This window comes from Haemaphysalis longicornis, unplaced genomic scaffold (genome assembly GCF_048455015.1).
Source record: "Haemaphysalis longicornis isolate Haplotype H1 unplaced genomic scaffold, Haemaphysalis longicornis Haplotype H1 scaffold_1, whole genome shotgun sequence".
Lineage (NCBI taxonomy): Eukaryota > Metazoa > Arthropoda > Arachnida > Ixodida > Ixodidae > Haemaphysalis > Haemaphysalis longicornis.
Window position 1 is genome coordinate 190,564,271 of NW_027526203.1, and position 71,372 is coordinate 190,635,642.

The 71,372-nt window shown below is 47.6% G+C and overlaps 3 protein-coding genes and 1 pseudogene across 3 annotated transcripts; 2 read left to right on the forward strand and 2 right to left on the reverse strand.

Annotated features, from left to right (window-relative positions):
- Positions 1–6,317: 6,317 nt before the first annotated feature.
- Positions 6,318–8,113, forward strand: LOC144167680 (uncharacterized). Its single transcript, XM_077696866.1, has 8 exons — positions 6,318–6,428; positions 6,508–6,610; positions 6,691–6,809; positions 6,870–6,917; positions 7,021–7,128; positions 7,215–7,271; positions 7,349–7,408; positions 7,512–8,113. Exons 2-8 carry the CDS (start codon positions 6,525–6,527, stop codon positions 7,931–7,933), a joined length of 900 nt encoding a protein of 299 aa, XP_077552992.1. The 5' UTR covers positions 6,318–6,428; positions 6,508–6,524; the 3' UTR covers positions 7,934–8,113.
- LOC144156129 (uncharacterized) lies at positions 8,111–9,018 on the forward strand (annotated as a pseudogene).
- LOC144156136 (uncharacterized) lies at positions 8,973–11,397 on the reverse strand. The gene is made up of 3 exons (XM_077687970.1): positions 10,859–11,397; positions 10,597–10,759; positions 8,973–9,325 (listed from the first exon to the last, which is right to left on the reverse strand). The coding sequence occupies exons 1-3, from the start codon at positions 11,168–11,170 to the stop codon at positions 8,973–8,975; spliced, it is 828 nt and encodes a 275-aa protein (XP_077544096.1). The 5' UTR covers positions 11,171–11,397.
- A 6,452-nt stretch (positions 11,398–17,849) lies between these two features.
- Positions 17,850–32,689, reverse strand: LOC144156144 (endothelin-converting enzyme 1-like). The gene is made up of 4 exons (XM_077687979.1): positions 32,312–32,689; positions 27,875–28,071; positions 24,061–24,310; positions 17,850–19,454 (listed from the first exon to the last, which is right to left on the reverse strand). Exons 1-4 carry the CDS (start codon positions 32,687–32,689, stop codon positions 18,054–18,056), a joined length of 2,226 nt encoding a protein of 741 aa, XP_077544105.1. The 3' UTR covers positions 17,850–18,053.
- Positions 32,690–71,372: the final 38,683 nt, after the last annotated feature.

Sequence of the window (71,372 nt, forward strand, 5' to 3'; positions counted from 1 at the left end):
GACCCCTGTGTAGCAGGTGTGGAGACGGCCTATCCGTAGTCCACATACTCATACAATGCGATGCACTTGACACAACACGACAGAAACACTTCAGAGAACTCTACAGACAACATATTCCCCTACACCCATCGTTGTTTCTGGGTGACGATGCCATGGTTTCTGTAAAACGCGTGTTTAAGTACTTGTCAGATGTTAAGTTTTTAAACCTCATTTTCTATCACGCATAATCAAATATGGCCCTATACACCAGCCATCACCATTATCTTTATTGATCTTAGCATGGCTAGTTTACACGTTTATATCTACCTTTTGTGGTAATCGCTTCTTTTCATTAAATGACTTCTCTGGCGCTCTTTGCCCTCGTCGGCCTTGCGCCATTAAACACCAATCATCATCATCATCATCATGGGGGGCACATAGCTGTGTACCCTCACTTTTTTGTTTCTGTATCAGCACCAGCAAATGTTGCAATTGTGAGTCCAGAAACCTAAGTAGAACCGGAAATCAAATTAGCTATTGTGCCCTTTAGGCAGAGAAGACCAAAGCCAGGGAGCACACACCTGCAGACCCTCACTTTGTATGTTTCTGTATCAGCACCACAAAATGTCGCAATACGGAATCTACAAACCTAACTGAACTGGAAATAAAATTCGCTATTGTGACCTTTACGCAGAGAAGACCACAGCTAGGGGGCACATACCTGTGTACCCTGACTTTTTTATGTTTCTGTATCAGCACCCGAAATTATTGCAATTGTGGGTCCACAAACCTAACTAGAACCGGAAATAAAATTTGCTATTGTGCCCTTTAGGCAGGGAAGACCAAAGCCAGGGAGCACACACCTGCGTACCACCACTTTGTATGTTTCTGTATCAGCACCCGAAATTATTGCAATTGTGGGTCTACAGACCTAACTATAACCGGAAATAAAATTTGCTATTGTGCGCTTTACGCAAAGATAAGAGCTAGGGGGCACATACCTGTGTACCCTGACTGTTTTGTTTCTGTATCAGCATCCCTAAATGTTGCAATTTTGAGTCCACAAACCTAACTAGAACCGGAATTCAAATTAGCTTTTGTGCCCTTTAGGCATAGAAGACTACAGCCAGGGAGCACACACCTGCGTACCATCTTTTTGTATGTTTCCGTATCAGCACCACAAAATGTCGCAATACGGAACCCAGAAACCTAACTAGAACAGGAAATAAAATTGCCTATTGTGCCCTCCACGCAGGGAAGACCACAGCTAGGGGGCACATACCTGTGCACCCTCACTTTTTTATGTTTCTGTATCAGCACCCCTAAATGTTGCAATTTTGAGTCCACAAACCTTACTAGAACCGGAAGTCAAATTAGCTATTGTGCCCTCCACGCCGAGAAGACCACAGCTAGGGGGCACATACCTGTGTACCCTGACTTTTTTATGTTTTTGTATCAGCACCCTTAAATGTTGCAATTTTGAGTCCACAAACCTAACTAGAACCGGAATTCAAATTAGCTATTGTGCCCTTTAGGCAGAGAAGACCAAAGCCAGGGAGCACACACCTGTGTACCATCACTTTGTATGTTTCTGTATCAGCACCCGAAATTATTGCAATTGTGGTTCCACAAACCTAACTAGAACCGGAAATAAAATTTGCTATTGTGCGCTTTACGCAAAGATCAGAGCTAGGGGGCACATACCTGTGTACCCTGACTTTTTTGTTTCTGTATGAGCACCCCTAAATGTTGCAATTTTGAGTCCACAAACCTAACTAGAACCGGAATTCAAATTAGCTTTTGTGCCCTTTAGGCAGAGAAGACTACAGCCAGGGAGCACACACCTGCGTACCATCTTTTTGTATGTTTCTGTATCAGCACCACAAAATGTCGCAATACGGAACCCAGAAACCTCACTAGAACTGGAAATAAAATTCGCTATTGTGCCCTTTACGCACAGAAGACCACAGCTACGGGGCACATACCTGTGTACCCTCACTTTTTTATATTTCAGTATCAGCACCCCTAAATGTTGCAATTTTGAGTCCACAAACCTTACTAGAACCGGAAGTCAAATAAGCTATTGTGCCCTTTAGGCAGAGAAGACCAAAGCGAGGGAGCACACACCTGCGGACCCTCACTTTGTATGTTTCTGTATCAGCACCACAAAATGTCGCAATACGGAATCCACACACCTAACTAGAACTGGAAATAAAATTTGCGATTGTGCGCTTTACGCAAAGATCAGAGCTAGGGGGCACATACCTGTGTATCCTGACTTTTTTGTTTCTGTGTCAGCACCCCTAAATGTTGCAATTTTGAGTCCACAAACCTGACTAGAACCGGAATTCAAATTAGCTTTTGTGCCCTTTAGGCAGAGAAGACTACAGCCAGGGAGCACACACCTGCGTACCCTCTTTTTGTATGTTTCTGTATCAGCACCACAAAATGTCGCAATACAGAACCTAGAACCATAACTAGAACAGGAAATAAAATTGCCTATTGTGCCCTCCACGCAGAGAAGACCACAGCTAGGGGTCACATACCTGTGTACCCTCACTTTTTTATGTTTCTGTATCAGCACCCCAAAATGTTGCAATTGTGAGTCCAGAAACCTATCTAGAACCGGAAATCATATTAGCTATTGTGCCCTCCAAGCAGAGAAGACCACAGCTAGGGGGCACATACCTGTGTACCATCACTTTTTTTAAGTTTCTGTATCAGCACCACTAAATGTTGCAATTGTGAGTCCACAAACCTAACTAGAACCGGAAATCAAATTAGCTATTGTGCCCTTTAGGCAGAGAAGACCAAAGCCAGGGAGCACACACCCGCGTACCCTCACTTCGTCTGTTTCTGTATCAGCACCACAAAATGTCGCAATACAAACCCCACAAACCTAACTAGAACTGGAAATAAAATTCGCTATTGTGCCCTTTACGCAGAGAAGACCACAGCTACGGGGCACATACCTGTGTACCCTCACTTTTTTATATTTCTGTATCAGCACCCCTAAATGTTGCAATTTTGAGTCCACAAACCTAACTAGAACCGGAAGTCAAATTAGCTATTGTGCCCTTTAGGCAGAGAAAACCAAACCCAGGGAGCACACACCAGCGTACCCTCCCTTTGTATGTTTCTGTATCAGCACCACAAAATGTCGCAATACGGAACCCACAAACCTAACTTGAACTGGAAATAAAATTTGATATTGTGCCCTTTACGCAGAGAAGACCACAGCTAGGGGGCACATACCTGAGTACCCTCACTTTCTATGTTTCTGTATCAGCACCACAAAATGTTCCAATACGGCACCCACAAACCTTAATAAACTGGAAATAAAATTAGCTATTGTGCCGCTTATGCAGAGATGACCAAAAGCGGGGGGCACACTCCTGTGTTCCCTCACTTTTTTATGTTTCTGTATCGGCACCCCAAAATGTTGCAATTATGAGCCCACAAGCCTAACTAGAACTCGAAATCAAATTAGCTATTGTGCCGCTTACGCAGAGAAGACCACAGCTAGGGGGCACATACCTGTGTACCCTCACTTTGTATGTTTCTGTATCAGCACCACAAAAAGTTCCAATACGGCACCCACAATCCTAACTATAACTGCAAATAAAATTAGCTATTGTGCTGCTTATGCAGGGATGACCAAAAGCTGGGGGCACACTCCTGTGTACCCTCACTTTGTATGTTTCTGTATCAGCACCACAAAATGTTGCAATACGGAACCCACAAACCCAACTAGAACGGGAAATAAAATTCACTATTGTGCCCTTTAAGCAGAGAAGACCAAAGCCAGGGAGCACACATCTGCGTACCCTCAAGTTGTATGTTTCTGTATTAGCACCACAAAATGTCGCAATATTGAACCCACAACCCTATACTTTGGAACAAGTTAGGAATGGCAATAGCTCGTGTACCGTATCACTCCGCTTAAACGACGGACCCGGATTTCAACGGGCGCGCGCGTTTTGAAACGAACTGCTATGAATGTGTGGTATCGTGCTCCTTTCATCCCGTAGTTTGTTTGTCGTCGCTGCAGTAGTTTATAAGCATATGTAATTCAAGTTAGTAACATACGGCTGTGGTGACGAGGCACAGTCGCAACTTCCGTTGCCGTTCTTAAGTTGTAACCGAGTATAGCTAGAACCGGAAATAAAATTAGCTATTCGGCCGATTATGCACAGAAGACCAATGCCAGGGGGCACACACCTGTGTGCCCTCACTTTGTATGTTTCTGTGTCAGCACCACAAAATGTTACAATATGGAACCTACAAACCTAGCTCGAACTGGAAATAAAATTAGCTATTGTTCCGATTACGCAGAGGAGACCAAAGCCAGGGGGCACACACCTCTCTATTCTCCCTTTGTATGTTTCTGTCTCATCACCACAAAATGTTGCAATACGGAACCCACAAACCTAACAAGAACTGGAAATAAAATTAGCTAGTAAATATATGCCAAAAATGCTGTTGACACGTGACTGCCTTTGCAAAGTGCAGCAGTTCCGTGACCGCCGAGTGTTGTAAAGAGAGTCGTGGAGTGCGAAAGGGAGTCTTGGTGGAGTCAAAGAGAGTCATTGCAGGGATAACTCCCGCTTGGCTACGTTTTTTGGGGTGTATACATCATGTTTTTTTTTATTGGGACCCATTTTAGTTCGTGTAGGCTTATAATCTTGACTTTCTCTGGTTTTTCAGATCCTGGCGTCAATGTTTTGCCCCTTTTTAGCTATAAATGACACAATGTTGGACAGCCATCATTTTCATTCATCGAAGAGGCGCTTGTTGGTAACGTAAGTTGCGGGCGCGGCTGGCGGCCGTGTCCTCAGACCGTGCGACTACACACGGTGCGTAAAAAGAACTTCACTGCGCAGGCGCGGTGCTTTCCCAAATCGCGTATCTTTCCCTTTGCCATGCCATATCTGGATTGTCCGGTTTTATTAGTGGGTTTCATTGTTTGTTGGGAACACTGCGTATTTTTTTGATCCTTGTTGTTTCTCTTGAAGTTAAAACATTTAGGGTGGTCTCTTAATGTACGAGCTGTATTGTACAAAGGTTTTGTTTTGCTTGACCTAGAGACATAGTATGATCGTTGCAACTTATTAGTTTACAATGCGTTTTGCACGGTGCAACGGTTTTTGTTTAAAATGATTGTGCCGTTACTTGTTACCGGAAAATGTATGTATAAATGTATTTATGTGTGTGTATTTGTTTATATATTTATACTTTTTGTGTGTGTGACCAAAGCATGGTAATTGAAATGTATTCACCGCTACCATGCGATACATGTAACTTTCCCTTCTGCCCTCCTGCTTGGTCCTTATAGGACGGCAGTAGGTACTAAAAAAGATAAAATAAAATAAACATTCAGTTGTAGTTGACTGTTATTCCCAAAGACGTACTTCGGCGGATGGTTTATGAGCGCGCCTTTAGCGGACGGCGGGCAGCCACGGCATTTGGCTAAAATAAAATTATTATCATCAATCAGCCACGGAAATATAGAATATGAGCCTAGTAACGCTATCACATTAAATCTACCGGCCCAGAATTCCAGTATGAGCGTAGATGCTAAAGTGATACGGGCATGGAAGTGTTCGTGTGATTGCCAGTATAGCATGACTGCACTCAAAATCACACCCTGCGCATCTCGCTGAAGTTGCATTTAGGCGGGAGATCATTCGCATATATGCGGTATAAAATGGTTTCGTCTACGTTCCGCATGAATATGGTAAATCATAGCAGTCAGGTCATATACAGTGTGCATAGCGAGATTCAAATGAGTAGGGGTGTCGAATGGAAAACGCAGTGTATAGGGTGTATTCACAGGCACTCGGCCCCGCGGCGGCGCTACCTGTGCGGCGGCGCCGACTCCATTTGTGCGGTTGAGTTGTTTTGCGACGGCGCACGTACGGCAGGGCAACTAGCGTGGTTTGCTTCGCGCGGACTCGCTGTATTTGTGTATTTCTTGTGTTTCGTCGAACTGCCGCGGCTGACGTTACATCCACGCGTGTCTCAAGTGTGATGCGGTGGTGTGTGACACCACCGTGCTTGTGGATTGTGCGAGTGTGTGCCCCGCGTCGAGCTGAACGCGTTACCGTGCTTTCAACAGTTGCCTCCCGCTATGAAGCTGAGTGATTAGGCGAAGGGTCTGTCGTGTCGTGGGTTTGCTAACGCCTTGGCCTAAGTAGTTAGCAGTTTCCGCCTCGAAATGGTGAACTGTGCGGTTTACGGCTGCAGCAACCGGACGCCCAACAAACCGGACGACGAGAATTTCAAGCGCGTCGGTTTTTTTGGCATACCTAAGCCAAGGCTGGGGCAGTGCTCAAAAACGGCAGACGTTTTGTCCAGAAGAAGAGCGCTCTGGCTGCAACGAATTCGCCGGGAAGACATCGATGATGAAGCGACTCATTACCGAGTCTGTGGCGCGCACTTCGTTACAGGTGAGGATGATGCGGAATCAATTCTTTCATCTCGCGCTTCGCCCTTTGCGCAATAGTACTTGAAATCTTCTCTGTTTAGGTCGGCCAGCGTACTTCATGGACGAGATGAACCCCGATTGGGCGCCCAGCCTCAACCTGGGCTACATGTCGACTATGATCGACAAAAAACAAACTGGGGACAGGTACGAAAGTGCTTTGTTTTCTGCCGCTGTAACAGTAAAGATCTAATGAAACCTAAACGGCTGGGATAATGTCTGTCCAGATACAATCGTTGCCAGAACAGGGCTCGCGCGAGGTCCGAGGCAGAAGTTTCACGTCAATGTCACGTACTGGGTCCCCAAGACACGAACGTGATGCCAGTCGCCAGTGGAAGTTCTCTAGGTATGACCGTAGCCTAGTGAGCACCTTGGATCAATCACTTTACTACCTTTTTTTTTCTAGGCACCAACGGCCCGTTGTACGAGGAGGAAGAGACTGACCGATACGAAAGTGCGTTTCCTCATCACCTGTAGTTGAAGTTTTCAGGCTGCTACATTTAACAGTGATGAGCTCACGCGGCAAGTTGTTCATCTTCGGTTTCTTTTTTTTTTAGCTGGTGAGCAGTCTTCATGCCAAAAAGAGCCAGCAGCCCAGCATGAAAGTATGTTGCCTGTTCAAGAGCAGTCTTCATGCCAAGAAGAGCCAGCAGCCCAGCATGAAGGTATGTTACCTGTTGTTGACCTGTTGTTCACATTACAGCAGTGGAACAGCATTGAGTTACTATGAAAACATGCATTTCCACTTCAGCTGCTAGCAGGCCGTGCTGTGTGGGACCACTGGCAACACAATCTTGGGCCAACACAAGTAAGCCCAGAAGTGTTTACCAATTATTACATCTTGCTGCGTAGCACCACATAGCTTGACAATACTTTTTTTTTCAGCTGGCAATTCGTCTTTCTGGGAGCTATCAGACAATGAAACAGGGATGGCTGCACGAGATGGTAAGTTTTTCACGAGCACAGTCTCAGAGTGTCTGTTTATTAAACAAAGTCATTTTGCAAGCTTTGTAGTGCAGTGGAACGTGACATCAAGTTGACCATGCAGGGCTTGAAGGTGAAGAAGATGCATCAGACCAGGCAGCTCGCATCGCATCCCTTGAACAAGAGAACGGCCGCCTACAATCAGAGGTTGACACGTTAAAGAAGCAACTTGCAGAGAAAAACCTGGCCGAGGACATACTAAAACTCAACGAAGGCATGGGAGCCTTTTATACAGGGCTGCCAAATTATGAGGTTTTAAAGGCAGTGTATGACCTCATAGAACCAGATGTGCACCACACTAGCCGGAACTGCCTACCAAAGTTTCAAGAAATGGTGGTTTTCTTGATTAGGTTGAGGCTAAACTTGCATTTAGAATACATAGCTTACAGGTACCATTTCTCATATGTGCATGGACCATTTTTTTCTTCTGCTACGCTTCTCTGCCTACTTCCTGCTACCTTCACCACTGGAATGGTAATCATTTAAAGCTTTAGTGTTTATGGCTCAGCTGATTTTTAGCTACGCCTATCATTTATAGAAAAGCGCTTTAAGCAGTGATCATAAAACACTTTGGAGCTTGCATTGCATGTACACCCAGGAGTTAGCTTCACCTTTTAGCCGTGGCCATCCTTACAATGATATGTAGTGCATCAAGCGTAATGATTTTCATTACTTCTGTTTTCCAGATTCCATGTCTCGCAGGCCACCGTGACGCGTATCATAGACAGGTGGCTTGACGCAGCCTACACTAGGCTCACAGAGCTAGTTTCATGGCCCGAAAGGGAGGAGCTTCAGAAAACGATGCCAATGGCCTTCAAAAGCACCTTTGGCAACAAAGTTGCAGTAATTCTCGACTGCTTCGAGATTTTTTTGGACAGGCCGTCTTCAATGGAGCCACGTTCACTGACATGGTCCGCGTACAAGCACCACAATACCGTGAAGTACTTGATAGGGATTGCTCCCCAAAGAGTAATTACATGCATTTCTAGAGGGTAGTGCGGCCGCACAAGCGACAAGCTACTCACTGAGTCGTGTGGCATACTTAAGAACTTGTTGCCTGGGGACTCTGTCCTAGCCGACCGAGGCTTCACGATAGGGGATGCTGTTGGCATGTGTGGAGCAAAGCTGGAGATTCCAGCTTTCACGAAAGGGAAAGCACAGCTGTCTGCGTATTCTGTTGAGGCTACACGAAAGCTGGCAAATGTGAGGATTCACGTAGAGCGGGTAATTGGAGTACTGCGAAACAAGTATTCATTACTTAAAAGCACTGTTCCCCTCGATCTACTGCACGTCAAAGAAGTTCACGGAAAGAAGGTGACTACACTTGATAGAATTGTGTTCGTCAGTGCTGCCCTGACAAATGTGTGCGACTCTGTTGTGCCCTTTGATTAGGAACGAAAAAGAAGTATGGCTGCCTAACTTTGCATATTTGCTTCTGCTAATTGACCAACATTAAACTGTGGCCTAAATTGTATACAAGCACATTCCACAATAAAGTTCATGCTTTGGCCTCAGTCGGTCAACTTCACTGCGAGCCTTGTTGCCTACATTCTTTGCAGAACCATTTTCTGGCCTTTGGTGGCCTCTTTAGTCCTACACAAGCAAAGTGGAACCATTCCCTCTCGCATCGCTTGCCGTCACACTGCACCATGTCACCATGTTCAGGCGCCCCACAGTAGCAGTACAGCTCCTCTTCAGGGGTGTCGCCCTGCATCACTACAGCATCGAGCTGCGCCTGTGCAGCCTGAGCAGTTTTGCTCCAGTAGCCGAAGCGGAGTTCGGGAAGCAGCACTTTTTGAAAGTAGAGAGTGCACTTCTCCAGCATCATGGAGCAGAAGTTTTCATCCAGGGCGATCCTTTCAACAAACATGTCCTCCACTGTCCACACAACAAAGTCACAGTAGTTGCGCTTGCAAACAAACATCTGCATTTGCACTTGGGTGTAGTAATGATGACTCCTTGAAAGTCTTGCGTCTCCAGCTTCAGGGATGAGACACGATGTGTTCTTTTGTAAAAGCTGCTCGATGCAGGAGTCCTTAGCAGAAAACGGGCACTTCACCTCCAGCACGCCACCACCACAGCAAGCAAAATCGATGAGCCCATCCGGTGTGGCAGCCAGGAATGTGAACTCGGGGCTTATGTGCAAACCTGACGCACTGCAGAGAAAGTCCACATGCTGGGTGGCTACGGCTGCTACATAGGCCTCTCTAGCTTTTGGCTCATTTTTTTCCGCCAGTCTGTAGCCTGCGAGCTAAATCTGCAGTCCTCGGGGTGGCAGATCTTCTGAAGAAGAGACTGTGAGGGTTTCCCAATCGATGTGGCACACACCGCTCCTGCGTTGGATGCCGTGATGCGCCCAGTCCGAAAGTGGTGCCATTTGGTAGACGCTGCTTGCGCCCTTGTTTGCTTTTCCACCAGCACGCACACCTGTAAGCAAATGCCATCCTTTATCGACTGTTTACAGTAACAGCACATCAAAAGCTGCTGCTTTTTTTTAAAAAAGATTACGTTGTCCTCACAGTAGAATCCAACAGAAATGCTACTGCAGCTAATCATACTGTGCTTCAACTGTAGGGGCAAGTGAAGCAAATTCGAAATGAAAAGTGTCACGAGTACACCAGGTCAGGTGCTCATTATGGAATCTACTGCATGGTTTGAATGTATTCACAATTCGGTGCCTAGTTTCTGTCATTCTTGACCTGTAGCTAGACAGGGTGGAAAAAAGAATGGCAGGCTTACCTCGGCATCAGCCCCAAGCTGCTCGGACACCTTCAGTCACTCCTCCAAAACCTCCTCCAATGACTCTGGGCAGTCGTCCTGGTACAGGTTCTGCAGTAGTACTTGTGGAAAATTAGTCGCCAAAGGAAGATATGGCTCGGAAAAATCGGGGTGCAAGGCTAAAAGCGCAGGGCGACTCTTTGACTTGCTCAAAGCAGAATAAAAAACTGCCATCTCGTCTCGTGTGGGGACACTAGGTGAGTGTTTGGCACTTTTAATTGGCTTGCGTGTCAAGTCGTCATTGTCCATGCGGCGCTTCTTCATTTCCGAAGATGAAAAGTCAATTTCGGCCACTGGACGACAGTCTAAATTAACAAGGTGGAGTGGCAGCCAGGCATTCTCCTCGTCAGTGCAAGAATGGCCGTCTCTACGTCGCGCGAGTACTTCAACGTAAAAAAGCACAGCTGCGATGTGAGAGCAGGCCTCTCCAAGGCCGGCCATGCAGGTGCAATGTGCAAGAAGCACTTCACCGTCTCGTTTCACGAGCAACCACGGCATCAGCGACTTGTCGCGGAATGCCTGCGAGTGGCGAACCTGAAAGCAAGGAAATAGAGAAGGTAGCAGGTTTTTAGGGTCATGTCGACGGCCGAGATACACTTACGACTGACTGCGATACGAAAGAAAACTGCTCACCTTTCCGACGACGACGACAGTCTGATCGTGCACGACTTTCAGGAGAACGCGCTGAACGAAGCCACTGGTGAGGTAATTGTGGGCGTCCAAGGATTTCTTGGCCTTCAACTGTTCCCTAGTAACAAAGCTAGTTCCGTGAACCAGGTAGTCTCTGATGTCAGCTTCGTCCACACTGGGAAACAGTTGAAGGTCATCCGTCAAGTCTTCCTCACCCCAAGTCAGTGGGTCGTCGCCGCCGCACCTTCTAATTTTGTAAACGTATCTGTCGCGATCGTCTCCCCCCAGCCCCTTCGCATAGTCACTCAGCTTCATAGCGGGAGGCAACTGTTGAAAGCACGGTAACGCGTTCAGCTCGACGCGGGGCACACACTCGCACAATCCACAAGCACGGTGGTCTCACACACCACCGCATCACACTTGAGACACGCGTGGATGTAACGTCAGCCGCGGCAGTTCGACGAAACACAAGAAATAAACAAATACAGCGAGTCCGCGCGAAGCAAACCACGCTAGTTGCCCTGCCGTACGTGCGCCGTCGCAAAACAACTCAACCGCACAAATGGAGTCGGCGCCGCCGCGCAGGTAGCGCCGCCGCGCGGCCGAGTGCCTGTGAATATACCCTATTGAGTGCCGTCCGACTGCACTAGTACTTTTGGAGCTGGGTTATTGCGGCATATAATGACGTAAAAATGATGCAGTGGTTACGTCTTAGCTGCGCAATTCAAACGGCAGAGGTTGGAGACCGGCGATGGTTTATTTTTGCGTCGTCAATCTGGTGCGTAAAAAAAGTCGCGTTGACAAAATTTATTATGGCGGCAAAGTCAACTGGGATTACGGTTACAGAAAGCGGCTGTACCTGTTGCTCCCAAAACAAATGACGTGACAATAACCCTCTAAGACGAGTCTAACATCACGCCGAGCTTCATCTACTTTTCATATTTGGGTAGTTCGCAGTGAAGGTGTAAATATTGTAAAATTCCCGATTGCTGCTAATACATGAGCTTCTACGGAAGGAAAACCGACAGTCCCCCGTTTGTCCGCTGGAATAAAGCTCAAGTCCGTCGAAGTTTCATTCATCTAATTAACTAAAAATATGGTCAATTGCAGATTACAATAAACGGGCCTGTTTGTGCACTTCTAGGACTGCGCCCACCTCCTCTGGTCATTCTTCGCAAAGTGGATGGACACTAAATCTTTCTTTAAGGGCGATATTCTTTCTTGGGCTACTTAAACCCAGAAACTTTGGTCTGTCTGTCTGTCTGTGACTCGATTTAGCCACACTGCCTAAGTAAATCTGGGATTGCGCAATATTCTTATATACTCACAGCGAAACGTAAACGTCTTAGCCCGGTTTATTTGTTCATGCTTGTCAACTTTGTTGAATAAGAACAAGACATTACGCAAATATAAGACAGGACAGTGGTACACCAGGGCTATTTACAGCGTTCCTTTATTATAAAATTCATGGGTGCTTGGTTTTTCGATAGCAGATGATATTCCACATCAAATGCAGAAAACCGTCCCCTGCTGCTGTTGCCCGCGCTACCTCCTGGCGGCATATGAAAAATCACGCGGCAACAGGAACGAAAGGTTCCACTAGCTAAGTTCCACATTCGGCTTGGAACGCACCTGGAGCATGGCCACGCGGTTCTATAAAACTTGTAGTTGACCGCCTCCATTCACGCGCGTCTCCGCCGTACTGCAGCGCTGGCCTCGAGGAACCCTGAATGCAGCATTGGAACGTGGTAAATTCAAATCACCTCGAGCAAACCTTTAGTGTGTTTACCTTTGGATGAGCGCGACGGAACAGAAACAGCATGAGAGGTGAGCGGGAAAGGAAAAAGGGGCATTTCCTTGGCAAATGTCTACCAAGACTATCGTCTTTCGACGACATTTGCAATAAACGGAGCAGATACGTGGCCATTTTTTTCTTTCGATAATTTTCCTGATTCAGCTTAGAATTAGTTTTTAGACATTTTAAATGATCGGTTCCGTAGGTTAGATGAGGTTACAATACCACAGGTTACGTTAGGTTGGCTTTGTCGGGTTACGTTAGTTTAGGTTACGTTAATAAAAGTTTAAAGGTTTTAGATTCGCCAATATCTGGCAATTTAAATTATCCAACCTGAAAACGTTTGGGATTGGGAAGCAGCGTTACACAAAGTAATGAGACCGGACGTCACTTTATTCGAGTACTTATAATGACAGCGTAGGGCACTGTAGACACAGCGACTGGGAAAACCATGATTTTTATGCGCGGAGCCATTGCGCATACGCAGGTAAAATTATTTTAGGTGCGAAGCACCTTAGGACCCCACGATGTCCGTCCGCGTCCCTGTGCATAGCATTTCCAATTGCAAAAAAAAGCACACAGGCACCGGTAGGAGTCGAGCCTGAGCCTGGTAGACCAGACAGAGTTAGTGTCCGGTCTACGACCGTGAGTTAGCTAGTGTTAGCTACGACCGTGAGTTAGCACCCGAGAGTCAAACGGCTTACTCCCTCGCCTGTAACGGTGCGGAGTACCCTAGGACCTCCCAATGTCCGTCCGGGTCCATCCGTGCGCACACCACCATCAAGTGAAAATCAAGCGAAATTCGATTTAAGCCATGAGTTGCAGTTTCATTTAGGGAATAATCAAGGCGAAACTCACGGCTCAAACCGAATGAAGGTCGGGGCGCAAATCGGATGTCACTCGGAGCGCAACTTGGAAGTCATTTGCATCCCCGTACTCTGCAACCTCGCCATCATCCACGGAGTGGAGATGTGCCATTTTTTGCTGTGCTTGAAGGTTATGTAAGAGCGCTGGTTTTTGTTATGTTGGAACATTCGAAATCAAATGAACCCGCTTAAAAAAATATACGTACAGGTGCCGTCAAAAGTAATTGGAACACGGTGTCGTAAATTTAAAGGAATTTCTTTCTCCGGAAACTGCCTGGCTGCATTTGTGTGCGTTTAGAGGAGTCCTCCTTATGAAAACAGCTTTCTGTAAATCGGTAATGATTGTCAGAAATCCAGTAAAACAAAAATTTTGGGATATTCACAACTCCATGTTCCAATTACTTATGACGGCACCATCACGAACATCTTAATGTATCCACAACAATATCAGGACACTGGCTCCTGTTGCGGTGGTACACCGACATTATACCATGTTACATGGGAATGTGTGGATGAATGGCCATGCGGGGCACCACCGCAAGAGAAACAAGAGCAATGGGAGGCAGCTCTCGCCAGCTAAGACGTGGAGTTTCAGAGAAAACTGATTAAAGGGACCCTGCAACACTTTCGATCAGCGCTTTCACTGTTTCCTTCGCGTCTGGAACCACTGCGCAAGATTTATAGTTATCGCCAGCACAGAGCTGCGCTGCGTGATTTGCTCGTCGCACTTGATGCGCCTTCCATTTCTGCTCTGTTTTTGTGTGTTTTTTTAACGGGCTAGCGTTATTAGGATCGTTTTTCGATTTTGCCGTGCCTCCTAGCCGCCCGCTAACAGCCGTGCTCATCCAGCGTCCACGGATGTCCGTCATCGATGCCAACAACTGATGCAGCCAGATACGGGGGTGCGCCAGTACCAGAAATGTCGAGGAGCGTCAATTAGATTGTGGAAAGGAGGATACAGCGGCACAAGTAAAGATGCACGATTTGAGCAGGCGCCGCACCTGCGCGCTGAAGTTGCTTCTAAACGTTGTGTGTAGTCGTATGCTGCGCTGACACGGTTGCCAGCCGTCCCCGGAACTTGCACCACCACCAAAGCACCTCTCCGGCGACCTAAACTGATGCTGGCGCCAACATACTGCTACCTACCTTAAACAGGTGGCAAGAGATGAACACCAGGCTCACAAAAAACCAAGGAAAGCCTACAATGTAACCAGAAACGAACTGTGCCACAATAAAAAAATTTCACCATCTTCCAGTAGGGGAACCCTGAGTAGTATGCGAAGCAGCCATGGGGTCGACTCGAGTTCCCATTAGTTTTCAGTTCGATCGCGGCGTTGCCGGAGGAGAATGAGGGGAGCGGAGCGCGCGCGCGCGTCATTTATACCGTGGAGCTACAGTGGCGCCTCCAGCGGAGTATGGAGCGGCTACCGTCGCGTCTCTAACGCTAAGCTGCCTTGTATTTTCGCGTGCAGAGCCGCAGGTGTTGCCATTCGTTGCGCAATCCCGGAGAGGAGCATCGGAGAGGAGAGGAGGAATGCCGGAGAGGAGAGGAGCGTCGAAGAGGAGAGGAGGATAGACTCGCATACTACTGAGGATTCCCCTGTGGGAAGATGACGGCGGTGGTTGAACGCGAAGCTACTTCGTGATGAATTGTTTGGTTGGCCAATCCCTAGGGGCATCCTGCCGCAATCATCATCAGCGGGGCCTGGCCAGGCATGCGCAGTTGGGGTGTGGTACTCAGGGTTCCCCCACGAGATGACGACGATGGGGGTTGAACGCGAAGCTGCCTGATTATGGATTCTTTGGTTTGCCAATCCCTATGTGCATCCTGCCGCAATCATCATCAGCGGTGCCTGGCCAGGCATGAGCAGTGGGGGTGCGGACGGCAGACAACGACGAGGGAGGGAGGGACACAGCCCCGAGCATGAGATGCTTCGCATCTAAAAGCGAGTATCCGGCGTGTAATTCCATTAATTTTAAAACAGGTTAAAAAAATTTGCGGTCATGTCACCTTCACAAGCTCTGGTCCGGCAAACGCTGAATAGCGCCAACAATAGGCCATCATGTGATCCCAGAAAAAAGTCGTGTAAGAATCTTGGCCATATAGAGGAGCGGCAGAGCGAATCTCACAATCGCCAAATATTTGATCTGCATTGGAAAACGCAGGGCCAGGAATGACATAAAAAATTCAGGAATTGGTCATTATCCGAATATCGAACACGAGCTACCATAACTGAAAAAGGCCATCATCAGGTCAGCATAGAGGGCAGCCTCCGGATTTTCAGAATCACCGCAAAGGTCCTTAAATTGTGTCTCACAATACCGTTGAATAAACCAGACTTTCCTAGCAGAATAGGAGCATCTGGAGAAAAAAATTGGGATCCTATAAATGTAGTCACACATCCAGAAAAAGAAGGCTGGGCGGCATGATGGATACGTCAATCATACAGCGACTTTCCATAAAAGTCCTACCCATACTGACTAAGAGATCCAAATCTACGCGAGAACAGGCGATAAGCCAGGATCGAATCCTTTTGAGGAAGGTTGCAAAACCACGAAGAAAACAGTATACGCGGACGCCGGGATGGTCGGAAGTACGAAGGCAACAATGGTCGTAAAGGAGTATTGTAGCATCCCCTGTAACTCTATTACCTTCCTACACACGCTATTGTTTTGGCGCTCTTTGCCCCAGTTGGCCTTGCGCCATAAACATCAAACCATCATCATCATCATCATCTACACACGCGAATTCAATCTTGTTTGCGCTGCCCCCCCCCCATGGAACTATCGAATAGATGCTTAAACATCATTAGACACGCTCAATAGGCCATTAGTTTCTTGATTACAGGCAGAGTACCTCTAAGCGTTTCAGAAAGATTCTCGAATACAAAATCATGAAAGTTCACATCGAATTAACACACGGACACGAGTCTGGAAGGGACCGACACAGCCGATCAAGGTCCACCCCAACTCGCATACCGTGCTCCCTGTCGACCACGGCTACCATGCACACTCCCCACCCCGAAAAAATATGAAAAACTACAAGCAACATCCTTCCCCATGCCAAACGGGGATCTCAATGTTTAAGAATCTGAAATTTTGCTCAGGATGCAAACCAACTCATATATCCACAAATCTAGACTGACGAAAATATTTGGTAGGAAATGCCCGACGTTATACTAAAGACGGCAAAACGCCCACTCTCTTCAGCGACACTTGGTCATATCCAAGGATGTGCTCAGGGGTAAACAACTCAAACATCACATATCCCATACTCGGTTACAACTCAAGAACGGCACCACCTCACGTAGTGTATCACCCCGCCAAAGCGCCGGACCCGTGACGGCAGTGCGCGCGTTTTGAAAGGGGTTTGCTATGAATGTGTGATATCGTCTGCCTTGTCTTACGCAGTTTGTTTGTCGTCACTAGAGTCGTTTATAAGCATATTAAGTGCAAAAAATCACGGGAACGGCTCACGCCATGTTCAAAACATTCCCAGTAACGCCCTACTTGCGCCGCGCGGAGAGACATCCGGCTACGGTAATAAGGCACAGCGGCAACTTCCGGTGCCGTTCTTAAGTTGTCACCGAGTATACCTATATCGACCCATGACGGGCTGCTCTGACCAGCTTGTCAGCTGAAAATTAGCGTGAGCTGATTCGGGGCCCTGAAATTCTGCTTGACCTTACAGGTGCAGCCATATCTCTATCAACTTTTCTCAAACTTGCAATAAATCTTACTCAACAAATATGTTTCACTCCCTCCCCCCCTCTTTTGTCTTATAAAGAACGCAAAACGTTCTGTCAGGCCCCACGATAAACATTTTTAAACTTTGACGCTATTTTTCTCTCTCGAACTGAACAACCCCTGCAGCCCCAACTATTCACGCCCATATCTTTCCCCGCGCAAGCGTAGATGTTTTCCGAGTTCCCTGTGTCGCGGGTATTAAAACCATTGCGGCTAATCTTAGCACATGGAAAGCATAAATGATAAATGCAACAACTCTGTTCCAAAACGATCCCTGGACGCCGGAGTGACGCTACCTTCGTTAGCGTCACTTCAGTACCAACGATATTTGGTACCTGTCGAGGAATCTCCAGCATTCCCGAGAGCACAACGAAGGAAACAGCAGATGTATTGAACGCAAGTGGGCCTAACACACAGAATGATCGCTTCAGAATTGAGTAACCTACGAAAGCAGATCCAGAAAATAGCATATTTATTGAACACACCAGTGGGCATTTAAGGCAGCAAGATCGCTTCAGAACCCCGCCGAATACGGAGGCACAGGAATTAAACTGTGAAATAGAAAAAAAGATTACGAAACCACCTTACCACGCCAGGTATAAGTGCCACAGAATATTTTTCTAGGTACAGCTTATTCTGCGCACATTACACTTCTCCACACTTTTCCACTCTTTTTTGAAGATGGCTAACAGCAGCAAACACCTTCAAAGTTCACCTGAACAAATGCACGTGCATATGTACGAAGGAAGTAAGCCAAATGAGACCTGCGAACATTGAAGCTGTTGCGATTTCATGCACAGCTTCCAGTAACTGCACAATTTCTATTTTGTGGCAGCGTGGGAAATGCTTTGAAGTACCAAAAAAGCGCCAGTAACACACACAGCCAAGCAACGAAAGAGTGCAGTCCAATCACTTGAGAGCAGAAATTCGAAGCCGCGGTATTCGGTGACAGAACACATATCACAGCACCGCACCAGCTGGTCTGGTTCATGGCTGATGCCAGGGCGCAGTCGAATGCTTCGACGAACTCGGACATGTTCATTAGCGGCCTGTTGCACCGTTCCCCGCCCAGAGAGTACCAAACAGGGCCCTGGTCATCGTTGGAACACCACTTGAAGCAGCTGCTGGCGAAGGACTCCTCACCAGTGAAGGTCGTGCCTTGCTGCGAGGCACCGCTGTGCTGCAGTGCCCCGCTCACGCGGTACTCCCGATAGGCCTTGAGCAAGCCGCCACTGACGGCGAAATTCTTAGAAACCGCGTGCGCTCCGTATCCCACGGCCCCCGTCCAGGGCGTTTCGTTGTAAAGGCGGCGGAGGCAGGCCAGCTGGCGCGAGAACTTTTTGCTCGGCGCGGGAGTCCACCAGTCGCGGTGGAGCCCCTCCCAGCTGAACTTTGCCTCGTCCGCGTGAAACGCGTGCGTAATCTCATGCCCCACAACTTGGCCCAGGCTGGCCATGTTGGACGAGGAAGAATAACTGGCCACGTAGCATGGTGGGTAGAGGTTGCCAGCTGGGATAACTATCACTTGGTACACCGGAATGTAGGAGGCGTTGACCCCAGTGAGCAGGAAGCCCACTTTCTGTGACGTGGGACCGCGGACGCGGTGGAGCCTCTTGGAAACATTTAGCTCGGTCGCGTGTAACGGCTGCCACATGTCCAGGTACGAGCTATTAAGCTCGGTCACGTGCGGGTACAGCTGTTGCAGGACCCCCTCGTTCCTGGACCCCTGGTCAAAGCGGTCCACGACGGCGCGCAGGGTGGCCAGCTTCTCCAGCGCACCGTACCTCATCTCGCCGTCAGTCCAGGGCAGCGGGGCTATGGTGGCACTGGCCCCGCTCCAGATGTGGCCCAGAATGGCTGTCGCGTTCCCCACGGAGCTCGCGGCTAGCCAGTGATCGTTGAAGACTTGGGCAAATGCGAGGGGCAACGCCGCGTCCCTGTAGCAGCGGCCTGTCATGTAGCCCCGGGGTCTTTTGTCGGTGTCCCTGCCATCCAGGAACTGCTCCCGTGGAAGAGGATGCGACGTCATGGGCGCCAGGTGCAGAACCACGTGCCAAGTGACGTAGGCGAGGTGGCCCGTGGTGTCTTCGACGTTGCCGGCGGGTATGGCGACGAACCGTAGCAAGCGCTTGTTCAAGACGAACAGTTTGCCGCCTCGGCCGAACACCACCCGCAAATGCCTGTTGACGACCTGCGAAGTGGTTGCGGGTATCCATGTTTCACTTCCCTTGACATTTCAGTTGACATCTAGCGGTTACGATCTGTACCTCCTAGGAATGTGGGAATAATATTTGGGAACGACTTCGCAAGTACAAATGGCAGGATGCAAAACTCGTTACAGGGCAAATTTAGGCTGACGTTGTGATGTTGTCCCGAGTCACTGCGGAATCGTCGGTAGGCGAGTTTTTTTTTACTTTTTTGTAGCTTTTAAGATAGGGGAAAAAATTTCTAAGGGGCATTTCGTATTTCCTTTTTTCACCTGAAAGCTCTAACAGTTCCCAATCCCCTCTCGTTCGGAGGACACGCACACGCCGAGCGCTCGTAAGCTTACTACGATTCAAACCTTCAGCGCATGGAGCTGTTGAAATAAACACACCACATGCCACGCTAGAGATAAAAGGAGCAAACCGTAAGTGATACATCAACTGTGAGAGATTGGATTGAAATGTCGATCGGTTTAAAGATTCCGAAACACTTTATCATTCGTACCATTTGTAAGTCACAATTTGTTGCAAAAAGGAGGACATTCACACAACTAAAAAATAATGTGTTGTACACCAGCATAGTTTATTAGCTACTTCATTCCACTTCTCGTCGCAGCCGCCGAAAAGGGGAAACTCTAATGCGGATTCCGTAACTCATACGTAAACTACAGCGTTTGTAATTTTTACTTCAAGGAACAGCACGCGTAATATCAGGTGCTCTGCCGCCGATGGGCAGGCTCTAGGGTCCCATGATGTAGTAAATTTGCATGATCAACACGTCCAGCAGTTCGATGTCAGGCCGCGGATCCAACAGGGATGGCACGACAGCCGTTAATACGCAGTAGTCCATCTTGAGGACCTCCATGCGTCCAGCCACCGAATTCTTCAATAATATCGCGGGAGCGTCGACCGGCGGTTGGCTTAGCGCCTTGTCACGGTAGAAAGAGGCGAAACAAGTGGGAAAATATATCCCACAATTCACAAGCGCAAAATGGTCCCGCTAGTGCAAACGTCGTCTCCTAGGGTATTCCCGCAAGTGCGACTCAACTTCTTCCCGCTTGTAATCAGCGTCCGGTCCTCATAGCCGTGAACAATAAAGCCGCTTGAGGAATCGCTGTCAACATCGGGCAACGAAGATAGTTGACTGATCACTGGCGGAACGGATTTGTGTCCTAATTGTGAGAACAGCCTGGCAGACGACAGTTGCAATTGCAGGATCATTCTGCGCATGCGAACTGTGTGATCTACCCTCGCTCGTGTCGCCTCTTTGTATACCGTGACAAGGCACTGACCCAATCATCGGTGCACGTTTCTGCGATAATATGAAAAAAAGAATGGTCGGCTATACTTGTAATGTCGTGTCTACGACATCTGCCTGAATCACGTGCGCACATTTGCAGCTGTAGAAGCGATGGAAAACTTTCAACGGTCTCCATTTTGCGGCTTGCGGTCGAAGCAGCCACAGACAGTGTGAAGGACACGCTGCCAGGCGTTTTTCTCCAACTTTGGGTCAGTTTTATATGTTCACCATACCCTGAGAAGCTCAATTAAGCTGCCCGTTGGGTCAAGTTCCTTGCAACGAAAAACGTTCCCCCCAATGCTGCCGTATATACCCATGCAAGGGAGAGGGCCACTCCTGGTACGATGCAAACAGGCGGTAAGCTAAAATAACCAGGGTATATCAAATTAATGCGCTTAGCGGGAACCTTAACTCTATATCTAATTATAGAATACGTGTCTCACAACAGGGTCGTCGTGTACAAGAATCCGCTGACGGTAGCAATATTGTAACAGAAAGACGGGCACGTCTCACTCGGCATAAAGGTCTGTACATTGCGATGCCGCTTATCCTGAGGCTGTAGTAAAAAGGATATTTCTCCGAGAAAGCCGTCGAATGCATAATATCCGAAAATAAAGCACCTGAATGAGCAAACAAGTAAGCGAGGAAAGAATACAAGCGAGGAATGCGGCCCTTTCTAGGAAGCACGGTACGCGGAACGAACAGTTCTTTGCCACTCCCACACGCGAAGTTTGCCAGCGCTGTATGTGTGACGACAAAAAGGAAATAAGAACGTTACTTTCAAACAAAGGAACGCGTCTTGGCCGTATACATGCGAATGAAATTTACGCCTTGCCGTTAAAAAAACAACGGATACTGTATGTTTTTTTGCCATTAAAACTTTACTTTTTCCGAATTGAAGGCAACAGAACTGCAACTGTTACTGCACACAAGAATTGTAGTGTTACAAGAAGAAGAAAGGCAGAAGAGGCACGTGCGCACATAATTTTGAAACTCTAGGAATAGTTACGAACAAAACACCAATGAGTTTATAAGTTGCTTCATGACAGCTCGGCTTGCTCGGTCATCAACAGAAACATGCATTGTCTGACATGCAGGGGAACAAAAACAATGTTCGGCTGCGCGCCTCACCTAAGAAGCACGAGGAAGCAATTAAAACATGTGTTTTTAAATTTCAAATTTAAGAAATCTATTTTTAAGCCGTCACTACACAATGAAAATACTGCGGAGTCACTGCTACATCGCGTCACTCGGCAGTGTACGGCTACTTCACTTACTAATCTAGAGTTTAAGATCCCCACGAAAGGATGTGCATACAGGCACTAGTATTTCACGAAGTCCGGCCTCCACTCAGAGAGCAGAACTTGCACTATATATTTAAGAATCCTATATTTCAGCTTCACCGCAATGCACTCGACTGACCAATCTAAGCAGGCAGCAATAATGACGTCGAGACTGCGCTCTGCGCTGTGAAATCACACAATGCAAGCATGACGTGCGAATTGAGTAGTGGCAGAGCACCAGTCACGCTTTTTGAGTCATACAGTATGTGGAACTGACAAATAATGAATCGTACCATACCTCCATTGCTAAAGCGAACAGTATAAAAGAAATGCGGTGAGTTGATGTGGACTTATGCGGCGGAAACTTGGCACATCACTGAACAGCTGGAACGCAAACTTAGGTTGGCTCAGCAGGCATGAAACAAAGAATGATATCAGTAACGCTTAGAGTTAGTACACGAGCTACCTGGATCAGGGAACATGCTCCAGTAGAAGATATAGTTTGAATTAAGAATAATAAATGGGCTTGCGATGGCCATATAGTGAGACAAAATAGCAGAATGGACACCCAGAGACGGGTCTAGAATAAGAAAAAAGACATTAACGCGATAGACAGACAAAATAAGAAAATTGGGGTTCAAAGAAAGGACTCGGGCAGCGAAGGATAGGGGTGAGAAGAACTTCTTGCTGTGCTAGTTGGTGAATAGATGCCATGATTTGAAGCGCAACAAAAACACACGGACGAAGAACAGAGTAGACGAGACAGGCGCTATCTCGTCTACTCTGTTCTTCGTGCGTGTGTTTTTGTTGCGCTTCAAATCAATAGCGCAGAATAGGAGCGGCTGGAGGTCAGTTTAAAAAGCCATCGTCCAGCAGTGGGTTTTGATTGATTTTAGGGTTTAACGCGCCGACGCAACGCAGGCGATGAGGCGCGCCGTAGTGGAGGGCTCCGGATTAATTTTGACCACCTGGGGATCTTTAACGTGCGCCGAAATCTCGTACACACGGGCGTTTTTGCTTTTCGCCTCCATCAGAAAAGCGGCCGCCGCGGCCGGGAATCGAACCCGCGACCTCGTGCTCAGCAGCGCAACGCCTTAGGTCCAGCAGTGGGCCTAAACATGATGGTGATGTTGTTTATGATGATGATGCAGATTGTCATTTGGCACATTTGCTGCGGTTGAGCACGCATTGGTTACTGGAGAGCATTTCAAGAAACTTTAACCAAGGGACTGCAAGTGCTTTCTAAAAAAAGTGCGAGTGCACGGTTCACACCAGCAAACATCTTTGAATAAGCATCTATTGCTGCAAAAGTTCTCGGCAACGAGGGCCAGTGCATACAGTTTGAGTTTTTTAGAGACAGAAAATTCTAATTTTTGTTTGCAGAAAAAAATGTTGTATTATTTCGGTTATAGCGCCTGGCTTTTCTTTATCTTCTAATAATAGAGACTAAGGCGGAGAAGTCTCCGATTCATTGTTTATCAAAGTAAACGCAGTTATTTTGTTGGGGGTGGAACAAGAATGGAGAGGTGGGGGCAGTCTCATTAGGATGAGCCCTCTCACGCCGGAACCCTTCACCCGCTTATACGCTTATGGTTTGAAAGAGACCCGAATTTGGTACGGGGGAGATTTGACACAGGTGCCTTTTAGCCCTTGGTTGCACTCCCAGCCAGGCTGTGCGCATACGTGCACTCGGTGGGTAGGCTTGACAAGCTCGTATATCGATTTGATTGATTGCAGGGTTTAACGCGCCGACGCAACGCAGGCGATGAGGCGCGCCGTAGTGGAGGGCTCCGTATTAATTTTGACCACCTGGGGATCTTTAACGTGCGCTGAAATCTCGCACACACGGGCGTTTTTGCTATTCTCCTCCATCAGAAGACCGGCCTCCGCGGCCGGGAATCGAACCCGCGACCTCGTGCTCAGCAGCGCAAAGCCTAGCCACTCAGCCACCGCGGCGGGTACAAGCTGGTATAGCTGTTGCATTGCAGATGCATGCGCATATATACTTGCCTCTTCAACCGGCCTGTTAGGCGCCGCGGAGCCATTCAGGATGACCGAGACGAGTTCGAAGTAAGCGAGCACGGGGCCTTCTTCCTGGAGCACGTTGCGCATGAGAAACCACTGGAACGTGCACGGGTCGCAGGTGGAGTGCAGAGTGCGGAACTCCGGGCGCTTGAAGCGGGTGTCTACGGTCAGCTGGGAGAGCAGCGGCACGCCCCAGTCCAGCGCCACCAGGACATCCGGTGTCTCCAGCTTGGACCTACGCATTCAGTGCATGCACGCCCGCCCCAGGGCAGCAAAAGGCCGGTCAGCACCAATTGGCATCGGGCGACATATAGGCATGAAATCTTTGACTTAGATTTGTACGCAACCGCTGTATATTGCTGTGTGTGACCATTATACTTCGTCAACCAATTCTGCAAAAAGACTAAAGCGTACACCCCAAAATACCCGTCATGGACATAAAAAAGAGGGATACATTTGTCACGAGCGAAGATGACGGAGGCGAGAAAAGAGCCCCCAAGATACAGCACCCAAGGATCCAAATACGTAAAATGTGCAAGTAAAACAATATCGCCTGCTCTCTTTCAAGGCGGCTACTACCTGTGAGAGAACAATACCTTGAACGAAATAGTAAACACGATGTATCTGAAAACACGTTTGTTTGTAAATCGAACGAACGCCCGGTAGAATGCGGGAGAAACTTTTGCTCCTCCTTGCATATTACCGACATTCGATCGAGATGTTACATTTGTTCGGTTTGTGTAACCCTTGATTTAACCAGAACTTTCAAAGCGTTTCATATGTAATTACGTACGACGGTGTAGAGAATGTAACCGTATAGGCTCGGCTGTTCAGAGATTAAATAGAAACCCACTGCCGGTTAAATAGAATGAAACCTGTAATCCAACAAAGAAAGGCTGCCAAGCCGTTCGCACAACTTTGTTGATATTACAAAAGGCCGCCTAGTACTGTGCTGTCCATGAAGCAACGTAATTTTTGCTGTTTAGTACTAGCAGAGTCCTTCATTGAAGGACTCTGGTACTAGCCATGGCACGAGCGGATCAATTTGCGCCTTCTGTACCAACGTTCGCTATCCTTGCCTCTTTTTCTTTAGAAGTGTGAAATTGCGCCACGGCCCGCAGACTATTCTACTTCCCCTTCCGTCTGCGCGCTGCTCAGGCCAGCTCTGCCATTTATGCCTGCGTTCCTCGCTGCACTTCCGACGCGCAACCCAATCCAAATGCTCCCCACTCTGCGCCTTACTTAGGCTGGATCAGTGCGATGCACCCTCCCCGCCTTTATGAGCGGCAGCTCAAGATTGAACGCAGATGTGCTTTGCAACCAAACACCCAGCATGGAGATTCTTTCCTGGCAAGCATGCACGGGGCACCAACTGACACAAAGAAATTACCGGCATGAAAACGCGATCTTGTCAAGTGTGCTCCGCGATGCTGACAGAAATTTCGTTCATTATCGGGTGAATAGTATAGAGGCGGAGGGCAAATGCCACTGGGTCCCGGAAAACATCATGTGCGCTCGATTTCCCCTGCGGCCTCGTGTGACTGGCAGCGCTTCCGGAAACGTCACGAAAAATAAACCGGGCCGCCAATCACGGGAGACCGCAAGAGAAATAGAGCGCGCCGGATGTTTTCTGACACCCAGTATCACGACAAAAGGGTAACTTCTCTGACGTTCAGCGATTACTCAAAAGCTATATACCGATCGATGCGCGGCCATCGTTTACAGAACAGCACGTATCGGGTTCTTACTGGTTCACACACGTAATGTCCGAGCGCATGGGCCTCAGAGCACCTTCGACGGCCGTTTACTACTCTGCCGACTGCAGGTTGAAGCGCTTTGACAGATAAACTGTTCCATAGGCAATAAAAAGGAATCAGTGAAATGTATAGAAACAAAAACAGTAACAACTGTAACAGCAGATTTCGGTCCCTAGCGAATGAGCTTTAAAGAAGACAGTGCTTCGCCTATGGTTGTGTACTATTAGGTTCCTCTCCCTCCACATAATGAAGAGGACATACACCCCCCCCCCCCTCCCCCTAACAAATTACCGGGTGTCTGGCATCCCAAAACGACGGGCCCTTCTCGCAAATACCCGCTAATTTAGAAAAAAGTGGGCGTTCCGTTACGAAGGTGGAAACTTCCGTTGCTGTAGGCAAAATGGTGTTTTATTACATAAAAAGAAACCCTAAATCAAGGGGGAGAAAATGACATGACTGGGAGAGAAACTTGACTTGTCTCGAGAGACTACACTGATGCGGCGATTGTGAGAGCGGAAAAATGCTGAGGACGGCCAAGCGACGAGAGTCAGATGAGACCGTTATGGCGTAACATTGTGCGAATTTTACGTCGACGGAGGAATCTCACAAATGATTTGGCTGACGCTGACCGTCGCGTCAGCAAATGCGTGTGCCCTTGAACGGCAGGATGGCAACAACACCTTCATCATCCTGCCGTTCGTATGCGTTGCGCCGACATACCATCGCAAGATCTGTCGGGAACAGTTAGGTACAACGCTGCCGACACTAAACCAGGGCCACTCTATTGAAGCCGTCACTACAATCTCCTGTCTTGGGAAATGTTGGCCCCGTCCGAAACTCAGATGAGGCCGTAAAGTTGCTGCAGTCGCAGGCCATTTCAGCATCGGCAATAAGTCGCCATAGCAACCGTGTGCGTAACCCGGTTCGCGATCCCCTGAGATTTGGAGCGGAAACGTAAAAACAAATGCCCCCATCCTGTGCTAACCAATGAAAAATTCCGGCTTTGGCTCCAGCAGGTGCATGGCATCTACGTCGGTTGCTGATTACGCTGAAGGTACAGTTCGTGAAGACAACTTTATTATTGATTTTGGGCACTCCATCTGCAACAAAGAGTAATTCCTTATGCGAGCCAGCATACGACTGGACAACGAATTGCATCTTCGAGCTTCAAAGATGACAGCGGGTGGCATGTTTTGTTTGGCGTCTTCTGAGAGAGAAAAAAAAAACCTTATATATTTTAAGGGGAGCAGTATATATTTTGAGGAGGAGCCTTATATATATCAAGGAGAGAGGTGGTGGGAGGAGAATTCAATAAAAGTTTGATCCCAGCCGATCCGATTTTTTCAGTCTTCCTCGCACGCACCCGCTGGATTCGTGGTACCGGTGATGTTTTTTTTTTGCATTATTTGCCTCTAAATTATCCAAATTTACCCGAATGTGGAAACTATGGAATGAAACAAACAACGAAGCTTAGAGTAAAGACCTCCCTGCCGCTTTCTGAGTGTCTGCTTCTTTATTAGACGTGGCACCGTCTCAGGGAAATATTCATTTCCTTGTCCCGAGTAGTCTATCACACGGCGCTGCTATTTAGCCGTGCAAGTATTTGTCTTTTCCAACCGAACTTGATATATTCAAGGGAGAGTGTTACAACTGGCGAGTGATAGCAGGGCATTTTGAACACCGAATGGTCAATAAAAATATTCGATACACATCCATATTTTGGTTCAAATGCGACCGACTTGAACACAACCGTTTCCACCTGTCTCCATGTTCAATGTATTTTGGCAGCAGCTGGATCAGCGACATCAGCGTGGCGAGCAATGCGGAATAGCATTTTGAAAACATGTCAGTTGAAATCAAGGCGCTCGTCGTTTGCTTGGCTTCCTGCCTTTCTATTCTCACAATTTAAGCAAACGTTCATGCGAGCTCCGTTTACACTGTTCTAGTGGCTCGGGAGAACTAAACACTCTGGGGCAATATCCCAGAGAAATTTCAGGTGATTGTGGTCTGTAGGGCTACGCAGACTTCGTTGGTGTATGTACCTGGAATACGACGCCGGACAGCTGAGGTTGAAGCGTCCCAGGAAGCGGTGCAGGTCCACGTGCCCGTCGCGCTGATTGAAGGCCAGCTGGGCGCACCTCTGGAACAGGCGGGGCACCTGGTGAGGCGAACCGACCGCCGATCCTTCCTTCAGCACCAGGCTCACCACGACGGCACAGGCCACACGCTGCTGCAACGCCTGCAAGAGACGCGGTTCTTTTGGCCCTCGTCCTCCTCCCGAGCACTTACGCCTCTGGCCTCTGACACCGGCAGGCGACGCCTTTACTCAAGTTTTCACGGAAAGGGAAGCCTCGGAACGCTTCGTTTCCACGGCGCTGAGTATACGTGAGGGCGTCTGCAGAAGCCTGAATGTAATGACCGACTAAAGAAAGTTCCCTTTATTTACGTAATCTTACCTGCTGAGTCTTCATCATCATCATCACCACCCAATGTTGGTCTAGTGCGGGAGTCGTCTATGTACTTTCAATCCACTCTGCCTTGTGTCAGACCAATCCATTGTTGCGCTCGGATATCTGCATTATTTTGCTGGTGTGCTCCACCAGTTCTCTCCTCCACCTTACAATTCCTTCCATCCATTGTTTAGCGCGGTGATTTGGTGACGAACGATACAGTCGTTCATTGGTATCGAATGGTAGATTGTCATTGATATTTCTTGCCGAAACTTCAATGTTTAGCAGAGAAAATAATTATGCGTGCGTCAACGAAGCGATCAAATTCAAAGGCACATCGGCCAAAAGCGGCTACTTAAATGATACCGCAACATCTACCTGAGGGGGTTATTAGGTGCAGGAAGCATGGATCAGCGGAGCGGCGATCGTTATATGAGTTTTGCCGACAAATCCGGCATGAGAGATTACGGCGACTCGCAAACTCATGCCCGTTTTCGTCCAACAACGATGGCGATTGAACGCGAAGCTTTGTCGTGAAGGATTCTTTGGTTGTCGTCTAAACTCTCCGAACCGCTTCGGCCATGGCGAAGTGGAGCAATCCGATAGACACCGACTTTATAACGCGAGGACCCAGTGTCAATTCCGACCATGGCGAGCGTTTTTCTTTTTTCACTTCTGCGTTTTGGCGTTACAGACGCCATCAGTGAGAACACAAAGATTCGCTTTAATATAGCGCAATAAAAGCGATTACGCTTGTTAGCAAATGGTATGACGTTATTTGCCATCGTTTGAACAGCAATCGCGTCCTTCACCCCCTCTTCGTTTAACGAACAGATTTGCTAAACACAATTGTTTAACTACCTAATGTTACAGTTTGCATTCTGGGCACAACAACATGTTGGTGAACCAGCTCATTTAATTTCTGACTCATTTTTTGCCAAGAAGCGAGTAGCCATTAGCAAAAACGTACTCACGTTAACGCCCCCTTTCCCCACTTTCCAACTCCACTCCAACTATTTTTTTCCAGTCGCGTTCTTTTAGAATGCTGCCCTTACCGCTTCAGAGTCTATCTAATCAAATTCTTTTATCAGCCTGTAATAGCTGCATGCAGATGCTGTATTTTTTCTAGTGGTAGCGAAAAGCGAAAACATCCGTGTTCTCGACATTTGGGCGCACGTTAGAGGTCACAATGCGGTCATAATTATTCCGGAGCCCTCCAATGCCCCATGGCAGAGTCAGCACGTTAAAGCTCATATCAATCAATCAATCAATCAATCAATCAATCAATCAATCAATCAATCAATCAATCAATCAATCAATCAATCAATCAATCAATCAATCAATCAATCAATCAATCAATTAATCAATCAATCAATCAATCAATCAGCATATTTTGAAGTTTCTCAGCTACTTAATTGATACGTGAAAGCAAGACAGTGCCGATAAAAATTCCCCCAATCCAGGCAGCGAATGAATGAATGAAGGCTTTATTCTATATATCTTTTGCTGGTATAGGTCCCCTCTATTCAGGAAACCTCTATCCGGGCAACGAAGTTGCATGGACAGCGAAGCTGCCAAAGGAGGGCAACACACGAAACATGGTTGATTACGGTGGAGTACCAACGAGTGCTAGAATCAAGACACGATTAATTTATTTCTAATTTCTCGCTTTGTCTCTATTTCTCGCTCGTGGCTGTTGCGCCGCTGTGCGAGATCCGTGTGGCGCATGTTGGATTGCCACCTAACACCGCATTCACATCCACTGCGGCAGTCCCGGGCTTTCCACGTGGCGTTGCCTGTCTGCGCCGTCCTTTATTTGTGTTTACATAAATGCGAACGAGGCTCGGGATATGGAACGCTTCACAAGCGTCCGCGCGAGAGGTGGTCCTCTATTTTACAAACGCAAACGCCGACGGCGAACGCTGGCTTTCACGCTTAATGGGCCATTTTATGCTTTCGCATTCCCTTTTTTTTTGCGGTGTACTTTGATAAAAATTAGCGCCGTTCCACTCAATGTGAAAGCTGTCGGTAATTGAGAGCAGTGATTCGCCATAATGGGTTGTACCACCGTTATCCGCTTACTGCTACCACCCCATGCAGATCAAATTTCCCGCCTTCGCACTGCTCGCGCGCCCACTGCTTCAAACTGCGCCAGCGGGAGTTCTGTTCTCTGTGTTTTTCTGCCCGCACGTGCCGGCGTTGCACTGCCACATTTTGCGCAAGCGTGATGATTGGCTTGGCTTGGCTTCGCTTGGATTGGATTGGTTTTGGATTGAATTGGATTGGATTGGATTTGGAATGGATGACAAGCAGTAGTAAGCATCATAATCAGCTAAACCAAGACAACCTGGAAAGCTAAGAATAACCAGCTGAACCTTGTTCACGCTACGTATATCCTGACATAGCCAAGCTAAGCCACTGCTAAGCGCCAGCGGTTCACGAGTTTATATACCGCTTGGCTTTCGAAGCCTCTGGGTTACGCCGCGACGAAGGGACCGTGACAGGCTACACCGTAACGCCGTGGCGATATGCTTGGTTCCAGCGAGCGAGCTAGGACGACCATTGTCATCCTAGCACTTTAGGAGCCTAAAGTGCTCCGCACAATTGTCCTAAACGGCGCCGTCATTTTGCGTGTGACATCATTTCGGCGTCAAATTCGAGCAAGACTCCGGCCTTCCACGGTGTCGGCGAGAACGGAGGAGAGGAACTAACCAATCAAAGTGCGGCAAGCTGCGTTCCCTTGCGCTGTCTCCATAAACAGGTAACGTTGCCCGGTGAGGTTTGAGAAGGAGGCGCAACTCGCCACAGAGTGCGCACCGCGCTCTTGGAAAGGCGGAATTTGCGCGCAAACTCCTCGTCGCTCAGGGCGAACGCGTCGCACGGCGTGTGTTGCCGCCTTGGCCATCGCATTTGCCGTCGTGGAGCTTGCGGAGATTGCTGCGCCGCTAACGAAGAGGCAGATGCACCTCCATGACGAGATACACCGATTTAGGCGCGGTTTACGGGAGCGTTCGATTTAAAGCGGTACTACCCGTACTGGTGCAGACGCGTACTGGAGCACTGGTGCAGGCCAAGTGCGCCTGGCGGAAAACAATCTGCGGCAAATGTTTGTCCCATGCGCCCGCGTAGTTATTGGGCCGTTCCAGTTGACAGACGGGTACATACATCGGCGACAGCGTGAAAATGTTCGTTGAAATCACGCTAAGCTATGTCGCCGAACGATGTCGCCGAACAGGGGTATAAAAAATTAGCAGACGACAAAGCGCGAACGCAACCGCCTCTGTACAGTGCAGGAGCCTCGGAAGCTTTCGCCGTGAAGCGAGCGCCGTTTGAAACGACGCATTTGCCCCCGCATCGTTTCTGGTCGCCTTTTGGCGTGCGGTTGATTGACAGTTGCCGTAATCAATTACGGCCGTTTGTCTTTCAAACCATATAAAACGGCGTAATAAGTAGGTCACGGGCCATCAGCGACTGCTCCGCGGTACTTTTTCTGATGACGCAAGGCGTGACGCATGACGAAATTTTGCACACGGCCAATCACGTGCGCCCCCAAGGCCGACAGGAATTGGCAGTGCAAACTCTGGGTCCGCGTGAGCACGCGCCATTCTGGGCTCGCGACTCAAGGCCGAGGGCCCGTGCATCCCTGGGCAATCGTTATTTTTCTTTTTACGATTTCTGTCGACCGTCTCCGAACGCCAAGAGAGTAAATTACGGTAACCTCTGGCTGCTATGTCAAATGAGTTTTCTTTGCGTTTCGGAGAAGGTGGCGGACAAGGCGCATGAATATTAGTATAGCGTGAATGGGGACAAAATAAGAAGCATTCATACCTGCGCCTATAGCGGCACGCCCAACTTGCCGTCATTATTCTGCCATCATTCATTCCTTAAATAGAAGAATAGCCCCGATTTGTTTCCGAACGGCTCATACGCGTCTCCCCAAGGCGAATGGGTCCCGATGTCTTTACAAATTGGCTGCCGAATGCCGCAGCATTGGCCTCGTTTTGGAAATACCAGAATTGCTCGACTCACCTCGGAGTAGTTGGCGGCGCCCGGGGCCCTCTTTTGCCAGCCCTTGGACACGAAGTCGAAGAACTGGCAGGGGTCTCCCTTGCCCTTGGTTGGGTAGCGCGCCAAGTTTGCGCTGGGCTGCAGAGGGCCAGGATCATAGTAGTCATTCGCGTACGCCCGCACGACCTGCGCCGTTCCATAGCCCGCTCCCAGCATCAGTAGTGCCATGAACGGCACGAAGGCCCCGTAACCATGTCGCAGCAAGTGCGCCGTGCCGAGGCTACCTCGGCTGGGCGTAATCACGTCGTGGGTCTCACGGTTCGATGCCAACGATGACATCGACGGCGAAGCTACGTTGGACTGGACGCTAGAGGCTGTCGAGGGCGCGTCGCCTTTCATCCTTGATTTGAGTAGCGGAAACCGCGTCTTCTGTGGCAAGAGGAACATGCAAGAATGGCGGCGACCCGATCGGAACGCTACGGGGATTATGATGTGTCGTCAGGGGAATGGCGCGTGCCCGCTGCTCGTTTCTGATGATGATATTGCATACAGATGGAACATGACCAGCCATATAATCATCCTTGAAGCAGGACTGTGTAACTTGAAAAAGGACTACAGAGAAATAGTTAAAGGCCCTGTTCTCGGAGCTTACGCTGATAATTTTAAAACGGTAGCTTTTAAAGGGAGGGTGTCGAGAAATTGCTCTATTTGTGGCGCGAAGCGAAGGTCACCCTCGCTTTTGCCGACGCAGCAAAAAAATTTGTGGAGCTCGCACAGGTGGTGCAGGGCTGGAGAAACAGCAGATCTGGCGGCCCTTCTCCCTTCGTCGGAAACCCGGCTGTTGCAGCTCACATGGATTTCCGAACTTGCCGCTGAAATTTCTCCATGACCGGCAGTCTTGGATCGTTTTGTCCACCGGCATTCACATCTCTCCCAAGGTGGATCGCCTTAGCACGTGATAGGACCCGCAGAAACCGGCTTCGCGAACTCGGCGTCTGTAGCGCGAACTCGGTGTCGGCACTCCCCACTTCAGGCGCGAACTCACGTGAACTGGCGAGTAGAAGAGCATGCGAGAGATTGCGCCACGAACGCTGGGCGATGTTCTCGAAAGTCCCTACCCTCCCTAATAAAATCTTTTGCGCCGCGCTCTTGCAGCACTTTCATACAAGTGCAGCATGATTTGTAGCTGTTTCATTTGAGTGTGTTGCTGTAATCTCCTGTTTCCGCGTTAGCCGTGTATGGTGGTGTTACGCCAAACAATGTATTCTTTCTTCATTGTTTACATGTCGTGCTTCAGAATATTTGTGTGCTCATGCATAACGCCTACACTAAAACAATGCAATGTGGTTAATATGAGTATTTTATAATAAATAAATAAATAAATAAATAAATAAATAAATAAATAAATAAATAAATAAATAAATAAATAAATAAATAAATAAATAAATAAATAAAATCCGCCAAGTCTGCATCGCAGCCAGAAGCACAGCAATACGACGGCAATCTCCCACCTCCTCCATGGAAATGGAAATGAATCCTGCAATACCTGAAATTCCCATTACAACCGAAAACCGAAACAATTTTTCATTCGGTGTCGTTCCTTCTCACTCAAACAGAAACCGAAACAATTTTTCATTCGGTATCGTTCCTTCCCTCTCAAACCGAAAACCGAAACGATTTTTCATTCGGTTTCGCTCTTGAACTAAATAATGGCGTTATGTTTTCCTTTTCGTTCCGGCCTAAATTATGTTTCTATTTTTCGTTTTGCGGTTCCGGTTTTCGTTTCGTTCCGACACCCTCACAGAATGTACCTGTGAATAGAACGTCTGCGGAGAGCTCAGTTGAGCATCTCCAGACACGGCCGAGCTGGACAGCGTCAGCCTGGGTCTCGACCTGCAGCTGGTGTTAAAGCGCATCCCCGAACTATGTGCCCTGCTGTGCTACTCCCGGGTGGCCCTGCTGTCTATTCCAAAGGATGCTCCCGTAGCAAAACTTTCCCGTGCTGTACCGCCGCCCGGGAGGAGGTATACAAAATATACATGCGCAGTTGGCCTTCAATGAAGTTGCCGTCCGTTCTGACCCGGCAGCGTAGCCGATTTCGCTAATAATATCTGAGTTACAACACGTTGCGAAACATTTAACCATACCGAAAAACGGAACATAGCCTACCTCCTGCGGTGAGGCATTCTGTTTTTAATGTTTCCCATCCGAGATTTTGGTCTTTTGGGAGCACATACTCAGGAAAAGTTCCCGTACTCAGATATTTTACATTTACATTTCCCTGTGTGAGTGTTCGTTTAGGAAAACCGGGCCAAACACACGCCCCCCATCCCGTTTAAAAAATTTCCAAACTTTGGGGCTTCAACGCGCCGAAACAACACCTGGTCCCGTATGCCCGTGCGCATAAGTTCCTACCTACAGTAAGACGGCGACCGCCGACTACGACAAGTCGAAGACAGCCGCGGCAAATAAGTTGGTTGCCGGAATCCCCGCGCGTGACCATACAGGGACAACTTATTGGGTACCAGCGAAATTTATGTACCGAGCCATCGAGTACCTAGCTGATCACACGGAAACAAAATCTAGGGGAAACGCTACGAAACCGAAACCAACTGAAAAGTCAACCATCGGCGGCCAGAAAACTAGAAAGCCAAGTGGGCGTCACCTATGCCCGTTGTAGCTAAAGAAAACGCTGTCGCATTTTGCCGACAGTCGTGTGCTTTAGAAGCTGCGACCGTTGTGAAATAGAGCAAACATTATCAGCTAAATAGACCCTATGCAAAATGCGCCCTGCCATCTCACGTCGACTCCGGTAACTAGGTCCGCCATTTTGGTACGGTCGTTTGAAACCGAAACCAATTAGCAAAACATAGAAAGTGGGCATTGACCGCTCTTGGTGATGGACTACAATGCCGGAGCATTGCTCCGTGCCGCAGTGCACTCAATGCGGAAATACCGGTCGAAATGGAGAATAGGTACGAGAAGTTCCACGCTCTTGAACGAACTTTCTGACGCGAACTATGCCGGCGCGAGCAACCTTTGTGACACGCTGGGCGCGGTGCGCTGGGAGCGAATATTTGTCGTTGGTTCGCTAAGCGCGGGATTCCGTAGTCGCTGTCTGGATGAAAAATACAGCTGCGTTGGAGTTCTGTGGTCCAGCCTTTGTATTCTAAATGAAGCCTGAGCGTGCGCCACCTATTCATGCGATTGACAGCGGCGCTCGACCGGGAACACAGTACCACACGTTGCCAAAATTAGGCTGTTTCTTCACTCGTCCCTGTGGCTCTGCGCCCGCTTCATTTCATTGTTAAATGGTACCGCCCCTACACGAGCCTTTATCTTACCTAGGGCTGTAGACAAACTTTTCTTCCCGCACTACGCCGTCACGGCGCGGTTGAAAATTTCCTCTGTGGCGGGCGCGCACGGTACATTGCATTTAGCTGCGTGTCGTTGCAGAAGTGGCGTACACTGTTTTATGATGGTCTAACGGTGGAAAATTCGAGCTTTTGCACTTGATTCCCGATTTGCCGGGCTGAAAGGTTTGTTGTTACGTCAAGTTAAGTTGTCGCGCATTGTCATTTCAGCCACGATGTATTTACTGTCGAATATTTTGCGACTAAAATACACACTCACTCCTCTAGTTTGTCACATGCTGCATGCATACCTCCGACGTAGTGATAGTAGCCATTGATGTAGGTAGCTAAGACAATTTTCAAGTTTTATTCAAAAAAAAAACCTGCCAGAGTTGCATCAGGCCGCCACGCATCAGCTTGAGTGCTTTTGCATTTTTTGTATCCACAGGGAAAATCCCAGTAAATTAAACTATTACGCTGATTTATAGCGCGTGCGCTATAGCAGACTGTGGATATAAATGGAACAAAGGGAAGCATTCGCGCACCCCTGCATGCCGCGGTCTAGTAAACACGACGTTGCCCAGCCTCTGCGTGCTCGCGAGATGACCACGGCGAAATGTGGCATGAATGCTTGCTGGTAGCTCATAGGTGACCCTTCAGGTGCCATGCCAGTCCTTGTTTCTGTCCCTGTGGGGGGTGAGGCCAGCACAACTGGGGCAAAAAACCCATTCCCAAGGCGACCAAGTTTTCTCCCAAGCGCCTGCACGGCACTTTGTTGCTGCTCGCATTGCTCCTGTACTCGACGTGCATCGAACAGACGCATTGACAAGGGAAGAGAGGGGCCATTTTCTAGCGGGCTTCTCCAGTCAATGTCTTGGACACTCGATGGCTTGATGCACTGCTGTCTCGGACGTCCCCACTGTTGTGGCAGCTCAGTGCACGCAAACTCCGGTGGCGCCTCTTAAAACCTTCGGCTTGCAAGAGGGCGAGTAGGTGCCCAGCATCCAGGATGTTACTCCATGCTCCACTGCAACCCGCCGGGCACTCGCATGCTGCCTCCACAATCACCCCACTGTTCGTCTCAAAGGTGAGGCACACAACATAGGGCCGGCCACTTTTCTTCTGGGAGCGAAAGTAGGTGCTGAGCACATGGATGAGGCGCAACCTGCAAGAACAGAGAGAGCAACAGTAAATAGCACTCAGGGAAGAAGAGGACTAGTCCGCTACAGTTTATGGTAAAGGGAAAGAGCAGAAAGCAGTCACCGCAAGGAACAGACCAGATTTTGTGTCTTGCTTAACACTGTTGCAAGGGCAATAATCTACACCTCAAACAGCAATGATGTCAAAATTGTTTTTCAAGTTCGAGCATGCAAGTGTCGCTGCATGCTTTGATAATGTATTTTCAACAGAAGGAAGTTTAACATTTATAAACCTCACCGTCGGTAATGATACCAGTACCCGCATAATCGGGTTCGTCATAACTTAAGCAAGCAATAATATGATTATCTGGAACTCACTTCCAGAACCTTTAGAGATAAACAGGTAAACATTCGGGCTATAGGCACCGTACACTGAAGTTTCCGAACGACCGCAGCGCCATCTCTCGCCGCCGCTTAGCAACTCTGGGTCGGTGGATGTCGCGACCGGCCGTTCAGCGCACGTAAAAACACGCGCGCTGCGTGCGGTTCGGAAGTTTTTTAAGGAACATAGTTATAATTGCAAGTGGCAGGGTCCGAAAGGATCAAAATGCTGCAGGAAAGAATTAGTGGCCACGCCGCTACTGCTGCGTGAAGGACTGCCACAATCGCGAAAGGCAGCCTGTCATCGTTCTGTACAGATTTCTCGGGCAGCCGTGGAGAATAAGCTCGCAAGATATCTATTTTAGCAGTAAGAAAGCCATGACATTTTTTATCAGTGGAAGGAGTAAAATTATGGGTACGATGACTGTTTATGCGCAGCGCAGACACGAAGGGCCGTAAAACTAAAACATTTGCTTTCAGTGTTCTATACACACCGCGCGCTGCGATTAATCGCATGCTGTCATAGTATTTGCATAACACAAGGTATTACGGCTTCCGCCACTATTGTTTCATCAGCAGTAACCTTTTTTTAGCGACATTCGTTGCACCAAATGGATACCAAAAGGCGACACAAGAATATGCTCACAGCACTTTGCGAGTGATGCCAAAAGCAATGTCAAGACAGTCAATACACATCCCGCTTACTGCCCTACTTTCTTCCACGAAGGGTACAGAGTTCGGCCACGCATTCCAAGCGAGAGCGTGGCAAGCTATCAATGGCAAGGTTGCATTCACTCGCGCTGACTTCTTAAATGCGTTTTGCGTACTCTGAAAGTTGAGGTTACTATTGTTTAAGCAGAAGATAGGGAGCAGGAAAAAATACTTTCTTGGATAATTCTGAACGGCCTGAACAAACTGTGTCACAATTAGCCGCCAAGGCGACTCTAACATTACTCCCAAGATAGAAGCCAAAACTAAACGGAACCTTCGTAAAGACAACCGCAGCTCCGCCGCAGATTTCCAACTGTGTGGAAAGGCGTTTACTTTGTCATCAGGTAATAACGTTTGGAATCAGTTGTTAATTAGTGACAACACCAACCGAGCTGAAGAATGGCCACCAGAAAGGTAACTTCAGTGTGGTTGCGCGAATAGAGGAAACAACCCAAACACGCTTCTGTCGTGGAGCGCCGTTGGAGCGCTGGGGTGACTTTATTAGACTGTAAAACAAGAAAAAATTAATACTGACCTGAAATGGCGCTGCTGTAAATAAGCTTCCCTTGCTGAGAATGGGACTTCGCAATGATGTCTATCCCATCCATTTTTTTTGACGGCGCATACGCGCGCGCGAACGTACAATCTCTAACTTCTCGCGCATGCGAGGCCGACAGTAGTAGTTCCGCCCCGTAATTGTCCGGAAATCGCACAGAAGCATTTGAGGCACGGGGAAACTATTTGCCAGAAAAACTTTCAAGCACGAGACACCTTCTGAAAAACAATCGCAGAATCTCAAAAACAAACCACCGGGTGGTGCCGAATATATAAACGCGCGCCCGCCGTCTGGCTCTCACCGACCCAAAGTTAGCTCAAGCTTCCGCGGGGTGGCGCTGGGTGTACTTTATTCGTCACGCCCTCTGAGCAGTGACCGGTCCCTATACCGATGACCCATCGAATTAAAAAAAAATCTTTTAGTTCAGTGAGTTCGAGCTAACGAGGTTTTACTGTATTATCTGTTCGGGCACATCAAAAACGCGCTTTAGAAACAAACACAATCACCGCACCACCAAAGTAGGAGAAGAAAGACACACAAACAGGTTTTTGCGGCAGAACATGCGCAATAAATAAAGAAAACACACACACAAAAGAAAATTCAAGGCGTATGTGCACTTTTGTAGTTGACTTCGCCGCAAAGCGCGATTGCTTTGCGGCAAACGCGCGGGTGGACGACGGTCATGGAAAACGGCCGCCTACTCAACCTAAACTTCTTCGCTAAAAATAATCCCGTAAATTCGATGTACAGCATTTGAAAATAACTAATACACCCACTAGCGGCACGGTCTGGCGATTGTCGCTTTCCTCTGTCAGGGTTACTGCAACAGGGTCCCGCTACGCATTTGCATGGTAAACAACGGTGAACAAAGTGCTATACAAATGCTCATACCGGTTAACTCGCGCCAAGGAAAAAATAAAGTAGGATTTACTTACTGCGAGTCGCACGTGTTTGTCCGCACCGATGAAGTCGAACAATGCGCCTCGGTGGCTAGGCGGCATGCCCTGCTCCGCGGCCGCTCGGATAGGTCTTTGGCGGGGCACCCGGAGTGGTATGAGTCCTCAGACACAGTCGGCAGCGCAGACAAGTCCTTCGTCTACAATCCGCGGGCGGGAGCCGGAAAACGCCATCCAGTTTGAGCCATAACTCGTTACCGTCACCTGCTCTTCCACAGTAAACAATACGAGACTTTCCGATCGGCGCCCGTACCAACATGGCAGACGGTCTTGTTTGCGTCAGTGTGGCTAGATCACCAAGCAATTTCGCATAATGTCTATTCAGCCGGTTTCTGAGACGCAGCAGCCTCTAACGATTCTATATAGAGCTGGTGGTCACGCCGGTCTTTCCACTTGTCAAGCCCAGAACGCTTGGCCTTTTTGTGGGCGCTGTCCTTAAGTTTAAGCGAACTTCGAAGTTCTTTAGAAAACCAGTGGGGAAATTTGGAATGAACAGGCTTATAACAAGGGATGTACTTTTCCATGCTACTCCTGACGATTTCGGTAAAACGTCGAACCAGTTCGTCAACATCATTAACATCGAAAACACTAGACCATTTAGCAGATTAATAAAAGTGATACAGCCCAGCATAATCTCCACGCTTGAAAGCATATCGTGGGACTGCACAATTGTCAACACCGCCAGAGCGATGCTGGGTCGCGACCGAGACAGAGACAATAAAAGGGGGGTGAAACTTGTCGGGGTGCACAAGGGATATTTCGGAGGCACACACTTGTACGTTTTTTAAGTTTGAGAAGCAGACATCTAGAACATTACCACAAGAGTTTTCTATGCGGCAAAACTGCTGCATGGAGGTGAACGATTGAAAATCTAATAGCATGCTGCATTTCTGCGCTGCATAATGGTTTTTGTGCTCAAAGGAAAGACTGTTCCAGCGAATACCTGGGGTGTTGAAGTCCCCAAGTATAATGAGCTTATGATTGGAGTATGCATTTGAGACATTTTCTATGGATGTGAGTGTTCGATTAAATTCAGAAGGTAATACATCCGGGGATATATAGAATGCACCGATGAGTAGCTTCTCGCCCCTCGTGAGGCCTACCTCAATCCAGACTCATTCGTCTAGGGTCTCCAGGTCAGCACGCCGCATGCACTGCACTGAGCGATCAACGGCAATGAGAACCCCGCCACCTTTTTGTTTAGGTCCAGTTAATTTTTTGTCGCTTCTAAAGATTCGATAGTTAGATAGTCGAAAGATTAGATAGTTAGTTAGAATAATAATAATAATACTAATCAATCAATCAATCGTTTATAAACGTGCCCAGGAACAGCCGGAGGGCCTTTGTGCTGGCGCACGAAGAAAAAAGAAAGAAAAAACAGGCAATGTAAGATGCCCACACCTCACAGGTAATACAATTAAAGGACAGCGATACTGACACACGCACACATAAATTCACACAGTCGTACACAGTCGTATAATAATAATAATAATAATAATAATAATAATCAATCAATCAATCAATCAATCAATCAATCAATCAATCAACCTTTATTTTTGGTGCCCAGGAACAACCCTAGGGTCTTGGTACTGGTACACCATATACAAGCATTCATAAAAACAAACTAAAATCAAGACAACACAACACAGAAAACCGTATATATGAAAGAAACAATAAGATAAAAATAGTTACAGAGATCCCAGAAAGCAAAACAGCAAAACAGCAAAAAAAAAAAAGGGAAGCCTAGTGTTAGAAGCCATGACACCCGGCCAGCAAAACGTTGAAGGCACGTGAAAAATTGAAAATACACAAGCAAATACTCAATGCACATGACGGAGATAGATTATACACATAAAACAAAGGTTTTGTAACAAAATGTCAGGAAGTTTCAAAATGGAAAAACGAAGTTCAGCGTTACAAGCACTGACACTTAAACCGACAGAAATTCAAGCAACACAAAATCAGGAAAAGTGAAAAACAAACAAGCAAGATGATGATTTGCATAAAATAAATACGGAACAGAAAAACGGCACATAAATGACATAAAGGCACTTAAGTTACAACAGTTTTCAATTCATTAGAGAACAAAGACAAAGAGCTCTGGAATATATCAAGACGATCGGAATATTCATTATATGCACATTGTATTCTGCAGATGGACGAGCATCGTTTACTTAAAGCATCTGTTCTGAAAGTTCGAAATCTTCGGAAAAGTTTGTTCGGCAAGTTGACATTGATAAGTGCAACCAAGTCATCACACAAAATATCACCATGAAGAAGTTTATAAAGAAAGATAATGTCAGCTCTCATTCGTCGACACCAAAGGGAAGGAATACTTTTGAGACAAGACGTGCTGCCGTTTGCGTCTTCTTGTACATGACGGAAACGGTGCCTAAAGATAGAAAGGAACTTATTTTTAACCCTTTCGATGCGGTCACTATTGGACTTGCAAGTTCCATTCCAAACAACAGAACCGTATTCGAGAAGAGGTAAGCACAGAGCCGAATACAACTTTAAGAAAGGAAGAGGACTTTTAAACTCTCTAGAATACCTGCAGACAGCACGCAGACATCGAAGAGAGCGTCCGGTAATTTGTGTAACGTGGGAAGAGAAAGTCAGTGAAGAATCAAATAGTACTCCCAAGTCCCGAATTTCGGTCACCCTCGGCAGTGCAGTGCTTGCTATTTTATAGGAGTATTGCAGCTGTTGAGTTTTCCTACTATAGGAAACAACTTTCGTTTTTGAGGGGTTCAAAATTAAGTCGTTTTTAGTGCACCAACGATGGAATGACACGATATCAGCCTGAAGAGAATTACAGTCCTGAACATTACGCACTTCAAGATTTTCACATCATCAGCATACAACAAAAAAGAAGAATTTTTAATGGCAGAAGCAACATCATTAATGAAAATGGAAAAAAGAAGGGGGCCCAGAACGGAGCCCTGGGGTACACCACTGGTTGCTTTGTACCTAAAGATGTTTGATCATTAACACTTACATAGCAATATCGCTCCTGGAGATAGCAACGTATAAGACCCACTAAGGAAGCGTGAACATCTAACAGAATGAGCTTGGCAAGCAATAACGAGTGGTTGACTACATCAAAGGCCTTGCTCATGTCACAGTAGACCGCATCAAGCTGGCTTCTACTAATGACTGCTGGGACAGCCTGCTCCATGAAGCATGCGAGGTTTGTGGAAGTTGAGCGACCACGCATGAAGCCATGTTGATTAGGAATGAGGACGTGTTTAAGTGAGAAAGACAAGACCTTATGAAGAGATAACTCGAATATTTTAGAGGCAGAACAAAGAAGCGACACTGGCCTATAGTTCATGGGGTCGGTTTTTGGGCCTGACTTGAAAACAGGGAATACACGACAGATTTTCCATGATCGAGGGTACGTGCCAGACCGGAGACAGTTATTAAATATTGAGGTGAACACAGGAACAAATATATTTGCATACGTTTTTAGAATTGCAGCAGGAATACCATCTGGCCCAGAAGAAAACGAGGGCTTTAGCCGCTTGATGCTGGCCCGCACGACGTTCTCATCCAATTGGAAACAAGCGGAGTAACCGTCCTGGTGACAAGAGACGCTGCCGTCATCACTACCACCGCTAAGCCCAAACAAAGAAGAAAACTGACGAGCAAAGCAGTCGGCCGCATCTGCAACCTCATCGCCGTTGGAATCCAGTAGACGAATAGATTCTTTCGTTGTACTAGATTTAGAATGAATGTACTTCCAGAAGGCTCCCGGCTGATGAGTTGCTTTAGCTTCAACTGACGCCAGGTACAAAGCATGATCACGTTTGTGCAATATTTTGCATAGGGCACGTAAGCGCCGGAACTCCTGAACGAACTGATTCGCACCAGAGTGCTTCATCTTTCTGTGCGCGCGTTCTTTGAGTTTCAGGGCATCCCGCAATTCAGAAGAAAACCAGTGTGGGAACTTGAACTTCTTTGGTAAATATTGCGGGATGTATTTCTTCATACCCAAAAGCACAATCTCAGTAAAACGGTCAACTTGTTCATTGACATCAGAGTGGTCAATGACTGTTGACCAAGGGGCAGCAGAAAAGTAGCCATACAGCCCAACGTAATCTCCCCGGGCGAAAGCGTAGCGAGGTTGCGCATTACTTGAAATTACAGAACGGTGGAGCATTGTAGGAAGACAACAGGAAATAGAAAGAGGAGGATGATATTTGTCGGGTATTACTAAAGCACAATCAGAGCGCGACACATTAACGCCATCGAAGTTTGAAAAGCACAGGTCCAGAATGTTTCCACTGCAGTTTTTTATGTGATTACGCTGTGCCATGGAAGTGAAAGACGAAAAATCTAGTAACCTATTACCCTTCTGTTGAAAGTGGTGGTTGTAGTGGGAACAGGTGAGGTGGCTCCACTGAACGCCAGGAGCGTTAAAATCTCCAAGGAGGAGGACCTTGAGGTCGCAATGAGTAGTGAGCACCTGTTCAATGGAGGAGACTAACTTATTGAACGCGTCAGGAACTACATCAGGAGGAACGTAAAAAACACCAACTAGAAGTTTTTCAGTTTTAGAGATATGAATTTCGATCCATAAAGACTCACCTGCGTTTTCAATATCGCTACGTAGCACACACGGGAGAGATTTGTTAACTGCGAGAAGTACCCCGCCCCCCTTTTGTTTGCATCCAGTTAAGGCACGATCATTACGATATACATGGTAATTTTGAGGAAAATAGTCATTGGATAGAATATCAGGGCACAACCAAGTTTCAGATATAGCTATTAACGAAAAGCAAGAAGCCAGAACGTTACCAAAAAATTCAGTCGCCTTAGTTCGAAGACCTCGCACATTCTGATAAAAAACATCTAAACTAGTCATGGTTGTTTTTCTTACGTGATGCGCTCAGAGCTGTGAAGCATGCCTTCGCGAAACATGCCTCGAAACTCCTTAAAGAGGCAGTCTTTCGGCCAAACAGCGGGGTCAATCAAGCGCTCGAAAAACTCTTCACTGACGGAAATATAAAAGGATGCGTACGTTTCAAATTTAGTTTTCAGTCGTCGGCAGTTCAAGGGCGAGACACCTAAGGTTAACAGATGGGTTTTAAGGCTAGCAGAGGTGGTGGATGGGGAAAGCTTTGAAACGAACATTGCTTTGGGGCGCTTCGGCTGCGGAACGACTACCAGTCCACATGTGTCCGATGCACCTACACATGCCCGGCTTCGACGCTTCTTCTCAACAGTAGGAGGGAGACAGTCAAGCACAGGCGCAGAATGCACCGGGGAAAGTTGGGACGGAGTAGGAGGCAGTGCAGGAGAAGCCGAAGACATCGACTGCAGCGGAGCAGACGTAGCCGAAGGCAACACTTCCTTGTTTACAGCTTGGGCAAAAGAAGGCTGCCCTGATCTGTGACGCACTCCTTCCGGCAACACGGCGGGGTGGTGAAGTAGTTGGGCACGCAAGGAGGACACCTCCGCTCGCAAGGAGGCAACCACCTGCGCATAATGGGCGCGGTCACCCTCCCTCCCCTGACGGAGACAGTCGAAAGCCTGCGCGTTTTCCCGGCGTAGGAGGTCGTTGTCCTCCCGCAGCCGGGCCACTTGGTCGCTGAGGAAAGAAATGCCGTCCAGCGCGTCGATGAGGAGTGCGCGAAGACCGGCCGCTTCCCCTCCAAGGTCAACCGGTTGGGACGGCGGGGCTTTCGGCGGGGCTTTCGTGACGACTGCCGGTGAGTCTCGTCGAAGGGAGGGGGAAGGAGCCCTGCTTGCGGACGGGCCGATGTCGTCGTTGGCTACGCTAGGCCTAGCCGCTGCCTCGGCCGTCTCACACAGATTGCATTTGAACGGCCAGGCACCAGACTTCAGAAGTTGCAGCTCCGCGTCCGGCCACGCAACACACTTCGCGTGCACACGTTTTTTACAGGCGGCACACCGGAAAAACTTTTGCTTACCGAAGAAAGCCTGGGAGCACAAAATACAGAAATCCGCACTAGGCGCCATCTTGCGGATAATAAATAATAATAATAATAATAATAATAATAATAATAATAATAATAATAATAATAATATAATAATAATAACAATAATGTTTATTTACACTTCAAAATTACACAACATTATCCAGCTCACATAAGCCTCATGGCTTGTGTGCGTCGCTGGGCAGTCACAGTAGGATGCGAATTGGGACACCTTGGGAATAAAAAGCTCAAAGAGCCGTACAATCGCAAAGAAAATATCTGAGCAACTGCCGTGCTTAGAAAAAAAAGAAAACAAAAGAGAAAATAAACACTTAAAAACGCCAAGGGACTTTTTGCCTACATACATAGGAAAGCATTTAACACTCAGCCGCACATGAAATTGTTACAGTTGTTCTAGGTACATCCAAAACAGCGCAATGCATACATTCAATGCCTGCAATAAATGACATTAAAAATGTTTTTCCCTGCTTCATACTAGGAAAAACTGCCGCAATATGTGTTCACACGTGGCGATACAAACTTTTCAATGTTTTCTAGAGACCTAGCTTTAATATTCACAACTTTATATTGAGTCTGAAAAAAGTGCTTGCACAAAGCACCAAACATAAGTTGCTTCCCAACCGGTAAAACATCAAGTTGTTTCATAACTTCGTTCATTGCTACCTCATGGCGCTTTGTAGTATAAGTGAGGTTGTTGGCAATTTTATAGAGGATGGTGTTCAGAATATTCAGCTTATAAGATGATGCAAGACCGTATATTGTAATTCCGTATTTGATAATAGATTCTCATAAACTTTTATGCACGAGTTTTTTAACCGAAGTGTTACAAAGAGAGCTCGGCGCATACAACGATGCGCACACTGCTCTAAGGCGTTTGGCAACATATTGAATGTGAAGGCTCCAATTAAGTTTGTTGTCAAAATATAGTCCCAAGTATTTTACGTTATGTTGAAATGAAAGGACTGGACAAGAACTGTCAATTCATTTACGGCCAAGTAGGTGTAATGGGTAAGCTGCCTGAAAAAAAAACTTATAAGGACTATGAAAGCACATAAGCCTTGTCTTCGATTTTTAATATAGATATGATTGACAGCCAGCCAGTCTAAAATTGTACAAATGTCTCTCTGAAAGACACGCGCACCATCATTGTAAACTGTGCAAGGGAGAACTCCGGCAGTATCATCGGCATACATATAGACATGGGATTGAAAGGAAACACTGGCCAGATCGTAAACATAAATATTGAATAAAAACGTCCCGATGATTGACTTACGGGTTACTCCTGCTTTCATTAGTACCGGCTTACTATAACATTCACCTACCCGAAACGTTGAATACGTCCAGAAAAGTAATCTCTAAAAAAGGCAAGATAAGGACCCCTAAAATCAAAATCATTTAATTTATTAAGTATTAGGCAGTGGTCTATTGTGTCAAACGCTTTTCGCAAGTCTGAATTATTCGCAAGTCACGTGGTTATTTTTATCAATTTCACTACATAAACGATCATTGAATTCTTCAAGCCGATTAACAGTGCTTAAGCCGCTACGAAACCCAAACTGATGAGAGGTAAAGAGATTATACTTTAGACAAAAGGAATTCATGCTGTTAACTATCTTCCCAAGTACACAAGCTAAAGAACTCAGAATGGTTATACGCCGGTAATTTGTATATTTTTTTCTTGAACCCTTTTTTAACAGGGGCCGTACATATCACAGTAGTCTTCAGCCCTTCCGGTATTCAACCAGTTCTGAAGGTTTCTTTAAATATATAACGTAGTACTAATTTAATATCACTGAAATTGCACACAAGTTCTCGTAACCGTATTCCATCCAAGCCAGGAGACTTGGTAATAGGCATGCTTCGCATGGCTTGCCATAAGTCAAACTCGGTGGCCATTGGTAAATAGGCACAATTACAACATAATGAAGACACTAGAATTGATACAGGTTGTAGGTTATTTTGATACAGTTCTTGAACAACTCCTGAAAACTGATCACTAAAGTTATTAGCCAATACTTTTGGAGTTTGGCCGGGGAAAGCTTTCGCAATAACCTTATCAAAATTAGCCTTTGGAGGTCGGCCGATTATTTTGCTCACCAGGTTACAGGTTCGCTTTGTGTTCAGTGATTTGATATTTCTTTTTTGCGAGCCCTAATTTTGCAGTAAGTTTATTTCTTATTTGTTTAAATTCCTCTTTCGCGATCGAATCAGTTGGGTTTCTTTTACATTTTCTAAAAAGTTCGGTCTTAACGTGAGAGAGAGAGAAATTATATCATTCTCAGTCCGCGGACTTCCAGCACTTCTTCGTTTAAGCTTTAACTTAATTCTTGAGACATGATAAATTTCTTGAAATTTTTCTACCAGAAGTACATAAGCTTGAATGTGGTCCCGAGTCAGGAAAGAATCCCAATCAAAAGAGTGTACGTATCGCTGTACATTAATTGTGTTTATAACAACTTTCTCTTTATCAGAACGCTCATGCATTTTATTCGCTTCAGCTTATACTGTCAACGTAGCGAAATAGTGGTCAAAAACTATTTCCTTGAAAGCGCCCCCCAAAACATTCAGTTTGTTTAACCTAGTGTAAATAATTCGATGGATATTTTCGTTACTCTAGCACCTGTTATCTCCTCTCCGGTATAATCTAGAATCTGATTTTATATTCCATGACTGGCTGATAACCTGAGGTATTTAGTGGCCCTGGTTTTTAGTTTGCCTGAAATGTCAATTTTCATGTCTCCAACTAGTATAATGTGCGGGTTAGTACCATGCTTCTTTAAAAAACTGGACAGCTCGTCAAAGAATGCTCAGAGTTGCTGTTAGGAGGTCTGTACATTGCACAGATTAGTAGTTATTCTTGCGACATAATCAGGGACAAAACAATTATTTCCGCGTCATCAAAGGACACCGGGATTGGTTTGCATAACAAGCGCTGCTTAACAAACACCATTACGCATCCCCCTTTTTTTGGTCGCGTTCTTTCTGTATGCGTTCTTTCGTTCCCTTAGTTCAGTTGCGGCGCACTCCCGAGGGCGTGCACCTTCCACAACTGCTTCGTTTAAGCTCACACTATGGGACTATTCGCTATGGAACGCTTCCCAGATATGTGGGCTTGGAAGCCGTTCCACGGCTTCTGCCGCAGAAGCTCATGCCTAGGGCGGCGCTGACGTTTTTGCTTAGCGGGCCATTCGTTGAGAGAGAGAGAGAGAGAGAGAGAGAGAGAGAGAGAGAGAGAGAGAGAGAGAGAGAGAGAGAGAGAGAGAGAGAGAGAGAGAGAGAGAGAGAGGGAAACAACTTTAATGGGCAAGTGAGGTCAGCCAGGCGGGGCGCCAGACTTGCTACACCAAATGGGGGGGAAGGTGCCATTCGTTGCTTTGTGATTAAAACAGCGCCGAAAATGAACTAGGTAAAACAGGAAAAAAAGAAAAGATAAAAAAGGCGTACGAGTCCCATTAGCGCCGGTCACCTGAAACGCTATGAAGATTCAGAGTACTTGACGGGCGTCGCAAACGCCGCAGCCCGCCGGAAAAAAAGCAGCTGTTGCTTCGGAGATTTAAGCACGGATGCAAAAAAATGGCTGACGATTACGATAACCTTTAATGCGATATTTGTGCGCAGCGCGAACCGCGGTCTTCTCGTTGACGTTCATTTCTACTGCTTACCATGAAGCGATCGCCGCCAATGCGAACGCAAGGGAGGGGACCATGCCTCGCACAATCCTCTGCATCACGCTCTCTCCCTCATACTATCGCCATACTTTCATCCACCCTTTCCTCAACGCTGCATCTTCCGTAGCCTCTTAGTTCTTTCGATTATCTTGTAGCACATCGCCGCCGGGGGGCGTCTCGCGCCACCTCGGCATAACGCTCTCCCCCTCACACTTTTGGCATACTTCCCGCGTCCACTTTACTACTCGTTGTATCTATACTCGGGGACAACTTGCTGTGGCAATGGAGACAAAGCTACGCGGGAGGGGTGGGGGCGAACCGCTTTGTGTTACTGCGCCAAAGTAGTTCCCATTAAACTAGTTTTGGCTTAGGTTTCGGTGTGACGCATACGCATTTGCTACAGTTCGTTTCTTCGCAGGAGCTCTTTGGTGTAGTGTGCTGAAGGGCAATCACCAATCATGCAGGCATATTGACGTCTCCTTCTCTACGTTTCATTTTATTCTAAGCAAAAGCCAACGCTTTCACTGCAGAACTCGTGCCGACTTAATATATTATAGCGTGGACGGTACAGTCGAACTCTGAACCGCCCAGAAACACCGTCAATTTTGTCAGCGCTGCCGTTTTGAGGGCATGCACTGATATTTAAACTCTTCTTTAGCCAAAAACTGAGCAGCACAACGGGCACGTGTAGCGTGCTTACATAGCGCAGGCTCGCAATGCCGTTAGGGCAGCACGCGCACACTACGGCGCGAAGTGAAATCCCATTTGGATCGCGCTGAGTTAGGCAGGCCCCAAGAAGTTTCGGTGAGCCGCAACTCGGAAAGCGTATAGGGGAAGCTCGCGCTGCAGAACCCATGAATCTTGCGCTCTATCCACACGCCTTCCTATTCCAATATCTTTGATAAACATCATGCAGGCTTTCGGGCGTGTCTCGCTATACTACGTGGCGCAGGTTTAATATCTTAGGATAGCAGTCGTACTGCACTGGCTAAGTTGCCTATTTACAGCATAAAGGCGTGTCAGCACTTGGACGGATGAAAAACGTAACGCTGTCTAAACACCTGCACAGTTAGCGCTGGTCGTAAAGTTTAACAACAATTGGTCACTGAACATTTTGCCAGTAATGTGGTTACCGACATAGTAAAGTACCTTGCATTAGCTAACTTTCCCAAACGCCAATATATCGAGCCGTTCTCAGATTGTTGGTTAAGCCACCTCTATCCATTTTTTAATGTGTGATCACTCGCACACTTCTTGGCTCACTTGCCGAAAAAAGCACCGTATCTAGAATACCGCAACTGGGCCTGTCAGCAAAATTTCAATTGGCTTCCAAACCAGGCAACAGAATTCGCGTTGGCTGCGTGTAGCCGCTAACTCTTCATCAACATTCCAATTGGCTGCAACAGCCTCCTTTTTTTGTCACTTACATCAATGTTCTGAGAGAATGGCTGGCTCTACATTAAGAAATAGCTGACTGGTATTCATGGCAGTAAATTTGATGATGGCCTCACCTTGCTCTTACTTGTTCCCAAGCCCAACACGTCGGTTCACCAGTGATGGTCCTGCCCGCCCAATTCACCAATTTTCATTAGGCGGCAACCTGACACCCCACCATCGCTAAAGTGCTCCAAAATTTCGCAAAAATGTACAGTTTTGTGGCTATGGCCAGGATTTGTACACACAATTCCAGAACCAGCAGAAAAACTCCGACACTCAGGGCTGCACCGCCAATTGCAAACCGTTTGACATCGGTACACCGTTAGCATTAGTCAGCAGGAATAATGTGTGCTACGTGAAAAATTGAAGCAGAAGAAAGAATGTGTTTCTTTCATTTATTTAATTTCTGCATAATCAGCTGGACAAAATCTGGAAACCACTCGAAGTAGTCACACAACCCCGAACATGGACACGAACACCAGTCCCAGGAGTAAACGTTTAAAACCGTGGCCCCATCTTTCAAGCCCACTTGAGCACTCAAAGGCACGCAGCCACGTATTTCGAAACAAACATTTCTGGATCTGTTAGCAGTTATTCGCAGTCACTGAGTACGGTGTGCAGTAATTTCTTCATAATAAATGTGACAACAACATAGATGTACCAGACATTGCACCACAAACATGACAAAGTAACACTGCCCATCCCCATGGCAGTGAACATTTCTGTAAATTCTGTTTCATGAGAGCGTGCCGTTACCTTTCGGGTGTTCGATCTTATATCCCAGGGCCTCAGGAACTAGTATTTTTACAAAAGCTCAGGCTGGTAGCAAGGAAACCCACAGCGTTTCGACATTTGAAAGTGAGGCATTGACGATTCGTATTACTCCTCGCCATTTAACCCTGTAAATACGCATTGAAAATACATTATTTGAGCCGGAAATGGTCTTTTACTTCAGCAATCTACCCTCTGTAGTCGAAAAGACCAGCAAAACATGAGCAAGTGAGTACAAATGATTACCTCACTTACAATGTGCAACTGATGGTAGTATTTTTTTTTTCAGGTGACTGAAACAATTACAAATGATAGGCAACTCAACAATGCATTTGTGGACATCACTACCATCTCGCAGTTCTTGTAAAATAATTCTTCCAGTGTTGTCATTTCATGCACAGGTAACTGCTATTTGCAGAGGCTGTTTACAATCTTTTGGGTTGTAATCAAATTTTCCCATTGCATTTCTTCTGGGTGAAAAAGGATACGTGACGTGCCACTCCTCACTGCTTGCTACCAGCGTTCGTCGTCAGGTTTCATTTTATGCACGACAAAGGTACAGCAAGTGCATCTTAGCTGCCACCCACAACCGACAACCTGAAGACTAATTCTCATACCGACAACAAGCACTCCTAATGATTGCTTGGTGCTGCACAAATCCAGAACTGTATGAGCAGCTACCTCCTAAGTTGCGGGGCATCAGAAAGATGAACACGGTGTCCTGTAAGTTGTTGCACACAAGCAGCCCCACATAAACCAACAGAGCGTACTTCCAAGCTTCTGGCCACCACAAAGGAAAACAAAGTACCTCGTCACTTGCCAGACAGGGCCAGCACCACATAACCAACAAAGCGTACTTCCAAGCTGCTGGGCATTGGAAAGTGAAACAGGGGGCTCTGTAAGTTGCCATACAAAAGCAGCACCAACCGAGCGCACTTCCAAGCTTTTGGTCACCAGAACCGTAAAGAAAACACCTTGTCACTCGCCACACACGACCAGCGACGACGACCATACATGACGACCATACATCAGCGCACCCCGTTTTCGTCACAGTTCCCCTACGCCGCTCATTTCACTGTCACTGCAGTCACTAGGGCTGCTGGAGTCGGAACCTAGCGGAATCCCCGACGTTGTCGATTCTGGTGTCGATTGCACCATCTCGCTCCCAGGCCTCTTTCTCAAGACGCTCCACATGAGCGCAGTCCCGGACCTAGTTTTCGCGAGTCACGAGGGCGATGGCTTCGTTGAGTAGTCGTTCAACTTCAGCGAGAGTGAATGAAGTGTTGTTGGCAGCAATATACCCTTTAACCTGGCTCCACACCATTTCAATAGGGTTGAATTCACAGTGGTAAGGAGGAAGGCGAACAATGTCAAAACCAGCAATACTGGCCAGGGCTTCAATCTGGTATCCAAAAAACTTGTGCTTGTTCTCATTATCCAGCGGAAGGAGCTCGGGCTTCAACTGGTCATCACACCACGGGATGATTTTTGCAGTCAACCAAGGCTGAATGTCGGCCTTGCGCCAAGACGTCAAGGGCAGCTTTTCGGTCCGAACACTGTGGTACGGAGCATTGTCCATGACAATAACACTGCGTGGCTCAATGTTGGGTAGAAGTTGTTCTGCGAACCACTTCTCAAAGCGTGGGCCATCCATTTCACTGTGGTAGTCAGTGGAAGCACTCTTTCACGTACGGAAAATGAGACATGCCCCGTCCACAATGCCCTTCTCACTTCCAGAATGAAGGACGATGAGCCGACAACCTTTGCCACTTGGTGAACAAAACCCAGTAGTTGGACCCTTGCGAAAGGCGTATTCACGGGATGACACAGTGGTGTCCTCCCACACCGTGCCCTTGGTGTGCCCAGCATTGACCCAATTCTCGTCGAGGTAGTATATAGACCTGAAAAAATGAAAGGAATGCGTGTCAGTTTTTTGGGGGGGGAGAAGGGTTAGTAAAGACAGAGAAGGCATTTATTGCTTGCACCTAACGTCATTCTACTACGCAGGCAGGTATGTTTAGTTTTTGGTGGCACCGCAAAACACGAAAATAAAAAAAGTTCGCAAAACGTACACCACCCACATGGCTAACGAAATCCAGTCAGTGAGTGCTGTCCATACATTATTATAATATGTGGATGAATACTTGTCCCTTCACTTGATGGACCAGAATAGCATGCAAAATACGAACAAGAGGTAGGGATACAGAAAAACGCCATAAAAAAATAAAGTGAACGCCATTATGCATGCGGAGTGGTGTTGATAAGTATCTCTCAGCAATAAAATATCGCAGTGTCTAGAGTGCCGTCCGACGGCACTCTACTTGATCGTTTCAGGCATGGCTAGAGTGCCGTCCGACGACATTCGAATATTTAGCACTAGGCTAGCATCACTGAAAGAGTCTGTCGTTTTAGTCTGGAGGATGCATCTTAGTTTCTTGATCCAAAAGTCGGTGGTTCGAGAGCGGCTGTTGCCTCGGTTGCTTGAGGTGTAATTTGAGGTGTAATTTTTATGCCTTAGGTTATTTTTGGGGTTTTAAATGGTTTCTTTGTGTGCGTCACGTGATATTATGTTATGTTTAGGTTAGGTTGCCTAGCTTTACGTTATCCAGAGCGATGTACTGCCAGACGCGGCAAATTTGCCCCAAAAAGCCGGTGGACGTCGATATAGTGGAGTGCTTATATTACCGTCAGACGGCACTCTAGGCATTGTTATAAAATATTCGGCTGTACGAAAACTTCCATCGTTATTTTTTTCTTGTTACATTTCAACTGTCAAATAATGTTACATACGAAATTTTTATTTTAATCGCCGGAATTGACATTTATCTATCTGTACACCAAATCGAAACAGTAACCACGTACGTTTCTGCTTTCGCATTTCTCGAAGTGTCCGCAGATATTTCAGCCGCCACACGATGATATCATCCCTTTCCAGAAGCGCAGAGTTACCTTTTCGCTTCCGAAAAGCAAATCCAATGTCATTCAGAAGGCGACGCATCGTTCTGACACTCAGCTTCAGCAGCCCCATGTAGGGGTCGCTGGTCACATCGCTAAGTATCTTTTCCGCAGTCGCCGCCCCGTTGCGAATGAAGTATTGATGCACTTTCCGTCGGAGAGCAGCAAGGGGGAAGCTGTCGTCTGCTGCACTCTTGTCTTTCCTGTAACTGCAGGCGGTTTCCCAGTCGACAAACGAAGCCTTTTGCGCTTTGGGGACTTCGGCGTGCCACGCAAAACCTCATTCTTGAGCCGTGCGACCGTACGCTCGCTTACGCCGGTAAGCTGGCTAACCGAACGAAATGCGGAAACGACGGAGAGTCCTGGTTGCGCCAGTCTCACTTGGGCGTACACGTTGCAGACAACTTGCTTGATCTGGTTTCACAGCTTTTGGTGGTGAAGCTTTTTGAAAATCCTTTGAGGCGAATCAACTGGCGGGCTATCAGACGGAAACGTAGCTGCTGTCGATGAAGACGCTATTTTTTTTCTGAAGAGAACCGTCGTGCCACCAGTGGTAATTTCCGCAACCAAACAAAACCGAAAATTTAAAAAAAGTAACGCTTACTGGCGATCATATTCTGGTGATTTATTGGCATTGTGAATGCAAGGCTAGAAAAAAAGAAATATATGTTTTTTAATTGCATAGGTTATGCGTATTGAATAATGTTTGTAGAACTACTTCCAACCGCGCAGCGAAATGTCGTGGTTCGGCCGGCCACTTCGCCCCCCCCCCCTTCCTCCCGTAGGTTTCTCTCCATTGCCACAGAAAGTTGTCCCCGAGTATAGTCTGTCCTCTGTGTCCCCTTCGTTCGCCCAGTTACAGCGAGGGACGACGGAAGCACGGAACCACTAGAGTGGGCGCTGAAATGCTGCGCCCTAAACCGGCGAATGTTATGCGCGATGTGACAATTCTCGGGCAGGATGTTTTTTCAAAAATTATCTTTTTGGCGATGTCTCTCATCCTCCGGCTTTTTACTCTTCTCTGAGAAATGGAGCGGCAGTTATAGTATTTATTAACAGCTTCTTGGCCAATCCGCCGCGTGCTGTTGGCGTATTACAACGAACCAACCAACCCGGTGCGCTCGTGACTCGCGTGGCGTGGCAGCCCCTAAATCGTGCAGCTCGCAAGTCGAACGACACCTCCCTGCAGAATGTTTACGCAGGACTAGTACCGTTCGGAAACCTTTGACCTGAGACATGAGCCCAGCTTCCCTTCAGGGCTGTCGACTCTCGGGCGCCTGAACCAGCTCAACGCACCTTTGGGAACCAGTAGCCACCTCAAGGTAAGGGACCTCTGGAAGGAATTGCGGAAGCAAATATTGGATACCCTAACGCCAAGGCATAGAACGTTAAAGCGATTTCGGTTTTGACGAAGCAATTCGAATAGGCTAAATACTGGTGAACATAACGTATAATTGGGCTCAGCTTGACTCCAGCCTCTAAGTTCGCGTATAAACTTCTGTAGTCCCAGCAAATTCTGATGAAAGGTCTTGTTTAGTTATAGTTATGACAGCGCTCGGAGGTAACCCGTTGCTTCATGTACAGTCGGCAAAACCATACCCAGCTTTCTCGCTCAAAATTACAACCTCTCGGGAACCTAGAAAAACCACTTTAGGAAAATGATATTTGGCATAACGCTAGAAGTCAACATGAAGCTTAAAACGCTAAAAGAACATTTCAGGTTTCTGAATATTTTTTTTGTGTAATTCGCTGTCCAATCTAACTTCCCAAGCATTTCTATGGGATAGTTCCCATCGCTTAGGAACCCAGTCGCGCAACGTGCGCGACTTGAAACTGTGCACAAAGCAAGTATTCACCCCAAATATTATCTGTGCAAAAGAAGTTTTAATTTCTCTAAAAAAATGCAGAGTAATCACTGTTGAAAGGACTGCCATGAGCTGGAAAGCTGCACATGCGCTTGTCTATGATGCTCGAGCGGCATGCTCCGTGTAAATGAAAACACTTGAGATCCAACTAGATTTATACCCGGATCTCCACAGAAGCCGCCTAAGGGCCGACCTCCATGCAGCGAAATTTTGGCGAAAAAGTGGCGAACAATGCCCGGCGGCGGCCGCTCCACCGCCGGCGTCGTACTGCAGTTTGAAGCCGCAGCCAGCCACAGTTTTGTACTTCCTGATTGCGCAGAGCGCCTGCGGACTTGGCAGCCAAAGAGCAGACTCTCCTTTCGCGCCTTTTCTAAGTACAGTTGTATCTCTTGGACAGTAAGCATGAAGAGGAGGCTCTTTAAGAGAAGAACATGGCGGCGGCGGGTAATTGCCTTTTGGAGCGTACCACGGTGTGCAAAAGTGTAGTCGAAATGGCGAAGTTCGGCGCGTGAAACTGAAAGTTCTACAAAGCAAAGCAAGAGCAAACCAAAACCCCCGAGCAGCTTCAAACATTGTTGCCATTTGGAAATGTTTGTGCACTATGAAGCCCGTCTCCAAAAAGAAACTTGGACAATAAACAAATAAGTAAATACACATTATTTCAAATGTTTACACAAGGTTTTATTACTTCCTAGTTAGGTTTCGTTGAAGACAAATTCTGAGGAAGGTTATATTTACGCACATGTGGTTTTGGATTCTACATCTGGCAGCCTTGACACAAGCAGCTCACTCGTCGGCTGCGTTCTCCGCATCACGCTGCATGGAGGTCGGGGTAGGCGAAAACTGAGGGGCACGTCAAACCGCGGCGGCCGCCGCGCAGAGTTCGCCGAGAAATTTCGCTGCATGGAGGTCGGCCATAATGCCTTAGCACTGTGCCACTTCCGCACGCTGCCAAAAGTGCTGCAAAAGTTGTTTGTTTTTGTCGTTCCTTTCTCCGTGGACATACCCCCTTGGGGAATTGGACAGGAATTGGGAGATTTGAAGGACTAGTGCTTCAACTACGCAAAATTCCCAAAACTATAAATTGGAGACGTAGCTTTACACCTGAACGTGATAGCATGTTCGTTGAACTCGTGCTGACGAGTCACGCACAACTCTGATTCTAGTAAAGCTGTGGCGTGTGCCAATGTGCTTGATGACGTACTTCGCGCTGTAAGACGAACAAAACAAAGCGATCGAGGAAAAAAAATTACGCCCACCTCCCCTCGCGGGAACCCTGGTGTGATACGACGCTGAAGGGGTTCCATTGTGCGTTTCCGTTGGGTCGATTACTCGAATTGCGCGAGCAATCGTCGGGTAATGCGAGAGAGAGAGACAGAGCAGACGTAGCGCGGACGACCGTCGACTGAGAGACCAGCCGGAGCGCGATATGCGCAGCGCGCCCGATTTGATTGATTGTAGGGTTTAACGCGGCGACGCAACGCAGGCGATGAGGCGCGCCGTAGTGGAGGGCTCCGGATTAATTTTGATCACCTGGGGATCTTTATCGTGCGCCGAAATCTCGTACACACGGGCGTTTTTGCTTTTCGCCTCCATCATAAAAGCGGCCGCCGCGGCCGGGAATCGAACCCGCGACCTCGTGCTCAGCAGCGCAACGCCTTAGCCACTGAGCCACCGCGGCGGGCGCAGCGCACCCGAAGGAGAGGAGAGCGCGGAGAGGGAGGGCGCTGCACATGCGCACAGCGCCTTTGCGCCGCGTGCAGCACCGCCCACCGGCGGAGTGAGAGAGCGCGTCGCACTGCGCGCGCCACAGATTTTGGGGGAGAGGGCGCGCTATCACGGCGGGAGGAGAGGGCGTGTACGGAGGAGAGACGCAGCTGTGCGGACGCGGACAACGACGACGCAGGTAGGACAGGGCCGCCGGCAAGAGATGCTCCTCTCAGCGTCGCATCTAATAAACGTAGCGGAAAAACAGCCGGTCGAAGTAATTCGCGCCAAAAGACAAAAAAAAAAGAATTCATAAGAAGATGAGTAAAGCAAATGTACATGTAAACAAGCTGTAAATAAATATTGCCTGGCTTTCACTTTCAAGGCCCTTAAGTAGATTTAAGTTCTCTGAGGAATTTTAAAAGCCTGCCCCCCCCCCCCCTTGTGTCCAACCTCAGTGAATCCTTACTGTTATACATAACATGTCTGGTGGGCTATCGGGCTATTATCACGGCCACGCTCGTCGCTTTTTATTGTAGGCACTTCTCTAATGTCGCAATTGCGCGGGGTCGAATTGTACTGCCATGAGCACGTCATCCCGGCATAGCCTCGACCACTGCTCCGCCAGCAGCTCCATGTCATCCCGCCCCGCTTCCCCACAAATTGTCGCAGCTTTTTCGAACTAAGCGCACAAGGTGACCTTCCCTCAGATGCTTTCGTGGGTGAACGATAACCGACTGCGGGTGCAGGCATCGTTTCGTGCCTTCTGGACAGGCGGGCGCCACCCGTCCGCTTGCAGCGCGTCGTACCAGGCATCGTGGAGCGAGCTTTCGTGCAAGCAGAGGACGCACAGTGCTCGAGGATTTCCCGAAGGCGTTGCTCCAATCGCTCTTGGAGGACGAGCCCCCACGGCTTGGCAGGTAAGCTACAGAATGCAGCTCAAGAGACCTAGAACAGACTGCGCTGCAATGAAAATGTTTCTCGTGAACGTGCAAGGCCATACGAGTAATGCGCAAGTTCCTTGCATTCGCGGTTCAACGCCGATAGGAGTGTCTTACGTGGGCTAGAGAACACTGTTGGCACACTGTTATTTTAAATTAGCTTTAGTTCTTCATTGTGCATTTAAGCTCTCGGGCACGGAACCTGCATTTTCATACTAGCAGTGATTTTTACTGGCTGAAGAATTTCCACACACTAGTGTCAACTAATCGTAGATCACATTTCGCTTTCCGGCCTTGCAGGTATGTCTTCAGAGTGACTAAGGAAGTTAACTTGCGATCACTATATAAGAGTGGGGAAAAAGGTAATTTCACAACTGCACACGGAATGAGGCGGGGCTAAGTCCTAATCTAAGTCACGAGTACACTGTATCTCAACCGTATTGTTTTCTCGCCAATTGAAGAGGTGTGTTGGTGTCTGCCTCATACAAAACCATTTTTTGTTCCAAGAATGACAATAGGTTCACCTTCTCGAATCAAAATGCATGCAAAATAATGGATGGGATGGCGCTTGGACAAAATTAGCAGTACGCAGCTTATTCCCTGCAAACGAAATGTTCATGCAAGATGGGGGACACTAAGCAAAGCGTGCCGGCTTCTACGCTGAGGAGGCGACTCTTCTTGTTTGATCAATAATCTTGGCCGGATGTATAGCTTTAACAGTACCCTAAATTGAAATCAACCTTTGGAGGACCGAATAACCATCTAGACATTGTAGTCTTCATCATTCTTGGGATTTCGATAAATAAATCTTGTCGAAACTACACCTGGTGCTCAAAGCTAAGCTTTAAGATTTTCTTAAAATTAGGAACTGGGAGGCACGCGAAGACCACCTGTGCAAATAACTAATGTGGCCTGAGGATACAAAGTGCGACGATAATTATCGCTGTCAGCAGCCCAACTAAATAACTAAAAAAATTGAATAATTAGCTTTCTGTTTACTGCAGTAAATGGGTACGTTTGTATTGAAGTATCAGTTATAAGAATTCTTCTAGCGTGTCTGTGATCTGAGATACCCCACTCCAAATATTAATTGTCGTTCACATGATTGCGCATGCAAGAGAGTTAGGATCGGAACAAAGCTTCTCCATCATGGGACGCGGTGGTTATTTTGATTTCGCGAGCCGAGAGGGGAAAGGGGACAGTAATTGCTCGCAAGGCCTTCAAATGGCAAAAAGTAGGGGGACAGTTGTCATCTTTGCCGATACCTTCGCTCTGTTGTTAGTCTAAACGCCTCACGCCACAGTCGCGTCACCTCTCCTGGTACAGAAGCTCTGTCATAACAGTGTAGACACATTTTTTACGACACAAAATTTACGCGGTCACGCTGGAAGGTCGCACGGTTTTCTATTTACAGCCAATGGTGTACAACTTCCGACATATCCAGAATATATTCATTATAAATACGATTTCTTTACTTCACAGAAACAAAAATTTAATTTCTATGATTAAGCTTAAATCAGTTCTGATGCGCCCCAACTTACATGCTGTCCGATTTGAATATTGTAAGATTTTAAATATATTACTTCTCTTGATTAGCTTACATACGCAAGTGCATTTGTCCTACACATTTCATTACGCACTAATCAAATTTTATTGTATTTTCGGCAAATGGTGCCCCAACAATTTCACTAAGAAATTTTAGCTCGGCGAGGGAGAAACATATTGCCCTGTTGTTTCCGTGGACACCACATATATTCGCAATTTTTTTATACCATACTGATAAACCACGTCATTGAAGCACCCAGCAGTTCTAGGGCTTCTTTCCCAGTTGCCCTGCTCGGAGCCTTCCGATGTCTCGGATGTTGCCACTATATTACTCTCCCCTTACGGCACCATCTCTTTGCAACCTAGACAAATATCAACTCAAGAACCAGGTTTTTTTTTTCTCATTCTGTTTACTTTTTCTTTTTTTTTTTTCAACGGGGGGAGGCAGAAGGGTCCCCGTTTTGTATATTTTCTGAGCAAACAAGATACGACCTCCAGTGCCCGGAAAGGTCAATTTATTTCCCCAGATAGCCAACTTCGTAAGATTTGCAGTGCGTTCCAGCTTCGTCTAATTCTTTGTCATTTTGCTACCCGGAAGTTGGATATTTCCCCCCTAAAAGCATCCTACTACTACCGCAGGAGGCACTGGTCCCCATCCTCAAACTGTTAAAGCTCCTCCGGGGCAACGGCGACACCACACCGAGGGAGCCGAATGTGGATGGAGCTTTTACGAGGGGCTCCAGGGCCTGCTGGGTCTCTACTGGCTTGTTGCTGCGAATGGCAATGCAGGCACCCGTACGCGTTGCAGCCGTTCACCTCCTTGGAGTTCATGGGGAAGCCCTGTTAGCCAGCGTTCTGCACATTCTTCAAAGTGCGCCCCCTTCAGCTTTCGCTCTTCAAATAGCCACACTCTGTTGAACTGTGCTGGTATCGATGCTGACACTCAGAAGATCTACTGGACTCCAATGAATATCACAACCGCCACTCGCCTCCAGCCTGAACACTGCGAATGATACGGATAACTTTCTTGTGAGGATTAAGCAGAAACAAATGCCCCTTTATATCCTAAAGCAAGCGAATGCAATGCCCTGCTCAGGTACGGGTATTTTTAATGCCTAAAACCAGTAATTTTTGCAGCAGTCACAACAGCGCGTAGTTGTATTCAAGGTGCGAACTCCATGTTTAGGAATTACTGCCACGCATGCTTTGAGTTATATTCTCGGGTGCTATTGGTACCTATCACCCCAATGACCACACAAAACCGCAATGAATGGTCCATCGCAAGGTAAATAATTATGCGCCGCATCATTATATTGGTTTTCACAGTTTTGTTTTCAAAGAAACTTCGAGAGCGGTTTCCAGGGCCCCCACGATGAGTCCGCCCGTCTTGGAATAAGCAGTTCGGCCATTGACAACGTGGCGTGAGTCGTAGCATTGAAACAACGCATATGTCCCCCCCTAAACCTCGCCTCGCCACTCGCAAAACTAGAACTATTGGGGAAAACCCAGCTATAGATACGACAAATAGGTCATAATGGAGAGGTGAATCGTTTTTGACCCTTCTTCCTTTACGCTAATGTAAACGGCTGTCAGATAAGCGTTCAGGGACTCTTGATGGTTCTGAACGCCTTTGTGGGAACCGCAGCCCCCTAAGCTTCTCACGCTTTTAGCACAAGTAGGCACTCCAGCACATAAAGTGTTACCCAACGGGAACACTGTTCGCTACGCCCCGGGTCGTGGGCGCAACTTGACATCATGACCTTGGCAACTAGTCTATCAAAATATCACTTCGGCACTTGTGGAGAAAGGAACTGCCCTCCAGGCTTTCAGAGGCCCGCCAAAATTAATTGTGTTCTAAATGCGTTATCGAAAACGGTTATAGTTAAATTTATTGAGGACATTTCTCCACATGTACACGAAGATAATCACAAACCTGTTTATCTTTCACATTTCATTTCAGTACACTCTGAAGTATGCTCAAGGGTTTATCACAAAGGTAGCATAGCAGCTGTATCACAACTCAGATTTCACGATTCGCGACGTCATGTGGAACTGTCGTTCTTTGCAGAACAAGCCTCATCTGCAGGTTATAATAGGCAAAGCCATGGGCGGATTTATCGGACAACGGGCTAGTAAGGCGTTAACATCAATTGTTACGAGAAGGCCCGCTTTTAGAAACACGTGGCACCTTTCCTTGCCTCAGTATTCAAGTGCCTGCGGGTCGGAAAAGCAGTGAACTTCAGGCCTCTTCACACGGAAAACTCGTCCTGAGTACAGGGATCCACGCGGGGTAATGCTTGCGTTGTCCCAGCTGAACCGCTAATGTCCCCTTATGAAGCTAATCGCTCTCAACGCTTTGGTGAAGCCGCGTTTTAAAGTAGTAGTCTACAACTTATCATGTTTTTTGCTCTAATTATTTCCTGTTTCCGGATAAAATATGAGAAACAAATTAACTGCGGCCATTGCGCTGCCGATGAAGAAAACAGCGCCATTCATGGCATCACTTTCCGTTGCGGCCGCTGAGATTACGGGAGCAGGCGCGTGGCCCTAGTGCACACCGCGTTTCATCGCGAAAACATTCTTTCGCAAGTAAATCAGGGCTAAGAAGTTGCGCCTAAAGTGACCATTGTATCGGAAAATTCAATAACTGATTGGTTAAGTTAACCCATGTAGTCGTTAGAGCAGAGCGAACTTCGATGATTGGTACTCCCGTAATAAATAAAGGAGAAGTCATAAAAAAGCGCGGATATTTGCACTCATTAGGTAGACATTGGGTGATTGCCTTCCCCTGACGCCTTACATCTACATTATGAACGGCTAATTGGTCAAGTTAACGCACGAAATAGTTGAAAGAGCGCAATAATAGGTGATCTTTCGCAGCTCCCCAGAAAAAATGAAACTAAAGCAGAAATAACTGTCCCGTTGTTGATTGCAATGTAGCAAATGTGTTCGAAATATGATCAACTCCCCCTAAACCAAGTTCCTCGGTCCCCCTCCCACACCTCTCGCTCTTCTCGCTTCCACTCGCGCCTCTAATGATAAATGCAGTGAATTTTTCATCAATTCGATTCTCTTTTCCCGCTTTTCACCGCTCGCGCGCCATCTGTTGGGCCCTCTTGTTTACATTTTCGAGGCTGCTCGAATTACTTTTTTTTTAGCTAGATCCTATTCAATACCTGTTATGAGGCATTGTTTCTTTTTCTTTGCCGCCGTAAAATACGATGCAACATGTATTCATTAATAACAGAGTTTTATCGGCTATATACTTACACCTTGACTCAAATATGCCTGAGGTTTGCTTACGCTGATTAATGTGGACATAGATAATCCCTGTCAGTATTTTTCGGAGTTTCCAAATCTTTTTTTTTATACACACTAGGTGCTGAACAATTCCCTAAACATTTTTTAGAGGGTGGGGGGTGGCAGGACGGGTGGTCGGAATGATTGACCAATATATAAAAATGTGGTTGATTCTTCTTTGATAGGAAGCTGTAAAACACGAAAGTGAAATGTGCCTTCGCAGGAGCATTTAAATGTTTATTCTGCATGGATATGAACTTCCGCATCGCTGTTTATATTTCGTCGGTATGGCACCGTTAGACGCATCAACATGAGACACTGGATTACACGTGCCGGAGCATTGGGTAAATCCGGTTGAAACCCCAGGCGCTCGCAAACCGTGCGAACGAAACCGAACGGGTTGTCAGCGAATGGTTTGGTGAAGTCACAGTCCGCTACAGCGAAACGAGCATGATTTGCGGTAGCTTTGCGACCACATTGGTCTTGCTCCGTGGCGTGTACGCCAGACGCTTGCGTTGCGACGAGCTGAGCTTGTGGAACGCGGCGGAGCCATTCCTCTCAGGCGGCGGATGAATAAACACAGCAGCTTCCGCTGCCACACACTGCCTTACCGAGACGCCAACTATCTGCACTCATTACCGTCATGACGCACTACTTCGCTTCACCTCTCTTAGACGGCAGCACCATCTGAATGGACAAGTTAGAGGGAAGGCCATGAGGCGCGTTTGTACAGCTATGCGGACATGACTTCATGGCTCCCTCGGAAGAGTGTTTCACACCTCCCGTTGGCTCGCTTTAACTGGGCTCGAAACCGAGCGCCACCGGAGCAATGGAACTCTTTCTGGTGATGTCATTTCAGTGACGGATATGACGTCGGTGAGGTTTGTGTGCCCCAGCATAAAACACTTTCGCGTTAAAACTGTCGCGTGGAGAGAGAGAGAGAGAAAGGACTTTATTGAGATTCCTGCAGTCGGGGACGGATCAGGCCGCGCAGGGCTTCACCGTCCCGTAGTCTTCTCCGCTCACCGCGGTGTCGGGCCGACCCCGAGGACTGCGTCCGGTCGGCGCGGGCTACTCGGAGTGCCACCGCGATCGCCCCTAGCCCTCGCTCCCGCGGGAGGAGGCCGAGAGGAGTGCGGGTTCCCCTTTCGCCGTTGCTTGCCCAGGGCAGCCTCGAGCCGCTGGATGGCCCTCAGCTGGCTTTCGCGCTCCGAGGAGCGGATCGAGTTCGTGAGCCCCCCCACTGTCGCGTGGAGGTAACCAAAGAAACGCTGGTGCTTTAAAACAAAATCTCGGATTAACATGTGCTCGCAACGCACTTCTGTATAGCGGGGAAGCCGGCCTTTCCGGAAACGGTGTAAAGCGCGTGTTTGATATGCAAAGAGGCCTCATACTTTCAGCAATGCTGCTTACAGTGTCGCACGTGAAATGTTTTAGTAATTCATCTGCGTACAGCAGTGGAGTTCTCTTCAAAGTGTGTTGCTGTAAACCAGAACGGGTATAAAAGTTACGCAGTGGTAGACATTCTCATGAATTTTTGTACCTTGTGTTTTCTTCAAGGAGTCACCCTTCTCTCTGATATCAGAAGCCTCTAAAAGCTTCTTCCAGGACCGTCTATACTGAGCTGTGCTCTAGCTAATATGGATCTAATATGACGAAGACATGCGGTAGTATTTACACTAGCACGTTTGGACCGTCAGTAATTTTAAACTATTTTCGCAACACCTTGCGCCGCATAGACGCGCCTAACGTTTGGTACCAAGACCGTTCATCGTTATGATGTTCTGAGAAATCATCCAGGGCGGATTACGTAATTTCGCGGGAGCGAAAAAAAATCCAACGTATAGTCGTAGGCCACCTGTAAGGTAACAGTGCTCAACTCCCCTGTGTGCCTGTTCAACTCGTTCGGCATCATTGTCGCCTGTAGCACACGGTCCCGGCTACTGAAGTGAAATCAGATTTTGGACACCTTGAAAGATTCGTACAACCTTTGATTTGAAAGATTCGTACAACCTTTCTAGGAACTCCTGCACAGCATCCTAACAATCCTCGATGTCCACCCAGTGTCGCGGCTACAATACTGCGAAGACACCGAGCTTGGCTGGGGCATGTGCCGGTGGCTCCAAGGCCGGCTTGGTGAATGCTGGGATGGGCCTTCACAGTGGCTCGGTAATTTTGAAGTCCGAAGTGGCCGGCTTCTCCGCATTTTGGTGAAGCTGGACGGGAGGCGCACTCGGCACCATTTCCAGCCTTCGTCGAGGTACGCTCCACTGAACAACTTTTATGGGAGACATGAAATGGGCCCCCAGAGAAGCAAACAAGGGAGCGAAGGAGTGAATGTGATCCGGCCTGTTTAGATCTACACTAAAATGCTTTAATAATGGTGTGCCATTGAATTAAAGCATAAATCATGCTAAGATACTCACCTATGCGGCCAGAACCCCTCGTGGCAATAAACCTTCAAGCAAAAGAGAACGTGGGAGCATCGCACATAGTTAACTGCGTGCGGAGCAAGGCCCGAAATAAAATTTTCATACCTACTTCAGCCATGACTATCCTAAGCCAATTTCCTATTGGATCTTACTTTCAACAAAATTAGGAGGACAGGAAACACATATCCTTATGATGTACTAAAGGCGAAACCATAAGTAGAGTGTACTAGAAGTTTTAGAGTTGGCCGTCCGGTGACCCGGAGCGGCTCTCCTTTCGCGCAGAAAATAGCGGCGGCGCTGTAATCAACGACAACTGAAAGCGGCGCCCGGCCGTATTGTCGACGGCCAGGAAACGCTGCTGCTGTACGCGCGGAGCGCTTGAAGCTTGTTCCGAGGGACGTCGAACTGTTTAAATATACTGTAGATGCAGTGGAGTGTGGGTAGCGAAATGAGAAATTAAGACTGCGGCGCATTTTTCGTTAATTTTGCCCTTTCCGATCGACTACAACAAAAAAATTACGGTTTTATCGATCCTTTGGTGCAGTATTCGTATTGGATTGTTAATTAAGTAATTGCAGCGACATTTTTGCTATTACAAATTCCCCAATAAAACTTTTTTGCGTGAAACGGCCTAATATGAACGAGTTCATGATTGCTTTATGATCCTGTCCTTGTGATGCTGCTGGATAGACATAATTCGCTCACACAAAAAAATGAAAAAAATATGAGGCCTGGAATGATGGCTTTTCAGAAGATTCTTTTATTGTGTTGTAATTTACGTGAGCTGTTGTTATAGCCGTGAGCAGTGGTCTACTGCCCTGACCCAGCAGAAAATGACACACGCAAGCTAAAAATTGTTTTAAAGGGGCACTGACACAAAAAATTTGCATCTTGTTTTTTTTTTTGTTGCGATAAGTAGCTAGTGACCTACTTATAACCTGTAGAAACCTCATTTGCTTCAGCGTGCGACGGTTGTTTAATTAGAGGCATTTTAAATGCGGCCAGTCGCAGTTTCGGTTTCAGCGAGTGCCGCGAAACGATGGATTTGTGGATTTTGTGTGCACAAAGCTGACCACGTGACCGTCGGAGGGATATCACAGAGCAGAGCCGCCGTAGCACTGTCGAATCCGCATCGACGGCAGTTTCTGCGAATGCCCCCACGTACTGATCTCGTGAGGCGCTTAATTAAAAAGCGACCGTGGATGTGACGCAGGCGCTGCGAGTGCAAATGCTACCGCGGCTAAAGAACGACGCGCGACGCTCGAGACGGTGATTGGCAAGACGCGCGCTGGGAGCAGCCGGCCGGTCTGTCTACAGGTCCGCCTACAGATGTGTTCGGCATAGCATTTCGGCGGATATTCGAGTGCCGCTCTCGTAAGCGGTGCAGATGACAATTTTTAATGCGCCCCGCCATCGCATCATTAACTCCTTTCTCATATAAGTTGCCATGGTTGCGACTTGGGTACAATTTCGTGCAGCGGTAACAAGCTATCACTCGAGCTACCTGCGCCGGCCTGGGCCACTGCGCGGCCGTGGCCGCCGCCTGCACAGCGACCGTGCGGCTAGCTCAGTGGGCTTTTCGTGCCTCGGGCGCGTTTTCGCATCAAATGGTAATAAACAGTAATAGAAACAGAGTGCCTGGAATCGCTGTAGAACTTTGGTCGCGGCCAGCTGCCCCATGAGCTGACGAAATCACGGCGCCTCCGCCGCAAACGATCGGGTCGTTCGTTCTCGAGAGCAGAAGCTCCGCCCTCCGGCCCTCCGATTGGAGCGGCGAGCCGGGCGAACCGGCGTAAAACGCCGGCAGTGCGGAAGCGGCAAACACAAACTCGTGACGTATTTGGATATTGTTTATTTACACGATATCCTCGGGATGTCGATTGCGCGTGGTCTTCTGCTGGCAGGTCGGTTCAGTTTCGCACACTTTAAAATTGATTTTAAATATGTTCTAGGCTGTATTCGGCGCTGATATTTTGCAGATGATGTATATGTGTTCCCACCAATCTATCTCCGAAGTTATCTCGCCTTCAAAATTTTGTGTCAGTGCCCCTTTAACTTAAGGATTAACTTACCTGTTAGCCCAGTTGTCCCCAAAACCTTGTTTTTTTTTTGCAACTATTCTCCCAACATTATATTTTTTGTACCACCTATAACCTGGTTCAGTGATTGATTGATTGATTGATTGATTGATTGATTGATTGATTGATTGATTGATTGATTGATTGATTGATTGATTGATTGATTGATTGATTGTAGGGTTTAACGCGCCAACGCTGCACAGAAGATGAGCCGCGCTGTAGTGGAGGGCTCGAGGTTAATTTTTTCGACCACCTGAAGGTGTTTAACTTGCGCCGAAATCTCAAGCAAAAGGGGTTCCGCTTTTCTCCTCCATCAGAAAAGCGGCTGCCGCAGCCGGGAATCGAAGCCGCGTCCTTGAGTTCAACAGCGTAATTCAGCTAAGAAAAGTCGAATCAAAGGAACAGAAATTTTATTCACAAGTATACTGAGAGAACAACTACACGCACATAAAACCAAAGAAGACATATATAAGATCATTAACAAATATATTCATCGCGACAAAAATAAAATATAACGCGGGAAACTATACACAGTCTATTATAAAAGAATTTTCAAAGTTCAAATAAACGGAAATGGTACTAAATACACATTTCTATTGCATTTTCGATGGCAACGAAAATGAAATGTGACGCAAATAATCATACATAAAATGTATTCAACAAAGAAAAGTACAAGAACGCTAGTATAGAGATTTACCTGGGACAAAAATACTTTGCTTACATTTTGGGGCAAACGCGTTTTCAGATCTTCGCATGTAATCACAGGACTTGTGTAGACTTTTTATATAGAAATGCATCCGTGTCACGACGTAGAACCCAACCAAGTTTGCAGTCAAGGTCTCACTGTGCTGGCCGCAACCAATACCGGTGAAGGGGAAAACTTTCCCGATACCGAACGTGAAAGATTAACTCAATTTTGGAATCTCAAAATATCTGTCAAATCGAAACTTTTTTCCCTCCCTGCGTAATTACCTCCCATAGGCGGTACGCAATTGCCCCCATTTCTCTCAAAACGTTTTTTTTCCCTAGGTCCACGGATATCTTGAAATCTTGACAGAGAGGACACAAGGCAAAGTTAGCACAGGCAGCTGATAATGTCCCTGTTCGGACGGTTAGCTCCCACTACTACGCTCCAAACGCGGTCGTGAATGGCAAATTTACGCGAAGTACGCGCTGTGCAAAACCGACCTCCCCGTTACCGGAATGCTGTCTGTCGCGTACATCGTTTTGAGATAGCTACATGTGGACAATGCAGCTGATCATGCGGACGACGAGGAGCCTCCAGAAGTGCCTACAACAGAAGAAACACCGAACATGCAACGTCTGCTACAAGATAGAAAGTAGCGTTGGTGACCAACAACTGATGTAATGCATTGAGCAGCTTCAGAACGCTTTTTTTGGGATGCAGATGCTAACGTAAAAAAGGCGAGGATCTATACGTTCATTCTTTAGGAATATGAAAAATTGTTTTCCCCGCGAATTATTTTCCTTTTATTAGGAAAGCACCTATTTGCAGTGGAGCTATAAGGAGCACCAGCTGTTATTTCAGTGACATGGACACCAATTTTTCGCATTACGCATATCTTAAAATTGTCAGACAATTTTACGACTTCGAGTTAACGGGAGCTGTATATCAAGAGCGTTTTCAGAATACGCATCAGGAAATGGGAAAGTATTGTTCGGTGGAAGGCGTCGATAATTTGATGTTGGGTCGTACTAGTTTAAAATTTTCACAACCGGAATTGCAACGTACGGCGTTTACTCTCTAAATTAGCTGCCCAAAGGCGTGGATTCAATTTCCTGCCACGGCGGCCGCTTTTCTGGTGGAAACAAAAAGCTAGAAACGGCCGTGTGTTCAAGCTTTCGACGCAGGCTAGAGATTCCCAGGTGGTCAAAATTAATCCTTAACCCTCCACAACGGCGCCCCTCATCGCCTGTGTAGCGTCGGCGCGTTAAACTTCATAATCGATTAATAAATCAGCTGCCCAGGCGCCAAACACCGCAGCGAGCAGCGCAAACCTTGCCGCGCGCAGGCTAGGAGCTGGGCCGGGAAGCGGCGGCTGTTCAGTGGTTGAGGACAGCAGTGCCGCCGCTATAGGGACCGGGCAGCTGGACGGGTGGCGCCACCACTCGGCGCTCCCCTCGTCAGTGGAATGAGCCGGTGCATTGGGCTACACAGCCTCCCGTTGTTTTTTTTCGTGTTTGCTTCGGTGCTTTGTATGTTTTGGTGGCGTTGTGAGCAGACATGTGAGATGAAACGAAGTCTAGACAGATGTGTTGGGTTCTTAGATGCAGTAATTGTTGTGGATAATGAATAAAAGAGGCAGGGCTGCACGGGCACGCGGGTACGCGCATAGCTCGCGCCTCGTGCTCGGGGCAGTTGGTTCGTGATCAGCGCAGCGAAAGGGCGACCGGCTGTCTGGCTCCTTTCTTACGTCGCGATCCGCGACATTCTGGTGCCGCGAAACCCGGGAGCCGACCCACGAGCAGACCTGACTTGACGCGGCGCAGACAGCGAGGACGCAAGGCCTGGGATTCCCGGGAGGCTGCGCCATTCCGCCGGCGTCGTCATCGAATGCTGTCCGCCGCCGCTGCTCGTGCCGAGGACACCGGGTCGCCTGGTTTGGGCGAGTCTCCTGCTATGGACAAGGTCCGCCGCCACCGTGGGGCGGTTCGGGCCGCAATAACCAAGGGGATTGCCACCATTGAATCGCTGCTTCTGGATCCGGCCACGCCTGCCGTTGCTTTTCAAGGACCTCTGAACCTCGTCAACATGAGGTATGAGGAGATGAAGGCTCTCGACCACAAGATTCAGGAGGGCCTCAGCGAGGAGGACTTCGAGGCGGATCTGGTTGCCTCGTGGGATTACGATGCTAAGGTGGTGGACATTCGGGCGCGTGTCGAGTTTGCCACAAGACCCGCTGATACCCCACACGCCGTCGCTGGGGGTTCGGGAACGGGAGATCGCCCGGACGACGCCTCGAGCACCACCCTGCGTCAGCCGGCGGTCTCTCCCGTTATCACCAGCGCGCGCTTCGCCGCGCTGCCCAAGCTGCACATCCCGACATTTTCGGGCGACCGACGGAGCTGGCAAGCGTTTTGGGACCATTTCGATGCCACCATTCACAGCAATCCCGCCTTGGCTGGCATCGAGAAATTCAAGTATCTAACATCGTACTTGACAGGCAAGGCGAAGGCGGCAATCGAAGGGATCCGACTCGCGGAGGCCAACTACGATGTGGCGATAGGCACCCTCACTGCCCGATTTGGCCGGACCGACCTGCTCGTTGAGGACCATATCGACAGCTTGCTCGCCTTGGCCCC

Coding starts and splice junctions, on each gene's coding strand:
- LOC144167680 (XM_077696866.1), top strand. CDS start 6,525: ATGGACGAGATGAACCCCGATTGGGCGCCCAGCCTCAACCTGGGCTAC. Junction 7,129..7,214: donor GCCAGCAGCCCAGCATGAAG/GTATGTTACCTG, acceptor TTTCCACTTCAG/CTGCTAGCAGGCCGTGCTGT. Junction 7,409..7,511: donor AGGGATGGCTGCACGAGATG/GTAAGTTTTTCA, acceptor TTGACCATGCAG/GGCTTGAAGGTGAAGAAGAT.
- LOC144156136 (XM_077687970.1), bottom strand. CDS start 11,170: ATGAAGCTGAGTGACTATGCGAAGGGGCTGGGGGGAGACGATCGCGAC. Junction 10,760..10,858: donor CTGTCGTCGTCGTCGGAAAG/GTGAGCAGTTTT, acceptor CCTTGCTTTCAG/GTTCGCCACTCGCAGGCATT. Junction 9,326..10,596: donor CGTTGAAGTACTCGCGCGAC/GTAGAGACGGCC, acceptor TTGTGTGGACAG/TGGAGGACATGTTTGTTGAA.
- LOC144156144 (XM_077687979.1), bottom strand. CDS start 32,689: ATGAAAGGCGACGCGCCCTCGACAGCCTCTAGCGTCCAGTCCAACGTA. Junction 24,311..27,874: donor TGTCCGGCGTCGTATTCCAG/GTACATACACCA, acceptor CTGAATGCGTAG/GTCCAAGCTGGAGACACCGG. Junction 19,455..24,060: donor CTAACAGGCCGGTTGAAGAG/GCAAGTATATAT, acceptor ACCACTTCGCAG/GTCGTCAACAGGCATTTGCG.